At 45.0% G+C, this 71,579-nt stretch overlaps 2 protein-coding genes and 2 pseudogenes across 2 annotated transcripts; 2 read left to right on the top strand and 2 right to left on the bottom strand.

The window, feature by feature from the left end:
• Positions 1 to 15,105: 15,105 nt before the first annotated feature.
• SORD (sorbitol dehydrogenase) lies at positions 15,106 to 48,677 on the top strand. Its single transcript, XM_070423516.1, has 9 exons — positions 15,106 to 15,280; positions 25,279 to 25,312; positions 29,053 to 29,217; positions 33,281 to 33,440; positions 37,381 to 37,499; positions 42,495 to 42,560; positions 43,509 to 43,684; positions 46,346 to 46,467; positions 47,344 to 48,677. The coding sequence occupies exons 1-9, from the start codon at positions 15,218 to 15,220 to the stop codon at positions 47,507 to 47,509; spliced, it is 1,071 nt and encodes a 356-aa protein (XP_070279617.1). The 5' UTR covers positions 15,106 to 15,217; the 3' UTR covers positions 47,510 to 48,677.
• On the bottom strand, positions 18,213 to 18,357 carry LOC139001450 (small nucleolar RNA SNORA48; annotated as a pseudogene).
• An 8,421-nt stretch (positions 48,678 to 57,098) lies between the features above and the next one.
• On the top strand, positions 57,099 to 67,662 carry LOC139003724 (WD repeat-containing protein 7-like). The gene is given in 5 exon segments (XM_070405964.1): positions 57,099 to 57,241; positions 64,556 to 65,070; positions 65,073 to 65,955; positions 66,734 to 67,589; positions 67,591 to 67,662. Coding segments are annotated over 5 exon segments (2,469 nt in total).
• Positions 67,663 to 68,823: 1,161 nt separating this feature from the next.
• LOC139003664 (hyaluronan mediated motility receptor pseudogene) lies at positions 68,824 to 70,128 on the bottom strand (annotated as a pseudogene).
• Between the last annotated feature and the right edge of the window lie 1,451 nt (positions 70,129 to 71,579).

Below are 71,579 nucleotides of genomic sequence, written 5' to 3'. Positions count from 1 at the left end.
AGCCACAGATAGGAATCTTGGTTCTCTCCTTTCTGCATGTCTCTGTGACTCTGGCCACAGGGACAAAGGTGACAGGGAGCTGGTTTGTTTTCTGTATTTCTTTCAACCAGCTTCCTTGAAGACACAGCTTCTGAATGGTGAAGACAGGGGCTAGTGGAGGCTTTCATAATAACACCTAGGCTTCTGATCATTAATCAGATAGTATACTGCTTGGGTGTGGGGGGGGGACTTGGTCTATCCAATTGTTGACTTATCTTTGAAACTGTTAAAGATATGTGCCAAAACCGGTTTGGCTCAGTGGATAGAGCGTCGGCCTGCGGATTGAAAGGTCCCGGGTTCGATTCCGGTCAAGGGCATGTAACTGCGTTGCGAGCACATCCCCAGTAGGAGATGTGCAGGAGGCAGCTGGTCGATGTTTCTCTTTCATCGATGTTTCTAACTCTCTATCTCTCTCCCTTCCTCTCTGTAAAAAATCAATAAAATATATATATATAAAAAAAAGATGATATGTATTGTTGACAGCTTTATAACTATTAAAGATGATATCCTATATAATAAAAGCCTAGGTGGCATCACGCCCTCACGTGACACCCTCGAGCAATGTCATCACAAGATGGCCACCACAAGATGGCTGGCAGGGGAGGGAAGTTGGGGGGGACCAGGCCGGCAGGGGAGCAGTAAGGGGTGATCAGGCTGGTAGGCAGAAGTGGTTAGGAGCAATCAGGCAGGCAGGCAGGCGAGCGGGTAGGAGCCAGCAGTCCTGTATTGTGAGAGGGATGTCTGACTGCCCCTAAGGGGTCCCAGATTGGAGAGGTTGCAGGCTGGGCTGAGGGACACACCTCCCGCCCCCCATGCTTGAATTTCATGCACCGGACCTCTAGTTCAGTGGTTGGCAAACTGCGGCTCAGCAAACCGTGGCTTGTGAGCCACATGCGGCTCTTTGGCCCCTTGAGCGTGGCTCTTCCACAAATACCAGTTCTTCCACAAAATACTGACTTCTGCACATGGGCCACGAAGTTTCAATCGCACTGTACTTGCGCACCCACATGTGGTATTTTGTGGAAGAGCCATGCTTAAGGGTCCAAAGAGCCGTATGTGGCTCGCGAGGCGCAGTTTGCCGACCATGGCTCTAGTGTATTAGTAAAATAAAACCTGGAGGGTGTGAGAATAACCAAGCTTCAGCCCCTGATAACAAAGTATAGCTACCTATCCTCTAGTGTGTTGGTTCCCAACTACCCTACTCTACCCTACTTCCCTTACCCTTTGGTTCCGATCTCTCACAACCCTCTGTCTATGTTCCTAGAATCTTCCCATTCACCAATATCCTTAACATTCACATCCAAGCCTTGACTCCTGATACTCCCTTTTCGAGGAATATTCTCCTGCCTCCCTTATGCTCTGCTGTTTCATGATCCATTTAAAAGTGAGACAACCCTAGCCCGTTACGTTCAGAGGTTAGAGCATGGGCCCTCAGACTGAAGGGTCATAGGTTCCATTCCAGTCAAGGGCACATACCTCAGTTGCAGGTTCAATCCCCAGTGCTGGGTGGGGGCACGTGTGGGAGGCAACCAGTTGATGTGCTCTCTCACATTGATGTTTCTCTGTGTCTCTCCTCCTCCCTTCCACACTTTCTAAAAAAAAAAAAAAATCAATGGAAAAAATATCCTCAGGTGAAGATTAAAACAAATAAAGTAAAATAGTAAAATAAAATAAAATAAAAATGAGACAAAACTATCCTGGCCAGTGTGGCTCAGTTGGTAGCAGCATCGTCCTGTACACTGAAAGGTCTATGGTTTAATTACCAGTTAGGGCACATACACAGATTGCAGAGTCAATCCCTAGCACAACTGATCAATGTTTCTCTCTCACATTGATGTTTCTCTCTTTCTCTCTCCCTTCTCGGTTTGGATCAGTGGATAGAGTGTCGGCCCTTGAACTAAAGGGTCCCAGGTTCGATTCCAGTCAAGGGTACATACCTCAGTTGCAAGCTCGATCCCCTGTCTGGAGGCAGCCAGTAGATGCTCACATCAATGTTTCTGTCTCTCCCCCTCCACTCTCTCTAAAAACCAATGGAAAAATATCCTCAGGTGAAGATTAACAAAAATAAAAAATACAATTAATTTCTGGATATTTATTTTGTTACTTTACTTAATTCACTTATCAGTTTTAGTAGTTTTTTTAGTGGAATCTTTAGGGTTCTCTATATAGAATATCATGTCATCTGAAAATCATGACAGTTTTACTTCTTCCTTTCCTATTCAGATACCTTTTATTTCTTCTTGTCTGATTGCAGTGGCTAGGATTTCCAGTACTATGCTGAATAAGAGTGGTGAAAGCGGCCATCCCTGTCCTGTTCCTAGTCTTAAGGGAACACTTTTAGTTTTTGCCTATTGAATATTGGCTGTAGGTTTGTTGTATATGTCCTTTATTATGTTGAGGTATGTTCTCTGCATTACCACTCTGCTGAGAGTTTTTATCATAAATGGGTGCTGAATTTTATCAAATGCTTTTTCTGCATCTATTGATATGATCATGTGGATTTTATCTTTCATTTTGTTTATGTGGTGTATGATGTTTATTGATTTATGGGTATTGTACCAACCTTGCATCCCCAGAATAAATCCCACTTGATCATGGTGTATGATCTTCTTGATCTGGGTGTTCCTGTGTAACACATCTATTACACATTCACAAATAATCCCTTTAGCTGTGTCATTTCTACTGGTGTGTCTGATCTCATCCATTTTATTTGGGTCTTATTGATTTTATTCTTACTGTGAGGATACCTTGGGGTGTCGGCCCAATATATTGCCCATATAAATACTGTCTCATTAATTCCATAAATGAACATTAAGGAGTAGCTAGTGTTAGTCTCATTTTGAAGCTGAAAATTTGATACTAAGGCTTTTCTGAACTTGTCTGAAATTACATAGCTGGTAAATTATAGAATTATGATTCCATAATTTTTTTAAAAATATATTTTATTGATTTTTTTACAGAGAAGAAGGGAGAGGGATAGAGAGTTAGAAACATCAATGAGAGAGAACCATTGATCAGCTGCCTCCTGCACGCCCCCTACTGGGGATGTGTCCACAACCAAGGTACATGCCCTTGACCGGAATCGAACCCAGGACCCTTCAGTCCGCAGGCCGACGCTCTATCCACTGAGCCAAACCGGTTAGGACTGTGATTCCATAATTTCAAAGTTCCTCCTCTTCCTATATAATGCTAAAATGACTAGAAAAAAACAAGCTTCCAGAGAAACATTTAAGTTGGGAATTTACTATTATGTTTCCTGGTGATAACATCTTATGTCATGTACAATAGGGGTTCAAACCTGACTGCATAACAAGTCACATTGTTTAGCTTTTAAAAGCCACACATGCTCTTAATGTATTATTGAAAATTTGCTGGTATTTTGTTTAGGATTTTTGCATCTATAAATATGAGAGAGATTGGCTTGTGATTTTCCTTTCTTGTAATGTCCTTGTCTGATTTGGGCATCATGGCTATGCTGACCTCATAAAACAAGTTAGAAAGTGTTCACTTTTTCTTTTTTTTTGACTTGTGTTTAGAAGATATCATCTGTACTATTTGTACCATTTGTTCTTTACAGAAATTTTTTTGGCTTGATATATGGTCACTTTTTATGAATTATTCATGGATACTTAAAAGAAAGTGTATTCTCTTTTTAGAATGCCAAGTTTTATCTGTTTTTAATTATGCAATGTAGACTTTCTATGTCTTTAAGGTTCCTACTACAGTTGTCCCTCCTTATCTGAAATTTAACTTTCTGAGGTTTTAGTTACCAGAGGACAACTGTAACAAAATATTAAACTAAAAAGTCCAGAAATAAACAATTCATAAGTTTAAAATTTTTTGTCATTCTGAGTAGCATGATAAAATCTCTCACTGTCCTGCTTGGGACATCATCCTTTTGTCCAGCATATTTGTGCTGAATACATACCTTCCCATTAGGTAGTAGCAGTCTCAGTTATCACATGGACTATCACGCTATTGCAGTGCTTGTGTTCAAATAATCCTTAGAGCAATCTAATGCTAGTCCAATACCTACATCATCCACCTCAGTTAATTTCATCCCATAGGCATTGTACTATCTCACATAATCACAAGGACAAGGGTGAATAGAGTACAAAACTTGAGAGAGAAACCACAGTCACATAACTTTTATTACAGTAGTAGAGGCCTGGTGCACAAAATTTGTGCACAAGGCGGGGGGTGTCCCTCAGCCCAGCCTGCACCCTCTCCAATCTGGGAGCCCTTGGGGGATGTCCGACTGGCAGTTTAGGCCTGATCCCGTAGGGGTCGGTCCTAAACCGGCAGTCGGACATCTTTTCACAATCCTGGACTGCTGGCTCCTAACCACTCACCTGCCTGCCTGCCTGATTGCCCCTAACCACTCTGCCTGCCAGCCTAACTGCTCCCCTGCTGGCATGATCATCCCCAACTGCCCTCCCCTGCTGGCCCGATTGCCTCCAACTGCCTTCCCCTGTGGGGCTGAGGGGACTGGGGGACTCTAGCTGGATGAGGCTGGATGCTGCAGGGACTGGGTGAGGCGGGGCTGAGGTAACTGGGGGACTCTGGTTGGATGAGGTGGGGCTGAGGGGACTGGGAGACTGAGGCTGGATAAGGTGGGGCTGAGGGGACTGGGGGACTGAGGCTGGATGAGGCAGGGCTGAGGGGACTGGGCGCTGCCATCTTGTGGCTGTGGGTGCTGACATCTTGTGAGGGCATGATGGTCAATTAGCATATTTCCTCTTTATTAGATAGGATATTGTTCTGATTGTTCTGTTTTTGTTGTTGTTAATCCTCACCTGAGGATATTTTTTCCATTGATTTTTTTAGATAGACTTGAAGGGAAGGGAAGAGACAGAGAGAGAGACATCTATGTAAGAGAGACACATCAATTGGTTGCCTCCTGCATACATCCCAATCCACCAGTGCCAGGGATCCAGCCTGCACTCCAGGTATGTGCCCTTAACTGGAATTGAACCTGAGACCCTTCAGTCTGCAGAACAATGCTCTAACCAGTGAGCAAATTGGCTAGGGCTATAATTGTTCTATTTTATTAGTTATTGTTGTTAATCTCTTACTGTGAGTAATTTATATATTAAACTTGATCATAGGTATGTATGTATCATAGTATGTGTAAGGTTTAGTACTATCCACTGGGGGTCTTGGAACATATCTCCCATGGATAAAGAGGGGACTACTATACTGTGTTTCTATTTTTCCCTGTATATACTGTGGTTTTATGTTTTAATATTCATGTTGATGCTATGTCATTTGGTGCATAGATATTCATAACTTGGAAAATTCATTGTGAATTGCATTCTTTATCATTATAAATAACTATTCTTTGTCACCTTAACACTTATTTGTCCTGGTATTAACCTTGCCTGATATTAAAATTACAGTCCCTGATTTCTTCTTGTGTGCAATTGTGAAGATTTCTGAATTATTTACTTTTGGGTCCCTTCTAAATAACCTTTAGTTGGATTTTACGTTACAATTCAATCTGAATTCTTTTAATAAATTAGTGTAGTCCAGCCCTGGCTGGTGTTGCTCAGTTGGTTGGGCTTTGTCTCATGCACTGAAATGTTGCTGGTTCAGTTCCTGATCAGGGCATGTGCCTGGGTTGAAGGCTCAGTCCTTAGTAGGGGGCATACAGGAGGCAACCAATCAATGTTATGCCCTCACATCAATGTTTCTCTCTCTCTCTTTCCCTCTCTTCTTTCTCTTAAAAAGAAAAGAAATCACTAAAAAATATATCTTGGAAAAGTACTTTGGTCCTTATATATTTATCAAATTGATTACAGATTATTTTATTTGATTACTTTTTTGTGATTTATAAGAAATACATATTTGGTTTTCCATTCACAAAACCCTTGGAATTGCACGTTTCAAGAGTAAAAAAAAAAAAGTGTCTTTTGTTATGTTAATGAGGTAACCTTTGGAAAGCACTTAAGGTTGAGGGCTGGTTGCCAGAACTAACCATGTGATTACAGAGTTGGAATTTTTAGTCCTACTCCCTATCTCCCCATCCCCACCCCTGACCTTTGGCCAAAGGAGATTGCCTGGAGGGTGAATCAATTGCCAATAGTCAATGATTTAGTCAATCATACCTGTGTAATGAAGTCTCCATAAAAACCCAAAATGAGTGTTCTGAGAACTTCTGGATTGATGCACACATGAAGGTGCTGGGTGAGTGGCATGCCCAGAGAGGACATGGAAGCTCCACAGACCTTGCCCTATGCATCTCTTCCATCTGGGTGTTCCTCAGTTCTATCCTTTTATAATTAACTGGTGATCTAGTAAGTAACATGTTTCTCTGAGTTCTGTGAGCTGGTCTAGCAAATTAATTGAACCCAAGGAGGGGGTTGTGGGAACCTCTGATTTACAGCCCAAAGATCAGAAGTACAGGTAAAAACCTCAACTTACAATTGGTATTCTGAGTTAGAGAGGGGTTGTTGGAATTTCTGACCTATAGCCAGCTGATCAGAAGCATAGGTAAGAGCCTGGGCTTGCGGCTAGCATCTGAATGTGTGTGTGTGTGTGTGTGTGTGTGTGTGTGTCCGGGGATGGTGGGGGAGAGACACAGTCTCCTAGGAATGAATTCTTAAACTGTGGAATCTGGTGCTATATCTGGTAGATAGTGTCAGAATTAAGTTGAATTTTTGGATACCCTACTTGTGTCTGAGAATTGTTTGTTAGTGTTGGGGAAGCCCTCCACTACCCTCAGGTTGGAATTGGGTCTGGGAACCTATTTTAGATGACTTATTTTATAGATTCTTTTAAAACTTTGAAAATGTGGTGGTATTTTTTTTTTGTATTTTTTTCTGAAAAATTGGCTAATATTTTTGTTTTAGTGGGTGACTTTATAACTTACACATGTATCTTCATTTCTTAGGCATTATTTTATCTATATCATAATATGAACAAATAATGAAATTAGTATATTTGCTTTGCCTTCTCTTGCACTCTATATAGACCTCTTTTTGCTATAGATTTCTCATTCATCACTTGGTTGACAAAGTTCATCTTCTAGTAGTTACTTCAAGGAAGGCTCATAGAAACAATATTTCTTGAATTCTTGCATATTCAAAAATATCTCAGTGTGCCATTTAACTAATTAATTTATTTATATTTTTTAGTTTGTTAATCCTCACTCGAGAATATTTTTCCATTGATTTTTAAAAAAATATTTTTATTGACTTCAGAGAGGAAGGGAGAGGAAGAGAGAGACAGAAACATCAATGATGAGAGAGAACCACTGGTCAGCTGCCTCCTGCATGCCCCCCACTGGGGATCAAGCTTGAAGGGTCCAGGCATGTACCCTTGACCGGAATCAAACCCGGGACCCTTCAGTCCACAGGCTGACACTCTATCCATTGAGCAAACCGGTTAGGGCTCCATTGATTTCTAGGGAGAGTGGAAGAGAGAGGGAAACACATTGATTGGTTGTCTGCAAACAAGGTATGTGCCCTTGACCAGAACCGAACCTAGGAACCTTTAGTCTACAGACCGATGCTCTATCCACTTAGCCAAACCAGCTAGGGATCAGTGTGCCATTTTAAATAAACCATGATTTGGCTGGGTATAAGATGTGTGGGTGACATTTATTTTTCCTGAGGACTCTTTAGGCATTGCTTCTTTCAATAAGTGTTGCTACAGGGAAGTCTAAGATAAACCTGATTGTTTTCCCCCTCCCTTGTAAGCAATATGATTATTTGCCTTGCTTTCCAAAGGATTATTATTTTTAAACTAGAGGCCTGGTGCACAAAATTCAGGGTCCCTAGACCTGGCTGGAGAGGCTTGGCTTTGTTGAGGCTTGGCCCACAACCTGGGCATGTGCCCTTGACTGGAATTTGCAGCGGAGAAGCCAAGCCTCTTCAGTCTTCAGTCTTCAGTCTTCAATCTTCAGTCTTCAGTCTTCACTCTGGCCAGAGCCTTCAGTCTTCACTCTGTGCCTGCATATGCAAATTAACCACCATCTTTGTTGGGTTAATTTGCATAGTCACTCTGATAGGCTGGTGGGCGTAGCAGAGTGACACCAATTTGCATGTTTCTCTTTTATTAGTGTAGATAGAAGACTATTGATTGATTTGAGACAGACAGAGAGAGAGAGAGAGAGAGAGAGAGAGGCATTGATTTGTTGTTTCACTTATTTATGCATTTATTGGTTGCTGTTTGTATGTACCCTGACCAGACTGAACTTGTAACATTGGTGTATTGGTACAACACTAACCAACTGAGCTGCCTGGCCAAGGCCCAAACAGATAATTATTTATCTTTGAAATCAAGCAAAAGCTTCTCAGTGTTGACCTTTTCATATTCACTTTTCCTCGGACATAGTATGACCTTTCAATATGTAGATTCAAACATTTTTATTTTTGAATGATTCTATTGAATGATACATTGAAATTGCTTTCTATTCTATAATTTTGGGCTGCTTCATAAGGGAATCCATTATGCAACATTGGATCTTTTTTGCCGGTCTTCCATATCTATCATTTTCTTTCTCCTTTTAAACTTACTCATTTCATTTTACTTACTTTTCTCAATCCTGTCCTCTGTCTTTCACTGTTTTTGTCAGTGTATTTCTTTCTTTCTTTTTTAAATATATTTTTATTGATTTCAGAGAGGAAAGGAGAGGGAGAGAGAGAGAGAGAGTGAGTGAGAGAGAGAGAGAAAGAGAGAGAAGCATCAATGATGAGAGAGAATCATTGATCAGCTGCCTCCTGCACGTCCCCTACTGGGGATCAAGCCCACAACGTGGGCATGTGCCCTTGACCGGAATCGAACCTGGGACCCTTCAGCCCACAGGCTGACACTTTATCCACTGAGCCAGACTGGCTAGGGCTGTATTTATTTCTTTGTGATACTTCTGGTTTTGCTTTTATTTTTCAATTGCTTTGTTTTATTTCACTTTCCTTCCTGAGGCCTTCCAAGTTCACATTTCATTTTTTTCCCTAATATTTCACTATTGCTTCCCTAACTTTTTCTTTATCTCTGCTTTATGCTGTTTTCTTATAAAGGCAAATACATTATTGAACTTTCCTTCAAATTTATTTTTATTTATAGAAAAGTTGCAAGTACAATACAAAAAAGTTTATTTTTGCACTCCTACATTGATATATAATATTACTACCAGTTAATCCTTGGACCCTATTCAAATTTTACCAATTGCCCTAATAGTGTCTTTTATAGGATATGAATTCAATTCAGGGTCATGTGTCACCTTTGGTTGTTATATCTTTTTAGTTTCCTTTAGTCTGAAACATTTCCTCAGGCTTTCTTTGACTTCATGACATTGACATGTTTAAAGATTACAGACCAATTATAGTAGGATGTCTCTCAATTTAGTTTATCTAATGTTCTCTCATAATTAGAATCTGCTTATGCATTGTTTTTTGCATGAATATCTCAGTAATAATGCTGTTTTATTTTCACTGCTTCCTATCAAATGGTACATGATTTCAATTTGTCCCATGGCTGATATTAACTTTGCTCACTTTATTAAGGTGGTATACCCAGGGATTCTCCACTATAAAGTTATTCTTTTTCCCTGTGTAACTAAGAAATGCTTTGTGGAGTAGGCAGTACTTTGCATTATGTAACTACTCATTCTTTGTCATACTTTTAATTGATTAATTAATTTTTCTCAGTATGGTCTTGTGATTTCCTATTATATTCAACTGGAGGCCTGATGCACGACATTCGTGCACTAGGGGAGGGGTCCCTCAGCTTGGCCTGTGCCCTCTCACAGTCTGGGACCCCTTAGGGGATGTCTGCCTGCCGGCCTTGGGGATGTCCAGGGAGTGGGCCTAAGCTGGCAGGCAGCTATCCCCCGAGGGGTCCTTAGCACTGCTGTGCTCGCCAGCCATGAGCCCAGCTTCTGGCTGAGCAGTGCTCCCACCAGGGGGAAGCTCCTGCATTGAGTATCTGCCCCCTGGTGGTCAGTGCGTGTCATAGTGAGTGGTCGTTCTGCTGTTTGGTTCATTTGCATATTAGGGTTTTATTATATAGGGTAGGTTATGATCTGTTACTATTATTGTTTTTTTTTTTATGCTCAAAATGCCTCTGATTTGGCCAGTAGGTCTCTTAGCTTACTCACTCCCTTGGCTTCTGTGTCCTTTGATGTGTTCCATGATTCTTGGAATGCCTATTCTGGCACAATAAGATTTACCAGTTTTATCTTGTACTTTTCATGTCCCAGACCTAAATTAAGAAATTTCTTTAAGGAGCCGTCATTCCTTGCAGTGGAGAATAGTACAGTGGGGCCTTGACTTACGAGTGTCCCGACTAATGAGTTTTTCAAGATACGAGCTGTCTCTCGGCCGATATTTTGCTTTGAGTTGCGAGCTAAAATTCGGGTTATGAGCCAGCTTCAGATACCCCACTGCTAGTTGGCGCAGCGAACGTCACAGTGAACAACACAAGATCAGCCCAGCATCACGTGTCTCACTCGTTCACTTTTGATTTGACATACGAGTAATTTGAGTTACAAGCTCCATCACGGAACGAATTAAACTCTAAGTCGAGGCCCCACTGTATTTAGGAACCAAGATTTGGGTGCTAGATATGCTCTTTGCTGTCAGATATCACTGTTTCCAAGCTCTTTCAGTAGACAGAGCTATGGCATTTATGTGAACACACATACAGATATTTAGACCTACATTTATTTCTATGTCTATCTATGTTACATTGAAAACCATGAGTTTACACTGATCTGTTCAATTTTATGCAACACCACACAAGCTTCATTCTGTTTTTTTCTTTCCATATTTGTACCTCCTTTTTCCAACAGTGAAAATCCACAATCTCATCATCCTTCATATATTTACTTACTTTATCAATCACCCTGTATGTACCAACCTCCCATCTCTGTATCTCTTTCCTTGTCTGAGCAAATGCTGTCTCCAGTCTACCCAGGTTCCTACACCCCACACTGGCCCTTCCCTGAGGTTATTCTCCTCATCGTACTCAGTCTTCCTTACCTCACTACATTTCTTCCTGCACTCCTCCCACTTTTCCAAAAATGTGAAACACTAGAAGACCTATGTGCATCCTTGGGTTGGGTCCCCTTGTTCACTGTGGCTCTGCCACACTATTGCCTTTTAATGATGGTTTCCACCCCCTCTAGGACTCCTTCAGCCTGGAACACATACTCTCTCTCCCTTGCACCACTGTTATGACTACCCAAAACTTTCAAGTATAGCTCATATGTCATTTTTGGGGGGCAATATTCCCTTGCTTTCAAGCTGGACTAGGATTCCCTGTTGCATAATTCATGATATCCTTACCTTTTTCTTCATATCCCTCATCATAATTATGGTTGTATTGTAGGCAGTTAGACAGACATGAGCAGAGCAAGGACAAGGGGCAGGTACAGAAGGTCACCAGGATGGAAAGCCCCAGGTGCCTAGCAAAGCACAATCGATTGTAGGATGGGATCTAGCCCCCAGGGTGACTTTTCCTCCCCTAGCATATCACTGGTCATGCAATTTGGACCAGGATCCCCTTACCTTTCCTCCCTAGAGATAAGATCTGTGCCTCAGGCGTATTTCAGCTCCAGGCCCAGATAAGCAACAAAACCAGCTACAGCTGAAATCAGGACCAGCTGCATTGAATAATGACCCCCTGCCCTGGTGCTTCCCAATCAATCAGTGGAGACTACAACCCTCAATGGACACACCTGGAAAGCTACTGAATATTGAGATCTTCTACAGTGGTCGGCAAATTCATTAGTCAACAGAGCCAAATATCAACAGTACTTCAAAATAGACTCGCCCAAGCTGAAAACCAACTTCTGCGCATGGGCCACGAAGTTTCAATCGCACTGTACGTGCGCCCGCATGTGGTATTTTATGGAAGAGCCACGCTCAAGGGGCCAAAGAGCCGCATGTGGCTCGAGAGCCGCAGTTTGCCGACCACGGTCCTAGGACAGTGGTTCTCAACCTTGGCTGCACATTAGAATCACCTGGGAATCTTTTTTAAATCCTGATTTCTGGGCCTCATCCTCCGGAACTTTTGTTTCTTTGTTACTAATGTTGTGGCCCCACCCCATAACAAAGAAACAGAATTTCCGGAGGATGAGGCCCAGAAATCAGGATTTTAAAAAGGTTCCCAGGTGATTCTAATGTGCAACCAAGGTTGAGAACCACTGTCCTAGGACCTCCCTTAAAATCTCCACCCTTAAAACCCTAGAATGGAGGACCCAGTGCAGTCTCCCTCCGGGATGCATGCCTGTGCTTTTTCCTCCCTCCTCACTCCCCAGGCACGTTACTGTTAGCTTCCTCATTCCCAAGCTCCAAGGGCCCTTCCTTTACCGCTGTAACTTGTTTCCGAAGCCCGTTTCTTCTAGCAATTACTTCTTCTACCTCTGTGATTTACCAAATAAATGTTCTCTACAATTTGGGTCTTGGCTCTGAATTCTTTCCTAACCAGAACTCAAGTACCAAGGTTGCTGGTCATGCGGTTTGGACCAGGACCTCCTGACCTTTCCTCCCTAGATATAAGATAATTGAATTTCTGTTATCCGTCTCCCTGAGTAGGGTGATTTAAGCTATTTCCCCTCTAGTTGGGGAGAAGTGCAAACCATTATAGGTGGCTGCAAAGTGGTGTTTAACTGTCTTAGTTTCCCTATTCTGCTTGCCTTGGAATTTTCCTAGCTTCTTACTGTTCTGTGACATTATTACTAGTAGTTCCTTAGGGAAGTTCATTCACCTTATCCAAGTTCATTCATCTATTCATCTATAGCTTAACTTTCATTGGTAACATTATTTCCAAGGTCTGCAAGAAATCGAATGGTTGTTTTTTGGTTTGTTTTTGTTTCTTTTGTTGTAAATAACTGGGTTTGGATAATTAAATAGTTGATGACCAAATGGAGAAATCTGGAAATCAAGATTTCTTGTTAGTACACGGCATAATCCAGACCTGAAGTAACCCAGTGTCTATCATAAGATGTTCCCTGGGCTAAAGTCTCCCTTCTTCTAGATAAGTGACCCCAGAGGATATGCATCCCATAAATTAATTTCTAAATTCCAAATAAGTTTTCATAGCAGAAATGTATTGATAACTTGTTGAAGTTGTTGTGGACGAAAGGGGCCCATGCTAACCTAACAAGCTCAGGGGAGGCCTGCATGGCAATCTTGCAAACTCAGAGACCTAAAAACCACAAAGGATGGTCTGAAATTAAACGTTAACTAAAAGCAGTTATGGTGTGTGGTTATATCTTAGGCCGGTATTTTCACTGACGAGGTCAACCTTTACCTTAACTGAGCCTATCTGTCTTTTTGCATCTATAATAACATAACCCTTTGAAATGTCCTGGGTAACTTGTAACTTCCCTTTTTTCTGGACCCCTTGGGGCACAACCTAATGTGCTAGGAGCCAGGACAGATACTACAAATTCCTTCATTATCATGTTAATTGTTCCTGCATCCACCTAAGTATGTGTCTATCATTTTACTTTTTATCCAGTCCCAAGAAGTTGCCCCCCCCTTTGCTTTCTCCCGCCTCTCTAGTCACCAATTACTAGATTTCATGTAACCCACCTATGTCCCTTTCCTTTGATTGCAATGTATAAATACAGATGTAACCCTCCATTCTCTGGAACATTATCTCAACTCATTGAGGTTCTGCTTCCCGGCATATGTTGACAGTTTGGCTCAAATAAACTCACAAAAATTCTTTACAGGGTTCAATGGTTTTTTACATTAACATTGTATTCAGTGGAGACAGTGCCTCATAGTGCTGTGCTGTTTGGGAAACGCAGGCAGCGATCCAGAGAAGCTGTGCCAAGCAGGCCACCAGCAGAGGCAAAGCCAGCATTTTATCCCTTATTCAGTAAAATGCCTAGAAAAGTCTGTTCCTCACCACTTTGAATGCTGGTCTCTGTTAGGAAATTATGTAGACCTGTCACAACAAGTTGTTTAAATACTATAATAACAACTTACATTTTTTAGTATTAAAAATGTCAAATTTTCAAAAACCTATCAACTTGCCCTTTGAGGTTCTAGAGCTTGATCCACATTCATCATCAAAAAAAATTTTGAGCTCCTATACTGTACAGAACATGTTACCAGGTTCAGTTTAAGAAATGAGGCCTGCCTGTCAGCGGGCGTCCAGTGCATTGGGGAAGGATTGAAAACACATGCGGGGTCCCATATGTGGGCATGCAGTAAGTGCCAAACGGACTCATCTTGAAGGGCTGGAGGAAGCTCCTGGAGGAGGTAAAGCAGCTGGCAGAGTGTCTGGAAAAGAGGCGATAGGGAATGAAACCCTGCGTGCTGTTCTGAAAGGAGGGAGTTCGGCCTGTCCATTGGGCAGCTCTCTCCGGTTAGAATAAAGCGTCACTATTTCTAAGGGGAGAGAGGCTTGAAGGAATAATTTAGGCAGAAATCCTGCTTCTGTCATAAGAAGTAGAGCCAGTGAGGAGAAAGAGGCTCACAGATTCCATTTCACAGCTGTTTCTTCTTTTTGAGAACTTTCATGAGTTTGAGTCAAGCAGAAGACATATGCCAGGGAGCAAGATCTCACATGCTCTCCATTTCACAGCTTCTCTACACTAATGTACCCGTTCACTCATCCACTCCTTCTTGCGCCAAGTGCTTTGCTGGATGCTGGAGACACCAGGCCAACATCAGTGAGGCGCCTGTTGGGTCTGCCCTGCACTGTCTGCCCAGAGACATTTAGGGCACGTCTTAAGTCAGGCAGCCTCCCTGGTATCTACAGACCCACAGGCCTCTCCTCAGATCTAGACTTCAGCTCTCAGCGTCTCAGTGCTGATCCCAGAACCTGCCTCACATGGCGCATCCCCATTCTTCTGCAGCTCAAGTTGGGAACACTGGTCCGGTGGCTGTTGCCTGTGCCAGCTGCTTTCAAGGCAGCGATGTCTGATTGGATGTGAGGCTGACAGGAAGGTGTGCAGCAGATGGAGGCTGCGGACCTGCTTCCTCTCCCAGAGACCTCATCTGTCAGGCCTTAGGGGCTTTAGCTAGTGAGTAGCCCCTCCCACTAGCCCCGCCCAGGCTGTCAGGGACGAGGAAGCCCCGCCCCCGCCGGGCTCGCGCCGCCTCGCTCAAGTCCAAACCCGGCCTCCAGCCTCCAACCCACGACCCTCGGCCCGGCAGCCGCCAGAACCTCCAAGCGTCCTGCGGGCTGCAGCTTCCACCCCGGAGGGAAGAGCGACATGGCGGCGGCCAAGCCCGAGAACCTGTCTCTGGTGGTTCACGGACCCGGGGACCTGCGCCTGGTAAAACGGGAAGGGGAGTGGGGAGCCGAGCCCGACCCTGCCCTCTGGCCTTGGAGCCCAGGTGGGCCCGCTCGCCAATTCCAGCGCGGCCCGGCCCTGCTCCTCGGGTCCCGGCCACTCGGATCCTCGTTGGTTACCATGTTGGGGGGAGGGGAAGGGGGAGGGAGGCGGTTGGCATGTGATGCGAAGGGCCGGGTTCGTGGCGCGCGCCTCCCGGAACGGAGCCCGAGGCCGGCACGTGGCTGGAGCCCGGGAAGGTTGCGAGATGATTGCTAGTACACCTGTCATTGCGCTTCTCAGCAGGGATACCGGGAGGCTGCCTGACTTAGGACGTGCCCTAAATTTCTCTGGGCAGACAGTGCAGGGCAGAAGGGGGGGGGGGGGGGGCAGGGGGACATTTAAAAGCTGTAGAGCTCGTATTTAATCCCTCTTGCTTGGAGCTGATAAAACCTCCTTTGCAGGATTATTATGATCAGGAGAGTGCCCGCACTTAACTAGGTACTCAGCTCCTCCCCGCTTTCCTTCCAGCACAAGCTTCATCCCCAGGACTCCTGGCGTTCCCTGTGCCTCTGCCAGACTCCTGGGTCTTGAAAGTCTCGATGTCTATAAAGCTCCTTTCTTCCTTACCTCCCTTAGTCCACATCTGGCTCACTTTCCAGCCTTTTCTCTTTCTGACCCTGCCCCCTGTCCCTTTAAAACATTATGTATATTTCTCCTCCACCCAGACCCTGCCTCTGCTTGCTCCCTGGCTCCTGAGGCCAAAGTTTAGGAGTTTGGGGAGCTGCAAAGTCAGCTTTGGGAGTGTGCCAGGGCTGCCTTGACAAAGTCCATCTCAGATGGGCTTAGGATGGAGTGGGTAAGTGGGACGGGTGCCAGCCATCCCTTTCGCTCCCTAACACATCCTTCCCCCTCAAAGAGAACATGCTTCACCAGGATGGAGATTGGAGAGACTCAGCAGATTACTCAGCTGGGTGCTCGTAGAGGAGGAGGACACTGCCCCTAACCATCTGTCTGCTCTAGGGGATAGACAGATGCAGTAACAATAAAACAGTGTGAGGGCTTTGATGGAGGTCAGAGAGAGTAAAGCCTCACAGGGAAGGGCCCTTGGCCCAGGAAGGAGGTCCTAGAGATGGATGCTGCTTGAGCTGCTTTGTTGAAGGTGTTGGTGTAAGAAACATCCAAAAAACATATGCCAGGGAACAAGAAATGAGATTTTGTGCTCTCTTGAGGGTGGTCTGCTTTAGGAGAGGTCCGAAAGGGGTGGATATATATTAGGAGAAGGGGGTCTGAAAGTGTATGTCAAAGGTGTGTTAACCTAGATGCATAGAAAGAATGGCCAGGGCTTACTTAAGGCAAAGATAAGCCTTTTACTAAAGAAGTTATAGCCCTGGCTGGTGTGGCTCAGTTGGTTGAGTGTAGTCCCATGCACCAAAGGGCCCCGGTTCAATTTGGGGCACATGCCCAGGTTGTGAGCTCCATCCCTAGTGGGGGTGTGCAAGAGGCAGCCTGATGTTTCTTACATCAATGTTTCTCTCTCTCTCCTTCTCTCGCTACAATCAACAAAAATATATTTAAAAGAAGTTATATACCTGCAGTGTGGCTATTCACTATGACCTTCCCAGTTAGGAATTTAGTATCACATCACCCTGTGAGGTTACTTTCCATAGAAGTCCTTTTTCATTTACAATTTCCCCTTTTGTCACATATCAATCTGAAGGATGCATTGATGACCAAACTTTTGTTCTGATAGTGTGGTCAGTCTCCCAGAGCTAGGAAGGCTTGTTCCTAGGAAGTCTCAGTATCTACATTGTCTTGACCACTGGGGACGGGGCAATACCATAATCATGGTATACGAGTTGGAGTGGAATTTTCCCAAAAAGGGAAAGGCAGGTCAATGGAAAGCAGTCAGGTCTTATGGCCTTCGTTGTGAAAAAAAGCACTCTAGATTATTACTATTCTCTGAACCATTATGACCCAAGGTTTGCCTTCTGTCTCATTTTTCTGAGTTTGGCATCTAGTATAACATTTACATAAGCCATGAAAAGAATATTAACAGTTATTTTACATATGTTCAGTAATCATAAGCAGTGGAACTAGATAGAAAAATCCAAAGGACAAGTATAGGTATTTGTATGAATAACATTAGCAAACAGGTAAAGACAATCAGATAACGAATTCTGAGTTCAATGCCAATCCATATAAGTCTTGGGACAGCTGCCTACCTCTGATGTCAGCAGCTTCTCATTCTGGAGGAGCCTTTGACGTCCCCTATAGGCAGAGGTGATATCAGAGACAGGGGTAGATGTCCATGGTTAGGCACCTGATAAGGTCCCTGTCAATGAGGTTGGAGAGTTTCTTTTATTTTATGTCCTTTCTAAAGAACGATATCTCAAATCTTTGTCTCCTGGGAGCTTGCTGTGAAAGCAAGCAGTTAAAAACTTGGCATTTGCTTGAAGTGACTTTTATTTATCAAACACTGGCCATTGTGTAAGATGTTAACTCCTACGTTCCTTCATCAAAGTGCACTATGATGTCTGGAGGAATGCAAAGCCCGAAAATTGGGAAGTCGGGGAGCAGGGAAGAACCAAGTCACACTCTTGGGTTTCCCATAGCCTCCACTATTCTTTTTTTAAAAAAAAATCACTTAACCTCTAGAAATATTTCATAGACATCAAAGTCAGTTATTAACATGAACTTATTTCTGTAAAACCCAGATTAAAAAAAAGACATGTCTGTTTTACTTAAATCAAGTAAGTTAGGCTGACTTTTATTTACTAAGGATTAATCTCAGATCACGTGAACTTCAAAGCATGAGTTAGTTTCTATATTTATGAGAATTTTAGAATACTCAGTCCTCACAATGCTTCGCAAACTTTTATTTTCCCCCACTATGTTTTTTTAAATTGTGGATGGAGCATTTATTTATTTGTTTCAATGTGTTTCCGGCATGAAACAGCTCTGGCCACCAACACAGGCATCAAGCTAGGATGAACTAAGGACTATACATCTGCTTTGTCCTTGATTGACATAAGAGCAACACCACCAGTCAGGTGTCTCCTTGCCTATTGCCAAGGGGTCCTAATATGATTTTATTGATTTCAGAGAGAGATAGAGGGAGAGAGATAGAAACATCAATGATGTGAGAGAATCATTGGTTGGATGCCTCCTAAATCCCCCCGCACTGGGGATCAAGCCAGAAACCTACCTGGGCATGTTCCCTGACCAGGAATCAAACCATGTCCTGGTTCATGGGTTGATGCTCAACCACTGAGCCACACTGGCCTGGTGCTTCACAAACTCTCTGAGACGGACCAATTTTATTTTTTTCTCTCAATTGGCCATGGGCCAGTTTATTTGTATTGCTACCTTTGGATGTGACAGTAATGTCAAAATGCTGTAAACATTTCTAAAGCTCCTGTTAGTTTATGTACATATTGTATCGCATATCAATAAAAGTTCATGGACCATACTGATAACACTTATCTCCCTTATTCCTGATAGCCAGCTCTACCAGATTTTAGGCACAGGCATCTGGATAGGGAGAACAGGAACAGCACAGTCCTGGTGTCCAGGGAGCTGAATACCATGGAGAGTTATCTATAGAATTTACATATATCTCTCTCCAGGCATTGATGCACGTCTGAATGTTTTATAATTAGCTGTATGTGAAGAGAACAAGTTAAAGGGAAAATCATTTTAGGATTATGGGTTGATGTTTAATTATAAAGAGCAGAGACAGTTATTTGTCAGGATCAAGTTTAAACATTAATGAGTTCCATGAGTTGTTATTATTTCTGTCTTTTGAATTTTGTCATACTATCAGCTTTCTTAACATTTCTGATTCCTTGTGGTTTTATTTCTCATTCTAAATAAATAATCATTTTTGTACCTAAAAGAAAAAATAATTGTTTAGCAAGTTCATGTATGGTTATGTTCACACGTTTTGAATTAGGAGGAAATTATTTTTCAAGCTTATTTATTTATCACAGCTGAGGATTAAATAATCCTTTACCCATCCTGCATGGATTCAGTTCTAGGTGCTGGGGAAGCTCAGAGAGGAAGGGGTCACCTTTACCACAATCCCAACACATCCAAACCTAAATCTCCCCCAATTCCCACGGGAATTAGGAAGTCATCCCAAATGCCTCTCTCCCCTCACTTCTCATCTCATGTGGGATCTTGAAGAAGGAGAGGGATCAGCCAGTGGTGAAGTGGTTCCTGGGAGGTAAGCAAATGAGCACAGAGTGAGTTTGAGAATTCAGGAGGCTTGGAGCACTGACAGCCTGGGCTGGAGACTGGCTGGGTGGACTTTGGGAGCGTGTCTGACCCTTCTACTTTGATCCCATTTGCCAGGACCAATGCCAAGAACAAAGCCTCTTATGACAAAATGGCCAACTGGGAAACCTTTGGATTTTCCTCCCACCCTCAAAACACCCTTTAGGCATTCTAAGGGAGGGAAATTGACGGGGCAGGAGAGCAAAAATAAGGCCTCCCGCTCTGCTTTCCTTAAGTGGGCAGGACAGCCAGCCAACTGGCTGACAGGAGACCTGGCAGGCGGGAGAAGGTGGGCTTTGAGGACCTGGGGCATGGACGACCACCTTCGAGCCCTGCCTGCTGCCCCTCACTCTGAGGCAGGGAGTGGGTCTTTACATCTTATTTACAATTGATAGAATGAAGCCCAAAACATTGCTGGTGTCTTAACCTCACATTCTTCCATATCCCAGCCTTTATTTATTTTATTTTATTTTTATTTTTTTAATATATATTTTATTGACTTTTTACAGAGAGGAAGGGAGAGGGATAGAGAGTTAGTAACATCGATGAGAGAGAAACACCGATCAGCTGCCTCCTGCACACACCCTACTGGGGATGTGCCTGCAACCAAGGTACATGCCCCTGACTGGAATCGAACCTGGGACCCTTCAGTCCGCAGGCTGACGCTCTATCCACTGAGCCAAACCGGTTGGGGGCTATATCCCAGCCTTTAAAGGAGCAGTCAAGTTCTCTAGTAGTGACATGGAAACAAGGGAAACACAGCCCGACTGGGCATGGCTCAGTGTGCGTCAACCTATGAACCAGGAGATCGGGGTTCAATTTCTGGTCAAGGCACATGCCCTGGTTGTGGGCTCGGTCCCCAGTGGGGGCCGTCTCCGATCAATGATTCTTTCTTATCATTGATGTTTTTCTCTTTTCCTCTCCCTTCCTCTCTGAAATCAACAAAAATATTTTTTTAAAAGAAAGAAAACAAGGGAAATACAACTTTTCTCCCAAACAATAAAAACTTTGCCCTTTCAAAAGGAAAAGGACAAGGTTGTCCAGAGCTGGTTCAACCATACTGGGAACTAATGATAGAAAAAGAACTTTGGTTTTCTTTTGTAACAAGCTGTCTATTTACTCTGAGTTGGGCACTCTCTTTTATGATTATCTTCATTAAACAGAGGATGAAATTCAGGGCACAAAGAGGTTATATAATTACCCCGAGGTCACAGAGCTGGTGGCAGGGAGCCTGGGTTTGTACATGGACAGGTGATTCTAGAGTCTGCACTGCACCACTCAGGTTGGCTGGAGGAGGGAAAAGGCACCTTCCTCTGATTTCTTCTCATGTTGAGGCCAGTGCTACACCCCATGCAAAATATACAGAGGGTGTGAACTCAGATGTTCCAGCAGAAGTAGAGGAAAGGGGACCATTAAGATATATTTAGAAACATATTTAGGCTAATTTGAGAAACTATATTTAGGAAAGGCAAGATAACATTTAGGATGCTAGAGGCACCTGAGGTGATTACATGTTCCCCCAGTATTTCCATGATTTATTCAGGTGGTGGGGGTGGGGGAGGGGGTCAAGGGAAGAGGGAAAAATGGGAAGACCTCAAGGGGATAGAAGGGAGAATATGTATGTGAACTGTTGGGGTCCAGCCCCATCAGGTCCAGGGGTTCCCAAAGGTGTGGACGGAGTCGGCGAAGAAAGAAAGACACAGAGGCAGTGTTCAGTTGATCAGCATGGTTGGGTTCTCGCTTTATTGTTCTATATCATCTATATTTATACTATTTGATCCCATAAGCATGCCTCTATAATTACATCATGGTATGTTTCGGGAAACCTTCTACAGTTCCTAGTTTCATTTTCATAATCCTGTCTCTATCTAGTTCTGTTGATTTTAATCTTGTCTAGGTTAATCTCTGTGTTCCATTATAAGGGCTATTCCAAGGTCCACTATTCTATTGCTCTACTGATAAGCTACAAGGAAGTGACTGAAGGAGTTTATCCTACCCAGCAAAGGTTATGTCCTCCCAGCCCCGCTGCTTGCCTTCCCTGGGACTGCCCTGTGTCAGTGGGTCTCCAGGGATATAGGCTTTGGTGCTTTCCCTGGTGTGCAGACCCCTGGGGATGTGGGTCCAACAAGTTCCAAATTTATTGCCAACAGTCTTAGTCCAAGTCCTTCATAAGTAGTACATGGTATTTCTGTAACACTAGGGGGATTTACTGATTTATTCTCTTCCTTAGTCCTGTTAACCCCTAACCTGGGGAAACAACCTTTCTCGGGGAGGTGACCCTGGTTAAAACACATAGCGCTAAGAGGGGGAGCAAACATATGTCATATACGCCAGGTCCCTTGGAACATAAGCTGTGCAGATGTTTCTTCCCTGCAGTGACTGCGTCAAGCAGCAAGGGTGGATCGGCTTCCAGCAGTGAACTATTTATGACTTAAAGTGAAAAAAATGCTGGAAAACTGACATGACCACAATAAAGAACAGTTACTCAACCCATCTCCTGCTACTATCACTCACAGATAAGAAATTGGGTTTAGGAAACCTCGAATGTGCCTGATTGGGCCTTGGGAATAAGAGTGAAAGTTCCAGATATCAGAGGAGCTAAGGAACTTTGATAAGTGGGAAATAGGATAAATGAAAGAATATCACCATCAAAACCTGAGAAAGAAAAGGAGATTGAGTAAACAGGATTGTAGCCAACATCACCAACAAAAAACAAGGAACCATGAACAAAAAGCAAGGTTTTGTTAGTAACCATGCTGTGATAACTTTCTAATACTCTGTGAGCTCCGCAGCTGGGCTTGGGCTGATACTTACAAACTTAAGGGCTGATCTTTAACATGGTCTTGTGCTCAGGTGGCATGTCTCCTGCTGAGAGGGGAGTCAGGAGCCAAGCTGAGTTGTAAGGGTGATGAGAGTCAGCAAGAAAAAGGGCATAAAAGGAAAGTTGATTTGTGGGGAAAGGTATTTAAATTCTCCATAAAGCCCAACCGACGTGGTTCAGTGGTTGAGCATCAACCTATGAACCAGGACGTCACGGTTTGATTCCCAGTCAGGGCACATGCCTGGGTTGTGGGCTCAATCCCCAGTGTGGGATGTGCAGGAGGCAGCCAATCAATGATTCTTTCTCATCACTGATGTTTCTATCTCTCCCTTCATTTCTGAAATCAATAAAAAATATTTTAAAAATATTTAAAAATAATTATTTAAAAAATAATAATCGCTTCATCATAAAGTGTGTTTTGCTAAGGAAAAACCAGGCTATTGGCGCAGCACCCCCTAGTGTCTGGGAAGGCCACTGCAGTCCTGCTCCTGTGGGAAGGTCAAAGCTGGTCCCCTCTGTTAACTCCAGCAAATATCTACGGTAGTAATGTCTAGTCTAGTGACACCCAGGGCCTGCTCGGTGTGCCCAACAGTTGCTGTGAGCTGGAATCTTACCCCCGCTCCACTCTCAAATGGGGTGTTCAGGCCTAGCCTGGCTGGAGGCAAGCTAAGAAAAGTATGCTGAGGAATTTTCTCCATACCTGAGAAGTTTCCTACTAGTGCCTTTAGGGGGCAGAATGAGGTGCATTTCCATGTTTGAAATAAAGGCCTGCTTTAACCTGCAGTTTAAAAAATTTCACTCAGTATCACTGAAACAACTACACAGCAGTCCCTGTTGTTGTATAATGTCAGGTGTGGGACCAGCAACTTCTTTGAAAAAGATTTTGGTGCTAGCTATCCTGAGTTGCCCATTTCTAAATGGATTCTCTGCCTGCTTCTTTCCCTCCCTCCCTCACGTCTGTCTTCCTTCCTTGCAGATGTAGCCAGTTTAAATTAGGAAAAGATGAAAAGCTGCCATGAGCCCCTTTGCCCACATCAGGCTGCTTTGGATGCAGCCCCACCATTTACTGCCTTAGCGGCACCATGGGCAGTTTGCTAAGTCTCACCCTTCTCAGTCTCATCATAGGGAAAATGAGATGATAACAGAAGGTACCACATAGGCTGCTGCGAGGGTTAAACGAGGTGATGCGTGTACAGCACTTAGCACAGAACCTGATACAAAGCAGTTGGTCGGCATTAGCATGATCACTTTGGGCTTTGTTTCACTGGAGGCAAGGAGTTCAAATTAGCACTGAGCTACTTCAACAGAAAGGGCTGGTAATCTGAGATGAGCGAGAACCTCAGACCTTCCCTGGAAACACTGTTAGGGAGAATAGATATTCAACCAGTATAAGAATACCAGGTTTGAGGCAGAACACTACCTGGTTCTGAAGAGATTGAAGGCATGGTCTTTGGCATTAAGGTTATTATCTTGTGAGCTAAAGAGCCCCATGTTGTGTATTGCTACCTATGAAAGCATCTTGGGGAAGCTTTCAGAAGACAAGCTTTGAGTAGTGTCCCTCCCAGAGAGCTCTGTGTGTGGCCCAGCCCCGACCTCCTTCGTCACCCAATAGATGGCTCCTGGCGTCACCACCCCTGAAGGAGAAAAGGCATATTCCACCTTGGGGGTGCAGTGGGATGCATTGAAGCAGGCTTGGGAATCAGACACACCTGGGGTTGGCCCTGATATATCCACTCTGGCAGTATGATTTTGACCAAGTTATTGAAATTCCCAGCCTCAGGTTTCTCATCTGCAAATTATGGGCTACAGTGAGGACCATGTGCCATGATGTGTGTAAAGCCCAGAACACTGTCTGGCACATAGTAGGTGCTGTGAACATTTCATATCCCTTCTTCCTCTTTTAGGCTGCATTCAAAGAATCCTATATACTACAGAGCTAGTATGCTAATCAGACCGGATGGCAGAACAACCTTCTGGAATGACCTGTGGGTGAGGGGCAGGGCCGCGAGGCAGCCGGGGCCATGGAGGCCTACCCTTGCATGAATTTTGTGTATTGGGCCTCTAGTTAATAAAATAACCGCTTGGATTCGCCCACTCACTGTCCTTCCTCATCACCAGGAATTTCCTAGCCAGGTGACATTGAGGGAAAATAATAATAATAGCTGTATCCTAGCTGGGCAGCTCAGTTGGTTGGAGCATCGTCCCAATATGCCAGGTTTGTGGGTTTGATCTCCAGTCAGGGAACATACAAGGATCAACCAATAAATGCATAAATAAATGGAACAACAAATCAATTTTTCTCTTTTTCCCTTCCTTTCTCCAAAATAAATAATAGCTGTGAACACAGAAATAATCAGATTGCTTTTTGAACCTGTGAACAGGCCCCATGTATTCCCAGAGGATTTCTAAAACTCCACAAAGGGTGTTTTGAAAGAGAGGGCCAAGTGTTGGTCTGTGCCCTGGTGTAGAGGGAAAAGAGCAGCTTCACACTTTTTCAGCCCTTGGAGCTGCTCTCATGTAGTTGCTAGAAACACCCTCTAACTTTCCCTGCCCTAGTTTGCCAGACCAAACAAATCTGTATCTAACAGTGTGTTTTCAGGAGAGAAGGCGCTGATAAGGAATGCAAATCTAGGTGGCAGCCCAAACATCCTTTCACCTGGGGATGCATACAGCATACTTTTCTTTGAGCCCTAGGCAAAGTGCATCGTTGAGTGATGTGAGTGCAGCACTATTCAGTGTAGCCCCTCTGGCAGCCACCCAGCAATGGTATGGCCTGAGCCTGTGTTAACTCTAAAAAGAAACATTTGAATGAAACTCCACTTTAATTTTTTTTTAAATGAAAATGTTCATAAGGTAAATTTATGAGGCATGCTAAATGATTTTTCTGTTTTATTTTCTTTAGGAGAACTACCCTATTCCTGAACCAGGCCCAAATGGTAGGTCCTTGGGATATTCAACATATTTTCTTATTTCCCCTGGAGTCACATGGGCATTGCTCCCTCACCCTCTTCTGCTACAATTTATACTTTTGCCTCTATTTAAAGCTATGCTTTTGTTAGGCTCCACCTCATCCACTGTCCACAGCATAATCGGATACACTCCACTTGGCTGATGCAATAAAACAGACAGTGGTAGAATGAGAAGAGTTACCATATCAGACTACTGACTTTTGAGCATAAAACATCTTATGGACCAAACGCAGAATTGTTCTTTTGATCTTGGGATACTCTATACCCACTATAAGCTACTATTTGGGTGGCAGAATCCAAATTTTGAAAAGGAATGAGACTGCAGAACTTAATGTTTTGGTCAGAAAAGGGAGTATCATGCCAGGAAGTCCAGGACCTGTCCAGTGGGGATGGGAGGGGCTGCATGGAACCCTGCCCCACTGCCTTAATCATCCAGGTGCCAAAAGTGGATGTGCACACTGGGGCAGGGTTCCACCACCGTTGTTCCACTCTAGCCTCTCACTGTGCAAGCCTGTGGCTGAAATGACACACATGTTTCCTGGGTGGTGTCTACCTGGGCAAGTCATGCCGCCCTAATGACTAAGGCAGATCCCTGCTGACAGTTTTCCAATCCCTCCCATCCCTGGAGTTTCCACTTGGTGATCTGTCAGTAAGGCTGAGAGCAAGGGTCAGGGTGTCTACAGATAGCTGATCTCACATCCAGTCAGTCAGGTCCCCTTTCTGTCCTTGATTGAGTTGGGATGTGCTGTCCCACCTAACCCCACAACTGTAGCTTCTGGGTGAACATCAGCTTGAAGGAAGCGTTCCTGGAGTTCCCAGAGCTTTGCTACTCAAAGTTCAGTTGGGTTATTGGTTTACAGACAAGAGCTGTTTCTATCAGTATTTAGCAAGTAATGTATATCTAGGACTTATGTGTATTCACCAAGATACCATTGTTAGAGAAGTGAGAGAGACAGCTCACTGTGTCCTGGAAAGTTGGTGTTGATTCTAGAGGTGGCCAAACAAGGGCTGCCTTTGACTCAAAGGATCCTGGTACTGCTTTTCTCCTGGAGGCAGCATTCTGCTCTCACTTTCTTGCCTCTTGCTGTCCCTGAATTGGAAGGGGAAACAATGGTACATTTCAGCTAGAGTTCTAGCAAGTCAGTTTTAAAAAATATATATATATATATATTTTTATTGATTCGAGAGAGAGGGGAAGGGAGAGGGAAAGAGAGAAACATTAATGATGAGAATCATTGATTGGCTGCCTCCTGCACACCCTCTGCTGAGGATTGAGCCCACAATCTGGGCATGTGCCCTGATTGGGAATCAAACCGTGATCTCCTGGTTCATGGACTGATGCTCCACTACCAGCCACACCAGCCGGGCTAGCAAGTCGAATTTAACCTCTTATTACAAATTGGTAACTTCAAGAGAGGAAATTCTGAAATAATTTTCCTAACTCAAATGACTTTCCCTACCTTAGATTTCAGAACTCAGCCTGCCATTTCTTACTATGTTCACCCAAACCAAAAGTGGAGAAAGTTCTACAGAGCCACACCTGGTGGATCACCTCAGGTTGGTGGCAAGGACAGTGTGAGACACCTGAGTGCACAGCACAGCTGTAGGTCTCTTTGTTTTTCTCAGGGAGATATTTGTAACATGGTCATCTCAGTCAGACTAGGCCAGTAATCCTTTAGGACTTATTTTAGCAAAGGGGCTCAGTAGCATTATTATTTTCAACTTGGAAAACGGACAACAACAATACCACCGAATCTCACTATAGTCAAACCTATGAAGGTTGAAATGCCAGTTGAAATATTTGAGTGGCTTAAATTAACATGGCCGTTGTTAACAAAACCACAGGCATGAAAACATAGCTTGATAGCTCCTGAAGTGTTGCCAAGCCTAGATTCTACCAGTCTCCCTTTCGTAAGATAAGAATCAGGCATAGTCTATTAATTGTCTAGTAACAGTTATCTCCTAGAAAACAATTTTTTCTCTTACATGATTAATAAATTTCTTCCTCCTAATAATATCTTATTTATGCAGTGTATTAGAGTTCTCCAGAGAAACTGAACTGAGAGAGATTTGTTATATAGATTTATTATACATGTATACAGAGGGCAGGGGGAAGATCTATTTTAAAGAACTGGCTCACGCCCTAGCTGGTTTGGCTCAGCGGATAGAGCGTTGGCCTGCGGACTGAAAGGTCCCAGGTTCGATTCCGGTCAAGGGCATGTACCTTAGTTGCAGGCACATCCCCAGTAGGAGGTGTGCAGGAGGCAACTGATCGATGTTTCTCTCTCATCGATGTTTCTAACTCTTATCTCTCCCTTCCTCTCTGTAAAAAATCAATAAAATACATTAAAAAAATAAAGAATTGGCTCACATGATTATCAGGGCTGACAAATCTGAAGTTTGTAGGGCTGACCAGCAATCTGGAAATTTAGGTAAAATGTCACAGTCTTGAGCTTCAGAAAACCTCAATCTTGTTTTTTTAAGGACTTCAACTGATTGAATGAGGCATATCCACATTATGGAGAGTAATCTGCTTTACAAAAAGTCTAATGATTTGAGTATTTGTTTTTTAAAAATTGAGGTATAATTGATATACAACATTATGTTAGTTTTGGTTGTTTAACATAATGATTCAGTATTTGTATCTATTGTGAAGTGATCATCACAATGTCTAGTTAACATTCATCACCTCATGTAGTACAGTTTTTTCTTGTGATGAAAACTTCTACGATTTACTCTCTTGGCATCTTTCAGATAACACCGGATTACTAATTATAGTTACTATGCTGTACATTAGGTCTTCATGACTTATTTCACAACTGAAAGTTTGTGCCTTTTGACTTTCTTCACCCATTTCATCTATCCCCTACCCTCTGCCTCTGGCAACCACCAATCTGTTCTATGTATCTGTGAGCCTATTCTTTGTTGTTGTTGTTGTTGTTCCTGGGTTTTTTAGATTCTACAATATCATATTAGTGAGATCACTTGGTATTTGCCTTTTTCTGTCTGACTTACATCACTTAGCATAATGCCCTGAAGGTCCATCCATGCTGTCGCAAATGGCAATATGTCCTTCTTTATGGCTGAATAATATTCTGTTATGTATATATACTACATTTTCTTTATCCATTTACCCATTGATGGGCACTTAGGTTGTTTCCATATCTTAAGTATTAATCACATCTGAAAAATACCTTTACAGCTACATCTAGCGATTGACCAAACAACTGGGCACCGTAGCCTCTCCAACTTGGCACGTAGAGTTAACCCTCATATGCAGTCATTTTACTCTGTGGAAGCTTTCTTGCCTTGCAAGACTCAATCAGGGTTGCTGTTTAGCTTGCCTTCCTCTGTGGCCTAAATTGTGTACCTGGCCTTTGAAGCCAAGCCCTCTCCTTCATCTAGAGCAGCGGTTCTCAACCTGTGGGTAGCGACCCCTTTGGGGGTCAACAACCCTTTCACAGGGGTCACCTAAGACCATCAGAAAACACATATATAATTACATATTGTTTTTGAGATTAATCACTATGCTTTAATTATGTTCAATTTGTAAAATGAAATTGGGGGTCACCACAACATGAGGAACTGTATTAAAGTGTCGCTGCATTAGGAAAGTTGAGAACCACTGATCTAGAGAATCGCCTCAGGGTAATAGAAGGGTTGTTCCCGCCCTCACTTGTTTTCTCCCGTCTCCTTTTTCTTATCAGAGGTGCTGCTGAAGATGCATTCCGTTGGAATCTGCGGCTCAGATGTCCACTACTGGCAGCATGGTCGAATTGGAGATTTTATTGTGAAAAAGCCAATGGTTCTGGGTCATGAAGCAGCAGGAACAGTTGTAAAAGTGGGGTCATTGGTAAAGCACCTACAACAAGGTGAGCAAAGCCCTTCAGCTAATGGACTAATTTATTCATTCAATATCAATATCTATGCATGCTTTCTCGGGGCCGGGCTCCCTGTTAAACACTGGGATGCAACAGTCAGCAAGACAGCCTGGGTCCCGAAACACATGGACCTTAACCTTCCACAGTGGGAGACAGAGCTGGGACACACAGATAGTTACTTAATTACAATCGTGTTGAGGACAGCAGAGAAGAAAACAGGGTGCAATTGGTGTATTTTACTCAGACCCCTGGCTTGTCTGAGGAAGGGACAATTAAGCCAAGCAGGCAAGTAAGAAATAAGCCAGGTCCCGGGGTGGGGAAAGCGTTCCAGGCCCAGGAACCACAATATGCCTCCACATACTAACAACCAGGGCCTGCAAAGCAATCTTTGATTTTATTGGATGACTAGAAAACCACCAATATGTTTCTAGATTTGCTTGATTCATGCTCTCAGAGGGAGGAATACTTGGCTGAGGCATACTATGATATATTCCCCAACACAGTGAATTAAATCCAAGCTGCCTTAGCATAGCTGGCTGTTGGTTTAACCTTCCTTTCCTGATGAGGCCACTGTATAGTCTGGAGATAATGTCAGATTATTTGGAGGAAGGGGGAGGTTGGTAGGAGGTGCCGTCCTATGTTAGTTAGAATGCTCTCTGAGCCCAGTTACATAGGGAGAGATAGACCAGCTCTGAAGAAGCTAGACGTGTGTCTCATTCAGGAATGTTAAGTCAGGCCCTCCATCATCGGTAAAGTTGAGAAACCCCCTGAGTTTTTGCAGGGTTCTTCCAATGTGGAAGATTCATAGCTTCTAAACAGTCACTGATTGGTTCTCACCTGTGAGACGAGGTCTCTAAATATATGTCGTAACAAGAAGTGTGTGTGTGTTGGGGGGGTGGGGGGGGGAGTGTCTCTAAATTTAAGTTATAACAGGTGCTTAGTCAGTGTCGACAATAGATCCAGCCTGTACCAGGTGCTTTAAGGGCTATAGAAAAAGAAGATGATCAGACCTTGGATGCTTTGATCTACTTGGGGAGACCAGACATCAGGATATATATACCAACAATTAGAGAACAAGCCCACAGGGTGAAGTGGTGGAACCAGTAAAGAATGGGCTCTAGAAGTTCAAAGAAAGGGATTTGTCATGGACACAAGTGTGTCCAGAAGGTTCATGGAGGAGGTAGGTCTGTCTTTGAGCCAGACATTTAACAGTAATGTTATGAGCCCTAGCCTGTTTGGCTCAGTGGATAGGGCATCGGCCTGCAGACCAAAGTGTCCCAGATTTGAGTCCTGTCAAGGGCACGTACCTTAGTTGCAGGCTCTGTTTGGGGCGGGTGCAGGAAGCAACCAACTGATGTGTTTCTCTATCTTTCCCTCTCTCTTCCACTCCCTAAAAATCAATGGAAACATATCCTTGGGTGAGGATTAACAAAAACAAAACAAAACCCACAATAATAATTCTGAAAAGACAGATAACATTTATTGATTTAATATTGTTATTCTCCATGTTAAATACTTGCCCATAAAATTACTTACTTTATTCTTGAAGCAACTCTACAAGATAGGCATTATTTTTCCAGATGAAGAAAGTGAAGCATGGAGATTGCCTGAGGCCATACACTAGTTAGCCTTAGAGCTAGGATGCCTGCCTTGGTCTTTCTGACACTAGGAAAAGTGTGCAGAGTCACTGGGCTGCCCAGCATGTGGAGACTTGAGCAGGGTTTTGTATTTGAATTTCTGAAGAGATCAGGAGCTAATATTCCAGTTAAGAGGAACAGCATAATAAAATTACGGAGGCAAGAGTTTTATATCTGTTGTTAATAAACTCTGTGCTGCTCAGAGCAGAGGTTCTGTCTTGGCCAGTTAGTAGGGATGATAATTTGCATAATCTGTACAAAAGTCTCTCTTTAAAAAGCACCATACAACTGCAAGTTGTATTATTGTTGTTATTATGTAATAATAATTAGAAGACAAAACTGAATAATATAAACTCCACCTAATTATGGAAGATCTTGAATACTAAGTTGGAGAATTCGTTGTCAACGCTAAAAGCATAATTTGGAGAAAGTTCACTGGGCAGCGGAGAAAGTAGAGGGCATAGAAGGAAGAGACATACAGGTAGAAGATCACATCTTAGTGGTCACAGGGATTTTTGTGGGTACCGTCTTTTAGAATACAAAGTTTTTATGTAATTGTTTCATTTGCTAACTTTGGCTTAAAGCTCTCATCAACTAATCTAGAAAGAATAAAACCACTCCTTGAGTAATTCTTGATATACTTGTTTATAAAGTTTAAACATAAATATTAAAGAATCAATAAATCTAAGGCATGGAAGAATTCCTAATTTATATACAATCAGGCCATCTATCTTTTTTAAAAATATATTTTATTGATTTTTTACAGAGAGGGAGAGAGAGGGATAGAGAGTTAGAAACATCGATGAGAGAGAAACATTGGTCAGCTGCCTCCTGCACGCCCGCTACTGGGGATGTGCCCGTAACCAAGGTACATGCCCTTGACCGGAATCGAACCTGGGACCCTTCAGTCCTCAGGCCAATGCTCTATCCACTGAGCCAAACCAGTCAGGGCAGGCCATCTATGTTTTAAAAATATATATTATTTTTTTATTTCAGAGAGGGGAACGGAAAGGGAGAGAGACAGAAACATCAATGATGAGAGAGAATTATTGATCGTCTGCCTCCTGCATGCCCCCCACTGGGGATCGAGCCTGAAACCTGGGCATGTGCCCTGACTGGGAATCAAACCTCAATCTCCTGGTTCATAGGTCGATGCTCAACCACTGAGCCACACCAGCCCGGCCACCAACACTATTTTAATGAGCACTAACTACATACCTGGACTGTACACTATTCTCTGGGTATTTTTAACCCAAAAACACAAGAAATGGCCTAATGTATCACCACTTAGTAAAAGGCAGACCTCCCAGGGCTCTTCTCTGGCTGCTAACAGCACGTTGTTCAGGCTCAGGAGGGCCTTAATACCACTAGTACACCCCTCCTGGGGGGAGGTGGTGATTGACTGGGAAGGAACACAAAGAAATGACATTTCCAAGACAGTGGCAATGTTCTGTGTCTTGACAGGGGTTCACATTACACAGGTGAATGCATCCATCCAAATTTATCTGGTGATCCATTTAACATTTGTGCATTTCATCAACATCAAAATTTTATCTTGGAAAACAACTATAAACAAGTATTGAACTCTACCTTCAGCTATGCAGGCTGAAGTATTTAAGGGTGCAGTGTACTAATGTCTGCAACCTATTTTGAAATGATGGGATGGATGGATGGATGGGTATGTGATCAAGTGAACGTTGCTCAATGTTAATTGAAGAATCTAGGTGGAAGATATCTGGGTGTTCACTGCACAGGTTTTTCAACTTTGCGATGTGCTTGAAATTTTTCCTGATAAGAGAGAATAGCAATTCTAATGCTTGGTTTTCAAGCAGACCCAGTAAGACATAGAGTAGAAGTACCATAGAGCGGGTGGTTCACAAGCCTGAGTGTCACTCTCCGCTGTACCTGAGTCGGAGGCCTCTGCAGGTCGTTTGCCTTAATGCTTCTGCTAACCAGGAATCAGTTGATTCCTAGTTATTGTCTAAACACAACCAGACTGTATGGCTTTTGTTAAGGCCTTGCCCCATGTTTTCAAAACAGGTCAAGAAAAAAAGTGTCTGCAAACTCCACACACTAGCTACCTCTTTTGCAGCAGTTTGAGACGGGAAGTGGAACTGGCTTGCCTTAGAGATGGGACTGGTTCTGTGTTTCCCTTTCCAAGTTGGGAAGTGGCTTTGGAGCTGGAGGGAAGGTTGGTCTGGTCCATGAGTTAGTAAAAGGGCAAGCCAGACCCATCTGTGGAGAAGTGGGATGGTCATTCTCACCCAGAGTGTGTCTGTGCTGTGTCCTGTGTTTCCTCTGGAAGCGCTAACGGCCTGGGCTTGCTTAGGACACCCTGGGTATTCCTCGCTGGTATCTGCCCATGAGCCTGTGCCGCCTCACAGCACCTCTGTGCCTGCTCCTGTTTTCCTCTCCAGGTGATCGCGTTGCCATCGAGCCTGGTGCTCCCCGAGAAATCGATGAATTTTGCAAGATTGGCCGATACAACCTGTCACCAACCATCTTCTTCTGTGCCACGCCCCCCGATGATGGGAACCTCTGCCGGTTCTATAAGCACGATGCCAACTTCTGCTACAAGTTAGTGCCCAGCCCAGCCTTGCCACCTGGGACCTCTCTCCCTCCATTTGTTTGGTGTTCTTTCTTCTACTTTCCTGTGGTGACTTGGTTCTTTTTAGCACTTAATTCCAGACATGAGGCATCTCCATAGTGGGCCTGCTCTCCTGGGTGGGCGGAGGGAGGGCAGCCTGACTAGCACTAAGACTGACTCACAGTGCTTGGTTTTAGTCTTTCAGTCTAACTTTCCCTCACCCAGAGCAGCAATAGAAAAGGGTCGCTAAAGTCACTCACTCCTTTCCAGCCATCCTGGTGATAACTTGTGGTTCATCTTCCATTATTGGTTTCCACTGCAGCTACAGGAGAACTTTTAACAGCAGTGGCCTTGTGGGGGCTTACTGAGGAGGCCTGGCAAGGAGCCAGTACATGACTTTTGGGCCCTGGATTCACTCCCTCCCAGCGAGTAACTTTGTGGAAATGACTTAACCTTCCTCTGCTTCAGATGATTAAATAAGACAATGCATGGAAAGTCACAGTTATTATTACTATGTGCCTGGCCGTGTGCTAGTAAGTGCTTTGCATGCCTTATCTTACCCCCCGCAAGGATGAGGAGGAGGAGGTGGGCACCAGGTGTGCAGTCTATTTATTTATTTATTTATTTATTTATTTTTACTTTTTTGTTAATCCTCACCTGAGGATATTTTCCCATTGATCTTTTAGGGAGAGTGGAAGAGAGAGGGAATGACAGAGAGAAACATCAATGTGAGAGAAACACATCAATTGGTTGCCTCTTGCTCGAGCCCCAGCCAGGGCCTGGGCCAGGGAGGAGCCTGCAACCAAGGAACGTGCCCTTGACTGGAATAAAACCTGGGACCCTTTGGTCCACAGGCCGATGCTCTATCCACTGAACCAAACCAGCTAGGGCCCAGTTGTGCAGTTTATTGCAAGAGTTAGCAGAGGCAGGAGGAAGCTAACAGACTTGGCACAGAGCAGAACCAGGAGTCAAGCTGTGATTCTTGAACTCCTGCCCTGTGTTCACTGCACGACCCCAACATTCAAAATGGTTTCAGGGTGAGAAGTTGTGTCTGGCTGGCAGAAGCAGAGTGCTGTACCTCCTACATGGCCCCAGCCCTTGGAGCTCTGGGGTGCTGCTGTGCCACTTTCCTTCTGATTCCTCCCACCCCAGCCCGGCCCCAGCAGTGGCGCTGTCAGCCAGGATGGGGCTTGTCCGATGGAGGCTTGATGCCAATCACAAGGGCAGTCTGACAGATCTGAGTTTTCAAGTACCCACTGGAAACCTTGAGAGGAGTCACAGGCCGGAGACCTCATGATGAGTTTAATTAAGTCAACATCCAAACCTGCTCTAGAAGAAAACAGGTTTGTGGGCAGAGTCCACCTTTTAGCAAGTGGTTCCAGAACCACCTTTCCTGGGCCCTTTCCAACTCAGGGAGCAAAAAAAGTTTTTGTTGAAGGCAGAACAAAGAGGTAAAGCTCGAAACTAACCACTAATCTCTGCCATTTACCAACAGCGTGACCTTGAACAAGTTACTTAAACTTGGTAAACTCAGTATCCTTGCCTGTAAAATGGAGATGATAATAGAACCAATCTGATGAAATGCATAGAATTGACAGGATTTAATGAGAAAAGCATATCAAGTGCTCAACATGAGTCCTGGCACAAAGGAGGTGCTCAATAAATGGTGCCATCATGTCATAGCCATGGCCTTGAGTCCAGGGGTTAGAACAGGGTTAGCCCGGAAAGACAGCCATGGGCTGGGGAGGGGTGAGGGATGCTTTGTAGGGAATGCCGTGGGAGGTTGTTCCGGCTGGCCATGGTGATGGGAGGAAGGGGGAGGCCCTCTAGGGGACATGCAACCCCTGCCTCTCCTCTCCTCGCAGGGTTCTTTCTGGCTTTGTCCCCAGCCCATGGGCGCAAGCCCTTCTCTCTGGTTTCTCTACCAGTCTTTTTATTTTCCTACCCACCTTATTCAGTTTATCTTCCTGCTTCCTCCTTGGCTTAATTATTCTTTAACCCTTTTGCCTGTTCCCTGAACCCTATTGTGAAAACCACCAAATTGCCTTGTCATTCTCTGGTGTTTATAGTCATGAAAGATTAGGGCTGGGAAGACACTCATCTTTCCTTCTCATCCCCCTCCTCCCTCAACCCCCAGTGAACAAATTTGGGGAAGGATGACCCAGTAACTCTCTCAAGGTCAGTGGCAAAGGGGCTGAGCCCCAGGACTCCCCCTGGCGCTTCTGCCTCCATTCTGCTGGCTATGGCTGCATGTGTGAGATCTCCCAGATTGCAATCCTCTCTTAGCACCATCCCCAGTCCCTTTATCCTTGGTGTTCTCATTCCAAAGGGAAGTCAGAGTGAAGGGGAGAGAAGCACGCAGCTCCTGACCAAAGGCCACCCTCAGCTTAGATCCAATACAAGCTTTAGGGAAGGCCCAACTGGGAAGGGGCAGATGTGTCTGAGAGGGTGTGGTTGGCAGTCCATGAGAGTGGGAATTTTCATGATTCCATTTCCAACTTTTTTTCATAGAGTTGATGGGGTGAGTAGAAGGGGTGATGACAGCACTCAGAGCAGGAGGGTGGAGAGGAGTGGGGAAATGATGTGAGAGAAGCAGAGGGGAGGGAAGAAAAGGGTGTTGGGTGGCAGCCAGCCATCTGCAGGCCTTGCTATTTATTCTTTGGGGATCGTGAACCATGACAGAAGGTAATGAGGATGAGCACATGGTTTGGCTGCCACTGTTATTTCTTTTTGGAACTTGAGGGTTTTCTTTCTTTCTTTTTTTAAAGATATTTTACTGATTTTTGGAGAGACAGGAAAGGAGAGGGAGAGAAACATTGATGTGATAGTGCAACATCAATCAGCTGCCTTCTGCACACACCCTACTGGAGATCAAGCCGGAAACCCGAACATGTACCCTGACAAAGAAACGAACCAGTGACCTCTGGGTGCATGGGACGATGCCCAACCAACTGAACCACACCAGCCAAGGCTGGAACTTGAGGAGTTTGTTTTTGATGTTGTTGTTGTTTTTTTTTAACTTGAGGGTTTTTATGTGGAGTTTTTGGAGGCACTGAATAAATAAATACTGGACAGTTAAGAACTAGCAGAAATTAAATATTAACTACAGAGCTATTTGTACCAAGAGTCAGCTAATAATGGGACTGGCAGAGAATGTGGAATCAGAAGCCCTGGGTTCAAACCTTGCTTTTCCACCCACTAGCATTTTAACCTTGGGCAAGTCTCTTAATGTCATTGAGTTTCAGTTTTCTCTTCTGTAAAATGAAGGTAAAAATAAAGCCTGTCCTTCTCACCTGACAAGGTCATGGTGAGGATTAAATGAGATAATGGAAGAGAAAGCTGGCTAATCTGTAAAGCCTTAGGCAAATGTTTGCTGTCATCATCAGTAGGATGGTTAAAAGGATCAAGATACCCGTGGACTTGGAAGTGAAAACCAAGAACCTGGTGGTGAAGGAAGGTGACACAGCATTTAACCAGCTGTGTACAGACAGGCGCTTTCCCCACCTTAACCAGGCAGCTGCTGCCATCCGATGTGGTTCTTCCGGAACGTGTAATGGGGAGACAATGAACAGAGTGACGCCAGCTTCTAAATCACTATTTTTCAAAGCTGCTGATAGTCGGGATTGCTTGAGAAAAAAAAATGAGATGCTGGGATGAGGCTTATGGGTATGCTGTATCTGGTTTCAATTTCAAATCCTTTGAGCCTCTCACTAGTTTTGAACCTTTAGAGCAAGTTATTTAATCCTCCAAGCCTCAGTTTCCTTGTCTGTAAAATAGGAATAATACTACCTACTACGTGTAATCTGAGGATTTACATGAGTGAATTTACATAAATTGCTTAGCATATTGCCCGCCACATAAATAAATGCTCAATAAATGATTGTCAACCCAGAGGGGCTAACTGAGTGTGTTGAACGGCTGACTCCCCAGGCTTCCTGACAATGTCACCTTTGAGGAAGGGGCCCTGATTGAGCCACTGTCTGTGGGGATCCATACCTGCCGGCGAGCTGGAATCACCCTGGGGAACAAGGTCTTTGTATGTGGAGCTGGTAAGAAACAGACGATACCCTACTTATGAGTTCATTAAGGGAGAATGTGGGGGCACCTCTGCCCATCTCATTCCCCCTCCAAAGGATGAAATTTGAAATTGGTCCTGGGATCTTTCTGGGTAGGAAAGGATTACAATGTCCCATTCCCCCACTGGCTAGCACATTGCTAAATAAATGAATGTCTGCAGAAATGATGTTATTTCCTAGGCAACAGGACCCTTTTATTTGTTTAAAGAATGCAACCTGGGATTACATTTCAACCCTTGACAGGAAACTAGGGAAATATTTAAAAAATATTTTTATTGATTTCAGAGAGGAAAGAAGAGGGAGAGAGACAGAAACATCAATGATGAGAGAGTCACATTGATTGGTTGCCTTCTGCATGCACCCCAACCAGGGCCAAGGATCGAGCCTGCAACCTGTGTATGTGCCCTTGACCAAAATTGAACCTGGGACCCTTCAGTCCGCAGGCCGACACTCTATTCACTGAGCCAAACTGGCTAGGGCTAGGGAATTATTTTTGATAGTAAAGGGAAGAACAACTTTGGAAAACTTCTAAATCATACCAGAGAAGTGGCCTTCTGGTCCATCCAGGAATGAGTGGGCCCTGCTCACCACCAGTGAAAGGAGTAGAACCCAGCCCCGCCATGAGCCAGCACTCTGCTTGCACTGGGACGCTGCCTTCTCTCCTCCACCCAAACAAACCCTAGCAGATGGAATCACTCTAGACTTCTAACTGCTGGTGACTTAGACAACATGCTCCTACTCCTGTTGGGTATGATCTGGTGTTCCTCATACACTTTGGGAGGGAGGGTGTATAATTGACATGTAACGTTAGTTTCAGGTGTACAATGTAATTACTTCATATTTGTATATACAGGTGACTTATGAACAACACTGGGGTTAGGGACATCCACATATAAGTTTTGATTCCCCCCAAACTTTACTAATAGCTTACGGGTGACTGGAAGCTTCACCAATAACATAAACCAGGGGTCCTCAAACTTTTTAAACAGGGGGCCAGTTCACTGTTTCTTAGACCGTTGGAGGGCCGGACTATAGTTTAAAAAAAAACTATGAACAAATTCCTATGCACACTGCACATATCTTATTTTGAAGTAAAAAAACAAAATGGGAACAAATACAATATTTGTATTTGCATGTGGCCCGTGGGCCGTAGTTTGAGGACCCCTGACATAAACAGTCTATTAAAGCATATTTTGCATGTTACATGTATTACAATAAAGTAAGCTAGAGAAAAACAAATGTTAAGAAAATTATAAGATAGAAAAAACACATTTATAGTACTGTAGGTGTTTATTTAAAAAAACATCAGCATATAAGTTGGACCTGCATGGTTCAAACCTTTGTTGTTCAAGGGTCAACAGTATTGCAAAATGACCACCACAATAAGTCTAGTTAACATCTATCACTAGATGGTTACCAAGTTTCCTTTACTTGGGATGAGAACTTTTAAGATTTACTCTCTTAGCAATTTTCAAATATGCAATACAGTATTATTAACTACTAGAGACCCGGTGAACAAAAATTCATGCACCGGGCAGGGGTGGTGTCCCTCAGCCCGGCCTGCACCCTCTTGCAGTCCAGGAGCCCTTGGGGGATGTCCACCTGCTGGCTTACGCCCGTGCCCTGAGAGATCAGACATCCCTCTGGCAGCTTGGGAGCCCTTGAGGGAAGTCCAACTAACAACTTGGGCCTGGTCCCCTGTGCTGGCCAGCCATGAGCTGGCTTCTGGCTGAGCAGCACTCATCCTGTGGAAGCTCACTGACCACCAGGTGGTAGCTCCTGTATTGAGCGTCTGCCTCCTGGTGGTCAGTGCACGTCATAGCGACCAGTTGTTCCCGTCAATTTGCATATTACCCTTTTATTATATAGGACTAGAGGCACGGTGCACAAAAATTTGTGCACTTGGGGGGGTCCCTCAGCCCGGCCTGTGACCTCTCGCAGTCTGGGACCCCTCGGGGGATGTCCACCTGCTGGCTTAGGCCCGCTCCCCGGGAGATTGGGACTAAGCTGGCAGTCAGACATCCCCCTGGCAGCCCAGGAGCCCTCGGGGGATGTCCACTTGCCAGCAGGGAGCAGGCCTAAGCTGCAGTCGGACATCCTTAGCACTGCTGAGGAGGCGGGAGAGGCTCCCACCACCACTGCTGTGCTGGCAGCCGTCAGCCAGGCTTGTGGCTGAGCAGAGCTCCCCCTGTGGGAGCGCACTGACTACCAGGGGGCAGCTCCTGCATTGAGCGTCTGCCCCCTGGTGGTCAGTGTGTGTCATAGTGACCAGTCATTCCCAGTTGTTCTACTGTTAGGGTCAATTTGCATATTACCCTTTTATTAGATAGGATAGTTACCATGCTACACATTATATCCATATGACTTATTTATAACGGAAAGTTTGTACCTTTTGACCCCCTTTACCCATTTCACTCACCCTCTCACTCCCTTCCTCTAGCAACCACCCTGTTCTCTATATCCTTTAGCTTGGGATTTTTTGTTTGTATTAGAGTCCACATAAAGTGAAATCATATGGTATTTATCTTTCTCCATATGATATTTGTTTTTCTCTGACTTATTTTACTTAGCATAATGCCCTCAAAGGCCATCCATGTTGTCACAAATAGCAAGATTTCCTTATTTTTATGGCTGAGTAATATTTCATTGTATATATACCATATCTTCTTTATCCATTCATCCATTGATGGACACTTAAGTTGTTTCCATTTCTTGGCTATTGTAAAGAATACTGCAGTGACCATGGTGGCACACACATCTTTTTGAGTTAGTGTTTTCTTTTCTTTTTTTTTTTTTTCAGATAAATACTCAGAAGTGGAATTGCTGGATCACTTAATAGTTGTATTTTTAGTTTTTTTGAGGAATCTCCATACTGTTTTCCATAGTGGCTGCACCAATTTAAAATACCACCAACAGTGTATGAGGGTTCCCTTTTCTGCACATCTTCCCAACACCTGCTATTTCTTATTTTTTATAATAGCAGCCATTGTAACAGATCTGAGGTGATAGTTCATTGTTTTTTTGATTTGCATTTCCCTAATAATTAATGACGTTAAACACCTTTTTCTATGTACCTATTGGCCATTTGTATGTCTTCTTTGAAAAAATGTCTATTCGGATCCTCTGCCCACTTTTTGTTGTTATTATTGTTAATCCTCATTTGAGGAAGTTTTTTCTGTTGATTTTTAGGGAGATTGAAAGGGAAGTAGCAAGGGACAGAGAGAGACAGATAGGCACTGATGTGAGAAAGGCACATTGATTGGTTGCCTCCCATACATTCCCCAGGCCAGGGATTGGACCTGCAACCCAGGTATGTGCCCTTGACCAGGAAATAATTGAATTATTTATTATTTATGTTGAGTTGTATAAGTTCTTTATATCTTTTGGATATTAACCCCTTAACAAATAGTATATGGTTTGCAAATATTTTTTCCTATATGGTAGATTGCCTTTTTCAAAAATATATATATTTTATTGATTTTTTTTACAGAAAGGAAGGGAGAGGGATAGAGAGTTAGAAACATCGATCAGCTGCCTCCTGCACACTCCCTACTGAGTATGTGCCCACAACCAAGGTACATGCCCTTGACCGGAATCGAACCTGGGACCTTTGAGTCCACAGGCAGATGCTCTATCCACTGAGCCAAACCGGTTAGGGCTAGATTGCCTTTTTCATTATTGATGGTTTCTTTTGCTGTGCAGAAGCTTTTTAGTTTGATATAGTCCTACCTGTTTATTTTTGCTTTTATTGCCTTTGCTTTTGGTGTCAAGTCCAAAAAAATTTTCCAAGACTGATGTCAAAGGGGCTTACTGCCTATATTTTCTTCTAGGAGTTTTATAGTTTCAGGTCTATGTTCAAGACTTCAATCCATTTTGAGTTAATCCTCATACAATTTTGTGAATGATTTTTCTTTTCTTTATTAAAAAATATTTTTATTCACTTCAGAGAGGATTAAAGGGGAAAAAAAGACAAGTCATACACACCGTATGTGCGTACACAGAAATTTACCCATAGACCCATCAGCCCAAGAGAATCACTATTAACATTTTGGTGTAGAGCCTTGCTTTTCTTTTCTTTTCTTTTCTTTTCTTTCCTTTCCTTTCCTTTTCTTTTTTTCACTGAGATCATGTTGAATATACTTTTTTATTCTTTAACTACTCTTTTAAAAAATATATATTATTAACATTTTTTTCATGTCAGATATAAAAGAGTTATGACATAATTTTTTTTTATTAACTGTGTAGTATCCCACAGTAGTTTATTTAATTAATCCCTTTGTTGGTCATTTCAGGTATTTTCCAGTGTTTTGCTTTCTAGGGGAACTCACAAAATTATTTTCCAAAAAGAAAATCCCCAAAGATTTTCTGAAAAGCCTTATTTTGTGGATTTTTGTATTAAAACCATCATGCCATCTAGCAGGTAGATACTGTGGGGAAGCAGGTGGTCTCCAAGTTGATTCTTAGTCACCTGAACATCTTGGGGCTGCCTGAACAGCTGCCTCAACTCAGGGAGCCAGCTCACTTAAGGATACTCCAGGCTGGTCCTCGCAGGGCACATAAAACAATATGTCTCTCCTTGGGAAGGTGTGATGGGTTCTAGGGCGGTAGGGGTCAAAGAGAGAACAGGAAAATGTGTCCAGACCTTCTGAGATAACCTCTGAGAAAATGTATGCTTCCTTGAACCCTCTGGTTCTTTGACATTATCCCCACACAGTACCAAAGAGTAAGTGGAAAGTTTATAACTCTGTTAAGGAGAATACCAAGCAGAATCCAGCCCTACAAGCAAATAATTCCTCATGTACTTATTTACTCATGATTCAGTAAACTGTTGTTAAGATCTCATTATGTGTCAGGCACTAGGATAGATGCTAGAGGTATACAAAAGATATGGCTCTTGTTTGGCCTGCAAAGGGGGAAGAACTGATGTTTCATCTTTCACAAATGTCTTCCATTTCCTGCTTTATTTAGGGCCAATTGGGTTGGTCAATTTGCTGGTGGCCAAGGCAATGGGCGCAGCTCAAGTGGTGGTGACTGGTAAGGTTTTCTTTTTAAAAATATCCTTGAGGGGGGAAACAGTTGGGCCTATAGTTTGAGGCAGAAGCATAAGACCTATTCCCTTCAGCGGGTACTGGGTTTCTGAAGGGCTTTCTCCCCTTTTCTCTGGGTTCCAAGGTTGAGAAGCCCACTCAGGGGATGACCAAGTCAGAGCTCAGGAGGACTCTCTTCTTTGAAGCTGCTGGGAGAAGGAGACCTGGCTCTTTATGTATGGACCTGAGATGCCCATACTGCCTACTTAGTCCTAAAACGAGGCTCAGCCCTTGGTTCATTTGCCTAAATCCAGGAGACAGGGGGTGTGTTTGTGTGTATATATGTGATGTGAAGTTAGTGGGAAGTATAATATATTTACAAGGATGTTTGTGTGTGAGGTGTGTGCTATGAGTGAGAGACATGAGTGTATATGTGTGAGCTGAGGGTATCCAACAGCATGTGTGGGTGTTTGGAAGCACATGGGGTATCAAAGGGTGTGTGTACGTGGAGAAGGCATCTGTTAGAGAGAATATTTGTGTGTATGTAAGGTATCTGAGAGTGTGCATATGTTGAGAAGAGGTTATCACAGTATGTGTGGATGACTGTAGAGTTGTGTGGATGAATAGGGTAGTGGGAATGCAGAAGGGTATGAGGAGAAGCTATCAGAGTGTGTATAGAAGGTATCTGTGAAAGTGTGTGTTTGAAGAGTGTGTGTGCGCGTGTAAGTAGATATGTGTGTGTATGGGAGTGTGTGAAAAATATGTTTTTACTGATTTTACAGAAAGAGGGAGAGAAACGTCAATTGGCTGCCTCCTGCACGCCCCCTACTGGGATGGAGCCCAGTGCACTGGACTGCGCTCAACCAACTGAGCCAGGGCTGCACCTCCGTTTTAATTTTCTTCCTAATCCGACATCCAGTTTCTCAGTTTGAAGAAAACCTTTTTTCGACTTTAGATCTGTCTGCCTCTCGGTTGTCTAAAGCCAAGGAAGTTGGGGCTGACTTTGTCCTCCAGATCACCAAGGAGAGCCCGCAGGAAATCGCCAGTAAAGTGGAAGGTCTCCTGGGGTGCAAGCCAGAAGTCACCATCGAGTGCACTGGGGCGGAGGCCGCCATCCAGGCGGGCATCTACGTGAGTGGGATGCGGGCAGGGCTGGGAATCCATGGGGGTGGTGAACTGAGAAGTCAGGGGTCCTAGGATCAAGCTTCTCTACTGCCTTGCTCTGTGGTCCCCCATCAAAATTAAGTGATCTCTTTGTATCTCTTTTCTTATCTCTCTTGTGGAGAGAGTGGCACTTGCCTAACATTCACATTGGGTATTTGTGAGGATTAAACAAGGTAACAAATACACACAGTCCTTGGAAGACAAGTGACCCGCACGTCAGGGTTTTCTGTCCCGACCATATCTGTGATCATAAAAGTTGTACTCTTGATAAAGGATCAGTAGGAGGAACGGGGAAGCGTGTCTTAAGTGTGGGAAACTCTTATCCTGTTTTATTGAGGAAAACTGTGGTCTTTAAGTCATTTAGAAAGTGACAGCCAATAGTTCAGTTAGTCACAAAGGTGAGTTTTCAGGGCCACAGTTGGCTACTGTTGTCCTCTCCCAGAATTAGGAGGGGATATGCTATCAATGCCTGGTAAGTCCCTCTTGGACTCACCTGTAATTTATGAGAAGTTGGCAGGGAGGTGGAGAGGGGAAGTGGCATTGACATGTCAAAGTATGAGGAAAAGAGGAGACAAAGAATACGTTCCAGGTTCCAAGCCTCACCATGTGCCAGATCTTCTGCTAGGTGTTTTATAGACATGATATCCCCAATCTGCACAGTAGCCTTGAAATGAGTCATCATTTTACGAGAGGTCTAGTGGCTTGCCTTGAGCACACTTCCCCAATGCCTGTGCTTTCCTTACTCTGTCCGCTGCTTAGGAGAGGAAGGGAAAGAAAGGACAAGAAGCCCGTGGGCAATCATGCTCAGGTGGGAGGGGTGGGGCTGGGGAGAGCACTGGCTGCACCTGCCACCACGGGGACTCCTGCCCTGCCTCCCAGACGGTTTCCCCACAGCAGTTGGGCTTCCTCCTTCCTTCTGAGTCACAGCTGGGTCACACACAAGGGCACTTCGAACCACGCAAGACATCCCAGGGAAAGCTGACCCCTGAGGTCAGTGTGGCATGGCCCTCCGGCCCGGTACCTGGCAGAGCTGCCAAGCCCTCCTCCTACCAAGATGCCCATGGCATCAGGAACAGATTAAATGGTGACAGGAGGAAGGAACAGATGGCACCTTTGCCCCGGGACCAAGAGAAACCAAAACTCAGAGGTGATGGGTATGATCAGTCAGTTCATGACATGTCTTGGGCACTTCGAGGTCTGTGATAGTGAGTGAGGTACGTCTATTGTCTTCAAGTTGTTGGCAGATCAGGCACACTGTCACCCCCACCCCCACCCCAATGCACAGAGAGGCAGTAAAAGACATGGCTTCTCAACTCGAGGCTTTCCTTCCTCTTTTCTCCTGCCTGAAGAGCATCTGGGAACAGCTGGCATCTCCAGCTGTTCACAGTGGGGGCCCAGTTACCAGCCTACCTGAGGTGAGCGTGAAGGTAAATGTGACCCAAGAGCCTCACCAGGCCTGAGGCCTGAGCCTCTCCTGAGTGGAGGTGGAGCCATCATGCATGACGGGTGCTGTAGAATGCTACAGGCTGCCCCATCAGCAGGCAGGTTAGGCGGAGGCACCTTGTATGGGAATACCTGAGAGTCCTTTTCCTGCCAGATCATGACTAGGTAATGTTCATGAGGAGAAGTGGCAAATGCGTAGGGTAGAATTGATGTCATCTCCTCCGGGCAGAGGTCACACCGATGAAACAGCAATCAGGTAGCCCAAGCATTCGTCTGTGGCCAGCAAACTGGGATGGCCAGTGTAAGGGTGTTCTCCCTCCTCACCAGGTGAAGAGGAAATAGTGGGGAAGCAGTTTTCCTAGAACATTTCTCAGTTTTCTGTGGCTCACTCACAACTTTGACCTCTCGCTCCCACTTTTCCAGTGGATGCAGCAACATTTTCCTGCTTCTCTGGAGCAGGCGCAACACAGGAGTTATGTGGAGATTGTCAAGAGAAATTGCACTCTCTGGCCTACTCCAGGAGGGAACTGATAAGGCAGATAGATGTTCAAGGAAGACAAAATCCATTATGACCAATACTATCGGGATGCATGTTTCTGGAACAGAGATATTCCTAAATGCCAGCTTGCACATATGAGGCAGTTTTTAAACCACAAACTTCCAGTAGTCCTCCTCATTTGTGTAGTGCTTAATAGTCCCCACCCCCCCAAGAGGGTGGTTCCTTAGAGGTTTGACAAAAGTCCTGTCTTGTGGGTGGGCACACTGGAGGAGGAGCAGGTGCTGAGATGAGAAAGTAGCTGAAGCCAACATCTGGTATGAGTTAGTAAAGCGTTGAAAGACATGCCAGGGTTGCTAAAGATCAATGTTGTTTGTAGGGGAGATTCTCACTGGGGTCTGGAGGACCTTGGCTATTTCACGGGTTGTTGTGGACAGCGAAAATGTTCCCATTTTGCTTGTCTTCCAGTGGTGGAGTGTATTATTTCAGGATTTTTAAGGAAGATGATTACTCAGCTGCTCTGTTGAGTTTGGTCACCGTGTTGAAGAGTTCAGCCAAATAGAGAAAATCATTCCTGGAATTTCTGGATACTCGCCTGATGCAGTCAGAAGATATTTGTAACACTGCTATGAGCGGGAAGTCTGCATTTTCTTATCTTTCAGGTTTTCTTATTCTTACTTCCTCTTCAGGCCACTTGTCCTGGTGGGACCCTGATGCTTGTAGGACTGGGTTCCGAGATGGTCAATGTGCCCCTAGTGCATGCAGCCATCCGAGAAGTGGATATCAAGGGCGTGTTTCGATACTGCAACACGTGAGTATGTTGTGGGTGAGTGGGGTGGCGAGTGGCCAACAAGACCAGGGCAGGCCTCTGGGACTAAGAGTCTCTGCCTATTTGTTCACGACAAGCTCTCTGTGGTCACATGGATAGCCATGTGACATGATAGAGGTCCAAAGAGAGGATTCATTCCTGGTAAAAGAACAGGAGGGCAGAGATGGCAGAGGGAGGAGGGAAGGAGGGGATTTTAAAACATGCTCTTCTTGGGTATCTGTCAGGCCCTCTATTTTCCATTTACTTAAGTGGCCTGATGACCATTTTCCCTCTTCAAAGGGAAGAAGGAGGGAAAGGACAACAGCAAGAACTCCTCAAATCCCTTGCCTCTTACTCCAGAGCCCCAGGGCCCCCTCTGGGAAGTGAGAGAGACTTACTGTGCCTCAGCCCACATTCTGTGTCTGCGCCCTCTCCCCTGGGGAGCTCTGTCTAGGACCATGTTCCCCAGTGTCCCTTACATGCACCTTTAGAGTCTAACCATTCCTCACCAGAGTGCCAGTTTTCCGGTAAACTCTCTCAGGCTGCGCTGCTAGGGGTGTGGTTGGATTATCCTGGCCTGCCTCCCTAAGGCTTATCTGCCTTTTCACAGTGACCTCCATATGCCCCAGGCCTTCATGCCAAAAGAGTTCTAGGCTTCACGGCAGACACTGAAGAGGGGCCAGTGGGCATTTGGGAACAGCCTCCGCACTCCCAAATGATAAGTTCTAAGATCATTCCCTCCATTGTTAGTTTGTAGAATTGACCTGGCAGAACCATAGTGCTGTCGGTGAATATGGCCAACCTGATGTGCTTGGTACATTTGGGGGCCTGGCTCTTTCCTCCTGAAGGTTGAATGTAACGCTTGTGATTTTTTTACAGATGGCCGATGGCGATTTCAATGCTTGCATCCCAGTCTGTGAATGTGAAGTCCTTAGTGACCCATAGGTTTCCTCTGGAGAAAGCGCTGGAGGCCTTTGAAACATCCAAAAAGGGTTTGGGGTTGAAAGTCATGATCAAGTGCGACCCCAATGACCAGAATCCCTGATGTTAATTGGGCTCTGCCCTCATTCCCACCCTCTCAGCATCTCAGGGCTAAATGGCTAGGCAAGGGTGGGCTTTAAGGCAGAAGTTTCTTTTAAGTAGTAATGGTGATTAAAATAATTCATTATAAGCAGAGAGCCTTACACAGAGCAGTTGGTATGCCTTAAACACACAAACAGGGATAGTTTGGAGAAACTTGTAATCAGAATGACCTGTTTCTGCTGAGTCAAGTGAGGGAAGAAATCTGTCCCTTGAGTTCCTGCTTCCATCGTGACTGGTCAGGTGGGGGCTGAGGGGGGCTGAGTTATGAAGAGACAACTTTATCGAGACGTAACTGGTCCAGAAGCTGATTTTCAGGAAAATCTGCCCCTTGGGACCTGGGATGAGGGGCTGTCAGCAGTTTTAGCTGAGAGCACAGTGTTTTTAGACATAGGTGCTATTTGGTTTGATGACAAAGGAAGAATAAGGGACTGACCTTCTGGGTAATTATAAAACCAAAATCCCACATGAGGTCAAACCAACTTGTATTCCTCAAATGTAGAAATAGTCAGGGAACATCTCAACACTGAAGTCTGCCTCATTTTCAACCCCTGAGAATTGTGTTTGCAAGGTGAATAGCCACCTTCCTAACCGCCCCCCCGACCCCCACCCCCAGCCACTGCAGGCTTCTTTGTCACAGGCAACCAGGAGATGCCTGCCTAAGGAGAGTCACAGGGGGCCCTCACAGGCGACCTTAAATCATGCCTTTGATTAGCCAGGAGGGTTTGGTTGATGCACCACAGGAATAGCATCCCCTTCTACGCTCAAACTCCCACAGGATTATTATACAATTCCGTGTAATTCTGGTAACCACAAACAGAAAACCGTCCTCTTCTCAGCCAGTTAAGGCTCTTGATGTCTTTCTATCTGAATAGTCTCTCTAAAATTGTGACCTTATTTTAAGTTTACTGTGTAAGAGTCAATCACATTATGCCCATTTGTGACTTTAAGGTTATTATTCAGGAATGAAGATATAGCAGCTGTGACTTAACTTAGCTGCAGCCATTAATCCCTCGCACCAGCTGGGGGTGGAGGGTGGCTTCAAAGAGGTTCTGATTTTCTTGTGACCATTTAAAACTGTGACCACGAATTCCTCAAACTGCTTTGGGTAATAAATTCTGCATGTAGTGCCAGGCTGCTGTCATAATTTCTGCCTCTGTTTAAGGAGGAATGGGCTTGGGTTTATCTTTTCACAAAGGGGAGGTCCAAGATTTTTGAAAGCCACACATTTTGTGCATCGAATATAATTTCATTGACTGTCAGAAATTAACATTAACTATCTCTTACAGTAAGCCAAATACATGTGATTATTTTACAGCTAAGGAAATGGAGAAATCAGGTAATTTGCTCAGGTCACACACTACCTTCTTCTTTTTTTTTTTTTTTAAGAGCTTTTTAAAAATATATATGTTTTTATTGATTTTAGATAGAGACAAAGGGAGAGGGGGAGAGAGAGAAATGTCGACAAGGAAGAAACAACGATGAGCTGCCTCCTGCATGGCCCCTACTGGGGACTGAGCCTGTAGTAACCTGGGCATGTGCCCTGACCTCTCGGTGCATGGGTCAATGCTCAACCACTGAGCCACACTGACCGGGCACACACTACTTTTCTTATGTCATCTCTGGAGGAGGGTAGGATCTTGAGACTTTTCCGCCTACACACAATACAAGCACACACTTAGTGGTCACATCGCCCACTATGCCTGCTTTGAGTTCTGTTTAGCTCTAGGGCCAGACTCTCCAGCTGCTTTCTATCAAAACTCTCCCAGCCCAGCTGGATGGCTCAGTGGTTGAGCGCTGACCTATGAAACAGGAGATCACAGTTTGATTCCTGGTCAGGGCTCATGCCTGGGTTTCGGGCTCCATCCTCAGTGCGGGGTGTTCAGGAGGCAGCCAATCAATGGTTCTCATCATTAATGTTTCTATCTCTCCCTTCCTCTCCAAAATCAATAAAAAGATATTTAAAACAAAACGAAAAAAGCACACACAACTCTCCTTCCAGCTTAGTGGAGCAATAGAAATGCTCCTGAAGGAGGTGGACTCAGTGTGTGAAGCTCACAAGTAGCCACTTTTCCTCTGATTTGGTGGAGCCAGGGGGCCACTCAACCTGCAAGGGACTGAGGAGCGTCAGAGGGGACCCCTGGGAAGCCAGGAATACCAAGGATAAAGACGTGTCACTTATACACCATGATAATTGGGCTGGGTCTTCTACGTCAATGTCTTGGAGCCTCGGTTTCCTGGCCTGTTAAATGGGCGTTGCGATGCCTGCCACACCGGCAACTCTGGAAAATGAAACAGCAGTTCAAGGAATACTTTCCATTTCCAAATCCCCCGAGGGGCTCTAAGCTGCTGTGATTTCACAGCTTCCCAAGCAGGGGCAGAGAGGGTGGCAAGAGATGGTGTGGGTGGGCCACCAAGTCAGTCCTTGGGGGTGGTGAGGGGGCCCGAGTCAGTGTTGCCGGGCTCCCTTGACACCACATCCTCTGCTTCAAAGGGGCTGCAGGAAGCCCGAGAACTCATCCCAGTGCTTACCTGGCGGGGCAATGCCATGATCACGAAGAACTCATTCCTCACACCACCCGTAAGTGTTCAATAAATATTGTTAGATTCTGAATCAGTCCCGGAACCAAAATATAAATTTCCCATGAATTTAACTGCCGGAAGCCGGTCCATCTAACAAGCTTTGTGTGCTTTCCCCGCCAGCCTCTGTGTGCTGTGTCACAGGTGCCTGACACCTGGTTCACTTTCAGTCAACACTGAGGACCCCACCCAGCCGACACTCCCAGCACTGGGTAGGGAGTAAGGGTGGAGAGCTGCAAAGAAGGGCCCCGCAGACAAAATAGAGGGTGGAAGGGGAAGGTTGCACCATGGATGTCAAAGGAAAAAGCAGACCCAGCTCTGGAAACTCCTACTTGCTGTCCACCTTTGCTACAGCAGATGCTGATGTGAAGTCACCTCTGGCCTCCCAATCCCCGGTTCTCAGGCCGTGCCAGTCCTACTGTGCAGCACAGTCCTGCCTCTTCCTTCCTGGCTCCTGTTTTGCTCCCTCTGGGAGAACAAAGGGGGCCAACGGGAAGTTAGCTGGCCCAGAGTTAGGAGTGGGGAAGCAGATAGGACTGGATATTCGCCTTTTCCCAGAACTGTGCACATGATCTCAGCTGAGGCTTGGAGTACAGAAGCCAGACGGCAGGGCCCACATCCCTTGGTGGCAGGCAGGTCTCCACCATCCCTGTCCCGCTCCACACACCCAGGTGCTCCAGGGCTCCGGAAGGACAGGATGCAGAAGGAGGCTTGGCTCAGAGTTCATCGCCAGAGGGAAGTGCCTTCAAAACAGCAGCAGATGTTTCCTGGCGCAGCACTGCCATATTGGAACTGCACAGTGATGCTCCCACAGCCTCCATCCCTCAGCCCCCCTCCCTCTCTCCTGAAAGCCCTGACTGAGTCAGACATTGAGGTTCTTCCTTGGGCAGCTGACAGTGGCACAGGGTATATGGATGCTGTTCTTGCCAAGAGATTGCTCACGGAATCTCACCCTCTGTGGGAACTTCTTGTGGTTACTGGGTAGGAAGAAGCCTCTGTTCTCTGGTCTTGGACCCATGAGGCCTATGAGAGGCAGATGTAAATGATTCAATGCGAACCCAGTCGGTGTGGCTCAGTGGTTGAGCGTCTACCTATGAACCAGGAGATCACAGTTCAATTCCTGGTCAGGGCACATACCCAGGTTGCAGGCTCGAATCCCCAGTGGGGGTGTGTGCAAGAGACAGCCAATCAATGATTCTCTCTTCTCACTGACGTTTCTATCTCTCCCTCTCCCTTCCTCTCCGAAATCAATAAAAAAATATATTTAAAAAAATGAACTTTTTAAAAAAGGATTCAATGCCAGGATTTCTAGGTCTGTCTGACCTGGGCCCACCACCAGCTCACTGTGTGATTTGCCAAGCCACTTCAATCCGAGCCTTGGTTTTCTCCCTTCTTCATGGCAGTGTGGGCTAGATCAGCAATTTTCAATCAATGTGCTGCAAGAATTTTTTAAAACATGCAATACCTGTCTAGTCAGGGGCACTGACCTCTTTTCCCTTAGATTGCCAAATTAAAAAAAAGATAACAGCCAACACACCAATAACCATGAATGGATCAAAATTATACCTATTTTTTGTCAGCTTGCCAACAAATACGTTTTTGATGTACTGCAGAATTTTAGTAATTAGTTTACATGTGCCGTGAGATGAAAAAGGTCGAAAATCACGGAGCTAGCCGAAACCGGTTTGGCTCAGTGGATAGAGCGTCGGTCTGTGGACTGAAAGGTCCCAGGTTCGATTCCGGTCAAGGGCATGTACCTGGGTTGCGGGCACATCCCCAGTAGGAGATGTGCAGGAGGCAGCTGATCGATGTTTCTCTCTCATCGATGTTTCTGACTCTCCATCTCTCTCCCTTCCTCTCTGTAAAAAATCAATAAAATATATATTTTTTTTTTAAAAGAAAATCACTGGGCTAGATGATCTTAAGGTCTCCGGCACTGGCGTTTTACAGGCTTCCCATCACCCTCAAGCCCTGGGGACTGAGAACCTTTTTGGATTGAGGTGTGAGAGGCCTCCTTGGATTTCAGTTCCAATCCCATGTGTGTGTGTGAAGGGGTGGCCTGGGGTGGGAAGGACAGCCTATGGAAGCACCTGTGTCCTGAGTATCACCTTGTTCTGCACCTTTGCCTCAGCCTCCCAGGTGTGGTCCCGAGGGCTTCTGCACAGCCCAGAGCTGAGCCAGGAAGGTCTGGCCTTATCATTAACTTCCCTGCTGGTGGTCACTGACTGGTCTCTCTGTGCTCCACACGGACAGGAGGCAGAGGCACAGCAGGCTGGGTGGGGGTGGAGCAGCAGGTCAGCCACAGAGAGAAGGGAGCTGTGAAAGAAGGTGGCCTGTTCTGGTCCAGGCGCACACCCCCCCGCCCCCTCCCGCCCCCAGGCCTCCCGCCCCCAGGCCTGGTGCGGAGCAGCTCCCTGGAAACAGCTCCATCCAGGCTTCAGGCGGGTGGTGCTGAAGCCCTGTGCATCCCACGGTGAACTCACAGGCTCTGTGTGCACGAAACCACCAGCCACCAGCTTCCGGGAGAGCCCGCCTCTTCCCGGCAGGAATCCCCATCCGCTCCTCAGGTCAGCTGTTCACAGTGCTCTGGTCCCCAGGAGATAGTGGCGACTGTACTTTTCCTTATCTCACAAGTTTGCATATGGTGATAATAAAGACAGATAAGTACAAAGAAGATAAAACCAGCCATAACCTGTTCTCCAAGGATGCTAATAAATTGGAGTACTTCCTTCTAGCTTCCCCCCATGCAATTCTATACAGATAAAATGTATAATTATAATCAGAAGTAAGAATTACTTTACCTACTTATTTTCTATTTTCACTCATAACAGATAAGGACTTTCATTTAAACAATCATACTTCCCATTAATAAAATGAATAATTCCTTCATATCATCTCACACCACATCAAACCAAGTTCAATTTTCCCTAATTATCTAGAAAAAACGTGACTTTTTTTTTTAATATATTTTATTGATTTTTTTACAGAGAAGAAGGGAGAGGGATAGAGAGTTAGAAACATCGATGAGAGAGATCAATCAGCTGCCTCCTGCACGCCCCCCACTGGGGATGTGCCCGCAACCAGGGTACATGCCCTTGACCGGAATCGAATCCGGGACCCTTGAGTCCGCAGGCCGACGCTCTATCCACTGAGCCAAACCGGTTCGGCAAACGTGACTTTTTTTGTTTTTTTTTTTAATCCTCACCAGAGGATATTTCCCCATTGCTTTTCAGAGTGGAAGGGAGAGAGGGGGGAGAGAGGAGAGAGAGAGAGAGAGAGAGAGAGAGAGAGAGAGAGAGAGAGAGAGAGAGAGAGAAACATGGATGTGAGAGACACATTGACTGATTGCCTCCGGCATGATCCCCGACTAGGGGAGACCAGGGGATGGGGAGTGAACCCGCAACCCAGGCACGTGCTCTTGACTGGAAATGGAACCTTGGACCCTTCGGTGCTTGGGCTGCTACTCTAACCACTGGCCAGTGTGGGAAACCGCCTATTGTCTTCACTAGCAGAGAGGTGTGGACAAGGAACTACATCAGGCTGGTGACCCTTGAAGCCCTTGCAAAGGTCAGGGCGGTGCACCCATTGTTAGTCCAGACAATGGTAGCTGAAGCAACTTCCCCATTTATTATTATGTAAATCCTTGCTGATGGGCTAGTCTGCCTGTTGCCAGGGGTCGCCTGCCTAAGGGCTATGCTATGGGTGTATCCCAGATCAATAAAAGGTTGGTGCAGCCTGAGCACCAGGGGAAGTCCTTCCTCTTGAGTTGGACTTACCTGCCTGGCCCCCAATATTTCCAAATTATCTCTTGTCTCTTCTCTTTCATTTGTGTGCGGCTCCTCTTCCAGATCCTGAACCCTGAACCACGTGGGACATGGAGGGAAACATTTATCACAGGCCAGGGCTATACAACGTCATTTATAACCACTATATCCCATTGTGTGGATGTACTATCATTTATAATGCAAATCACAATATTTTGGTTATTTGGATAGTGTATATGCCTTGGTCTTATGATAAAGTTGTGATGACTATCCTTGTGCATGTATTTTTGTACTCCTGATGTATGGCCTGAAGATATGTTATATTTATAATGAAAATAGTTAGGTTTGAAGGGTATATACATCTTAAATGTGACCTGGTTAGACAAGAAAACAAAATACTGATATTGAGACTAAGAAAATCTGAGATTGGGGGTGCCCCACGACATGTACAATGTGGGAGGACTCTGGAGTCTGGGCACCTTTCAAGGGTGCCATGAAGCCCCAGGCTCTCTGCCTTCAGGCCAACCTTAGGAGAGCTGGAGGCTTGGGCTTCACCATCTTGGAGATCACCACTTCTTCAGGCCTCAGTTCCTTATTAGTGAACTCAGTGGTCCCTCCCAGCTCCGGGTCTAGCATGGGGTGGCATGGGGTTCACAGGAACTGTGGCTGGGGTACTATGGAGCTATGAACCCCGTCAATGAGCTTGTACTGGAAGACTCTGTCCACTCTGCCAAGCCTCAACGCCAGGGGACTCTGTGTATCATTCACCAAACTTTAATAAGTAACTAAGAGGAAGTGAAGGTGGTATATATAGAATGTTCCTTTATCAGCTCTGGCCTCTCAAGTAGATGCAAATCCATGTGGCATAGAATAAACTGGAGTAGTTATATAGATACAAATTTGGGATTCTCTGGACCTCAAGAAATTAGCAACTTATAGGACTCTTTAGGAACTTGGTCTTCTGAGGGAGTGATTCAAATATAATTGTCAGATTACTTTTTTTTTAAATATATTTTATTGATTTTTTACAGAGAGGAAGGGAGAGAGATAGAGAGTTAGAAACATCGATGAGAGAGAAACATCGATCAGCTGCCTCCTGCACATTTCCTACTGGGGATGTGTCCGCAACCCAGGTACATGCCCTTGACCGGAATCGAACCTGGGACCCTTCAGTCCGAAGGCCGACGCTCTATCCACTGAGCCAAACCGATTTCAGCGTCAGGTTACTTTTTTAATCTTTTGTGACATATATATTAACTAGAGGCCCAGTGCACAAAATTTGTGCATGGAGGGTGGGGTCCCCTCAGCCCAGCCTGCACCCTCTCCAATCTGGGACCCCTCGGGGGATGTCCGACTGCCGGTTTAAGCCCAATCCCCGGGACATCCCTCACACAATCCTGGACCACTGGCTCCTAATTGCTCAACTGCCTGCCTGCCTAATAGCCCCTAACTGCCCCCCTGCCAGCCTAATTGCCACCAACTGCCACCCCCCCCCCCCCCCCCGCTGGCTTGGTCACCTCTAACTGCCCCCCCCCCCCCCGCTGGCCTGGTCTCCCCCAACTGCCCCCCCGCCCCTGCTGGCCTGGCCACCCCTCACAGCCTGCTGTTCAGTCGTTTGGTCGTCCCTCACTAACCCCCCTGCTGGCCTGGTTGCAGGCAGCCATCTTTCTGAGGGCGTGAGGGTTAATTTGCATATTACCTCTTTATTATATAGGAGGCTGTGCGTACGTGTCTAGCAATATAGTTTCGAGTGTGTTTGCATGTTTGTGCTGTGTGCTTCCAGGAATGCTAATGTCAACCATCTCCTTTGTCACCCATTCCCTGGGACAGAATGATACTGCCAGTATTGACAGTATCAAGGACTGATGATTCCAAAGAACTATCCAGAAAGCTGTTATCAGTAAGCAGAATGAAGGACAACAGATTACCTGAGGGAGAGGAATGAGGAAAAGTCTAAGAAGAAAAGGAAGTAGTAGTATATTCGGGGCCCAGTGAAGAAAGTGACTCAGCTGGGAACTTTGGAGACTGGAGACAGGTTCAGAGAAGCAGCTGGGATTTCAGCACAGGAACAGACAGGCTTCACCAGAGCTCTTATGAGTCTACCCCAGACTTGGCTTCCCTGGTGCCACATACAAAAGTCCCACATCCTGCCCTGGCCGGTGTGGCTCAGTTGGTTGAGCATCGTTCCACGCACCAAAAAGTCACCAGTTTGATTCCTGGTCAGGGCACATGCCTGGGGTGCGGGTAGCAACCAATTGATGTTTCTCTCTCTCTCTCTCTCAAATCAATAAAAACATATCTATTTTTTAAAAATCCCACATCTTGCTGTACACCTGAAACTAGAACAATGAGTAACACCTATTACCCTGCTCAGTGGTCCCCTAAAGTCATCCTGCCTTCTCCCAGAACAGGGCTCCAGAGGGATTTAAGCTTCCAAAGGGAAGACAGACCTTGCTGGGATGGTTGACTGCAGAGTTTCTGCCATCCTGTACGTGTCTTGTCATGGGTCAGACTAGAGGGAAAGCTCTCCTGCATTTGGAAAGGGTGGTAAAAGAAGAGGCCAGTGGGATTGAAAAGGAAAATGTGGGGGCTTGCAACCTAGTTCAGGATCTGGTTAAAACTGGAGTCTTTCTTCCCCACTCTGACTGCCTTGGGCGGAGCTGCAGAGCCTAACCCCAGGGCCCCGCCACAGCTGACTTGGGTGGAGCTGCAGGAACCCTCAGGGGCCGCCACAGGAGGAGATGTGTAGATCAGAGCCTCCCCCCATTTCGGTGCAGGCTTTGGATCCGGAATTCCCCTGGACTAGCAGATCTGCGAAATAAAGGTTAAACTTTCCTCCCTCGGAGTGCTGGCTGGTGGTTCTCCCGTGCATTCTGCCACAACAGCATGTTTGGATGTCTTGGGCACGCTCTAGTAAGAAAGCTGTAGATACACATTAGGCTACTCTATTTTCTATGATCTTGACAACTCAAGTTCTTTAAGCCTCAGGTTCCTCATCCTTGAAGTGGGAAAAATCATATCCATCTCAGGGTTGTCATAGGTACAGAATGAAGCGATTTTGGGGTCTTTAGCACGGTGAAGGGCACCATGACTGTGCTTACTGAGTGCCTGTGCCTCCTTATTAGTGAACTCAGAACTCAGTGATCCCGCACCACTCAGTGGTGCCTCTCCCTCAGCAAACCTTACCTCTTCCTCAGGCAGATGAACAGGATGGATGATCCCCAAGACTTTTCCCGCTCTGAGCCTGGAGTCTGCACAGGTGCTTGGAAGGATGTGAGAAGTTCTCGGGGTGCCAGAAAAGGCCTCGGCCTGGCCCTGACCCAGCATACCCCACTCTTCCATAAACCTGTCAGGCAAGGAATATGGTCCTAGAAGCAGACCCATCGTCCTGGCAGGAAAGAGGAGTGAGAACCCAGTAACTGCCCTCAGGAGCTGCCTCTTCCCTGCCTGTCCTGCTCTGCCCCTATGACCACCCAGAGGAGCCCCTGTGCCGAGGAGCACAGAGGACAGGGACTCCCAGAAGCCATGGCTGTGCCTCACACCTACATTATGGTGGCGTCTCTCGTGGGCTGACACAGCCCCTGGCACACACAGAAGGAGCTCTGAAAAATGCCAATAGCCTGATGAGCAGCCAGACCTCACTTATTTTTTTTTTTATTGTTTTATTGCTTAAAGTATTACAAAGAGTATTACATATGTCTCCTTTTTTTCCCCCCGCCCTTGACAATCCCCCGGCCTCCCCTACCCCACAGACCTCACTTTTTAATGCTGAGCCAATGCTATCCTGACAACCAGACTGAGCTGGCCCCAGAGTGATGGCCATCCTCAGCGTGACTTATTGTGTAGAAGGGAAACCGAGCCCCGGGCACCAGGAGGGACATACCCAGATATCACGGCAAGAGGAGGGCTCACCTAGGCCCAGAGCCTCGTGCCCCAGAGACCCATCAGAGATGTCTAGGGTCCAAATAAGATGGGGCAACCGAGCTAGATCTCACTGAAGGACAAGGTGCGGGACCAGCTGCCCCCTCCAGACCTCTTTGGCTTTAAGGGAGCTTGGGTGGGGGGGGGAGGGGAGGGGGGCGCCTGGGGTGTGGTAAGAACAACAATAGACCGGAAGCAGAGTCTTGGGTTCTGGGCTCAGCCCCTCACTAATTTTAGGAGAGCCATTTAATTTGTATGTGTTATTGGGCATCTGTGACGGGGTCAGTACAACCTCCTCAGTATCGTTGTCATTTATGCAATAGAATACTAAGCTTTTGTGTAAAAGAATGAGAGAATAATCATAACTGCTAACCCCAAGTACTTACTATGGGCCAGACACTTCTGAGAATGCCAGATACCTTAACTCATTTTACCCTCACAATGACCTTATGGGATTAATATCGTCCCCCCCATTTTAAAGCTGAGAAAACTGAGGTACAGAGGTTACTTTGTCCAGATTCCCTCTCCCCTCCCCATCATGCGCATACATACATATGTTTGGAGAAAAATGTCTAGAAGCATAGACACCAAGCTGTTAATAGTAGTTAACTCTGGAGGAGAAGATTTTGGGATTTTGTGTTTTTGAGGAGAGGGGAAGAGAAGGGCTATTTCTTAAATTATTTTTTCTTTTTTATTGAATTTATTGGGGTGACATTGGTTAATAAAATTTTATAGGTTTCAGGTGTACAACGCTACAATGCATCATCTGTATATTGTATTGTGTGTTCACCACCCCAAGTCAAATCTCCTTCCATCACCATTTATCTTCCCTATACCCTCTTCTACCTCCCTCACCTTCATTCCCCTCAGGTAACCACCATGCTATTGTATAGGACTTTCACTTTTTCACTGTATAAATTCCTCTATTGATTAAAAAAAAATTTTTTTAACCATGAGCCTGTATCATTTTTGGACATTAAGAAAATGACTAAAAATGTCACAACCCGACTGTGACTTTCAGACCCGAACACCGAAGTGCATAAGCGGTGGGGTGGCCCGGATCCAAAGGCAGAGGGCACGCTCCGTTATCAGAAAGACTTTGGCTGCAGCTCATTCCTAGGAACAAGGAGAGGGAGGAGCCAGCCACTTCCAGGCAATTATAATTTCACCCCCTGACCCTCAGAAGACCCGTGAGCAGCTTGGGCAGGGTGTCTGTTACATCATGGGCCCAAGGGTCACTTGTGAGGCCTGAAAAACTGTGGGGTGAAAGCACTGGTTCTGAGAAGTCAGCTGTTTGCATGCTTTGGGTCTTTTTAATTAGTCATTTTCTTTATCTGATGACAAGCTGGTAGGGGACAGTCTTTGGCACCTCTCTTTAATTCTTGCGTGCTTACGTGCCTGCATCTTTGTTCTTGGCCATGTTTGTGGTTTCTATGGCACTGGGTTTTATTCTTGAATTGAGTCAATGACCCTCCCGTTTTCAGAGGAATTGAGTTGTTACTCATTTATGGCTATGATTTTGTAATCTGTGCTTTCTTCATCCCTCGGTTTGCCTTGGTTACTTCCTTCTTTTGCTCCCTTGCCTTGTGATTTCTGAGGAGGACTTTGGGTTTCCTGAGTCCTTTTAAATTAGGCCAGAGAGAACATTACCTCATGTTTCTAGTTTTTTACTTTTTAAAAAAATATATATTTTTATTGATTTCAGAGAGGAAGGGAGATGGGAAGAAAGATAGAAACATCAATGATGAGAGAGAATCATTGATCGGCTGCCTCCTGAACAGCCCCTACTGGGGATGGAGCCTGCAACTAGGCATGTACCCTTGACCCAAATGGAACCTTTCAGTCCACAGGCAGATGCTCTATCCACTGAGGCAAACCAGCTAGAGCTGTTTCTAGTTTTTTAAACTGATTTTTTACCGTAAGAAGTTCTAACAATATTTTTTATCATTTCTGGTAGTTTCTATGAACAATTAAGTTCTATTTTAACCTTGCTTTTGCAAAATGTGGATTTAAGTGTCTCCTCCCAGCCTTACTCAGCCTTTGGTAGTATATTGGTATCTAAAAAAAACCCTGTCAAATACTGACTCCCTAGTAGTTCTCACAATACTGTATCTGATGCCTGGTTTAATTAGACCTCATACCATTAGACGTGACCTCTTTCAGATCACTTCTCTTCATGCCCTGCTGGGGTCCAACCCCAGCGGGTCCAGGGGTCCCCAAAGATGTGGACGGAGTCGGCAAAGAAGAAATGACATGGAGGCTGTGTTCAGTTGATCAGCATAGCAAGGTTCTCCCGCTAGATTCTGTAGCCATGTTCTCTCACTAGGTTCTTCATCCAGCTTCTCCAGGTTCTCCTGCCATGTTCTGTCTAGGTTCTCCAGCCAAGTTCTGTAGCCAGGTTCTGTCCAGGATCTTTTGTCTCTAGGTTCTGTCTCTAGGTTCTTCAGCCAGGTTCTCTCGCTAGGATCTCTCGCTAGGTTCTGTCTCTAGGTTCTGTGTAGGATCTCCAGCCAATTCCTGTCTCTAGGTTCTGTCCAAGTCCTGTTGTCTTGTTACATCTGTATTTATACCAGTTGATTTTAATCCTGTCAATTTCTATTCCAAAGGTTAGGGTGTTTCTTTTTTTGTTGTTGTTGTTTTCTTTTTTTAAAAAATTTTTTTATTAAATCTTTATTGTTCAGATTACATTTGTTCCTCTTTTTTCCCCCCCATAACTTCCCTCCTCCCAGTTCCCGCCCCACCCTCCGCCCTCACTCCCCAACCACTGTCCTCATCCATAGGTGCACGATTTTTGTCCAGTCTCTTCCCCCATCCCCCATTCCCCTTTCCCCCCCAAGAATAGTCAGTCCATTCCCTTTCTATGTCCCTGATTCATTATAATCACCAGTTCATTCTGTACATCAGATTATTTATTCACTTGATTCTTAGATTCACTTGTTGATAGATGCATGTTTGTTGTTCACAATTTGTATCTTTACCTTTTTCTTCTTCTTCTTCTTAAAGGATACCTTTCAGCATATCATGTAATACTGGTTTGGTGGTGATGAACTCCTTTAGCTTTTCCTTGTCTGTGAAGCTCTTTATCTGACCTTCAATTCTGAATGATAGCTTTGCTGGATAAAGTAATCTTGGTTGTAGGTTCTTGGTATTCATCACTTTGAATATTTCTTGCCATTCCCTTCTGGCCTGCAAAGTTTCTGTTGAGAAATCAGCTGACAGTCGTATGGGTATTCCCTTGTAGGTAATTGAGTCTCTTTCTCTTGCTGCTTTTAAGATTCTCTCTTTGTCTTTTGCTCTTGGCATTTTAATGATGATGTGTCTTGGTGTGGTCCTCTTTGGATTCCTTTTGTTTGGGGTTCTCTGCGCTTCGTGTACCTGTAAGTCCATTTCTTTCACCAGGTGGGGGAAGTTTTCTGCCATTATTTCTTCAAATAGGTTTTCAATATCTTGCTGTCTCTCATCTTCTGGCACCCCTATAATTCTGATATTTGTACACTTGAAGCTGTCCCAGAGGCTCCTTACACTATCTTCGTATTTTCGGATTCTTTTTTCATTTTGCTCTTCCGGTTGGGTGTTTTTTGCTTCTTTGCATTTCAAATCTTTGACTTGATTCTTGTGCTCCTCTGGTCTGCTATTGGGTGTCTGTATAATACTCTTTATTTCAGTCCGTGTATGCTTAATTTCTAGTTGGTTCTTTATCATAGCATCGAGGGTCTCATTAGTTTTCGTGAGGCTCTCATCAAGTTTATTGGCTGCTTCTAGCACATTATTGCAAGCCCTCAAAATTGCGTTTTTAAGCTCTATATCCTCCATTTCTGTCATGTTTTTTTGTCTCTGCATTTTTTATGCTTTCTTGGTGCACCCCCTTGTGGTCTTTGTGCGCAGTCTTGTTCTCGTTGAGCCTTGATTGTTGTAGTTATACTAGAGGGATTTGACCACCAGGCCGACTGGCTGTGAGAATTAGCTGTGGGAAAACTTCTGTCCTCTGGAGAGGTGCTAATCTAGTCTTTGCCTGAGGCGATCCGGCAAATGGCTCTGTGCTGGGCTTGGGCGGGGTAGGATCAACAGGGCGGGCAGAGGGAGCAGTTATGGCTGCTCTCAGTCCCGTTCCCAGAGGCTCTGCTTCTCAGAACCCTGGCAACCGCTGCAAACCTCGGAGAGAAAGCTGCCCTCACGTTTCAACTGATGCCAGACAATCCCGCTTCTCTAGTTTGAGTCTGAGTCCCTAGAGACTTGCCCGGATCTGGAGCTCAGAGTCTGAGACTCCCTCTTGATCGAAAACGACAACTGCGCCCTCAGCCACCAGCCCGCTTTGCGCACGCACCTCGGTACCTTTATATTTTCCACACTGCGCCTCCTCTGAGCTTCAGTATGCTGTTCTCTTTCCTTCTAGTTGAAGAGTCTCTCCTCGGCCAGCTTTCTTGTGGTTCTGGGTGATGTCTGCTACATCTTTTAGTTGTATTTTTGAAGTGGTTGTTTGTGGCAGCAATCTCAGGTGTTTACCTATGCCGCCATCTTGGTCTCCTCCTAGGGTGTTTCTTATCTCCATTCCAGGGAGTAAAGATTATGTAGCTTAAGCGTGATTGTTTGTAGTTAAAGTGATTAACTACCTGCCTGGCACTTAGTTAAGGGGTTTTATTCCCTCCCTAACTTCAGAGAAAAATCCCTACCTGGGGAAACAACCTTTCTCGGAGAGGTGACCTTGGTTAAAACACATAGCGCCAAGAAGGGGAGCAAACATATTAAGAACAGTATGCCATATACACCAGATCCCTTGAAGCATATGCTGTGCAGATGTTTCTTCCCTGCAGCGACTGTGTCAAGCAGCAAGGATGTACCGGCTCCCGGCAATGCCCCACCCACTGTTTTTAATTATTGCTTCTACAGCTGACCACCTCTCTTGATGAATCCTTTTGAAGCTTCCATTTCTTTTAAAAATATATATATTTTATTGATTTTTTACAAAGAGGAAGGTAGAGGGATAGAGAGTCAGAAACATCGATGAGAGAGAAACATCAATCAGCTGCCTCCTGCACACCTCCTACTGGGGATGTGCTCACAACCAAGGTACATGCCCTTGACCGGAATCGAACCTGGGACCCTTTAGTCCGCAGGCTGACGCTCTATCCACTGAGCCAAATCAGTTAGGGCGCATATTCATTCTTTTTAATGCTAACATTATTCCACACATGGATGTACTGCATATCACCATATATCTTTTATCATTCTTCTCTTAGTCGGCATTTAGGTTTCTTCTAATATGTTACTATTTTAAATACAATTAATTTCCTTGTATACATATCTTTCCACATAAATGCATAAAATATTTCTGTAGGATTCTTAGAAGTAGTGTTTCCATCCAGAAAGATATTGCCACAATTTTTAAGCATCACCCATATGCTCCCTTAGGGAGGCAAACATATTTTCGTCTTTTCTTTCAGGGTAAATACTGTCTAATCAATTGGATATCTGTAACTCTTCAGCATTTCTCCCATTGTTTCTTCCTTCTTTGAGTTCCTTTTAATCACCTTTCCCTTTTGGTGATTTTTTTTTTAACTAACCTTCACCTATTCCAATGAATCACTTATAGAAATAGATAAGATAGACATGGAGGTCATATTTGATTGAAGGTGCTGACTTGGAGGAAAGAGATGATAAACTTGAACCTTGATGGTTGTAATGTTACATAAAGTAAAATAGCACATACAGAAGGCAATCCATCAATGTTCCTCTGTCACATTGATATTTCTCTCTCTCCCTTCTCTCTAAAATCAATAAAATAAACAGAATAACATGTTAGAGGTTGTTCCAGTTTTCTATTGCTGCACAAAAACCAACCCACACTTAGTGCGTTAAAACAGAAACATTGATCCCTAGGAGGTTTGGCTCAGTGGATAGAGCATCAGTATGGGGACTAAAGGGTCTTAGGTTTAATTCTGGTCAAGGGCATGTACCTCAGTTGCAGGCTCAATCCCTGGTCTGGGTCAGGGCAAACAACCAATTGATGTCTCACTCATATTGATCTTTCTCTCTCTATTTTCTCCCTTCCACTCTCTCTGAAAATCAATGGAGAAAATATCATCTGGTGAGGATTAACAGTAAAAACAAAAATAAAACAGAAACATTAAAATTTTAGAAATTTTCTTTTGATACAATCAGCCTTAATAATAATTTTGATTTAACAACAATCACTGTAACACATCAGCTTTGAACGTTTCTGTGCTGCTGCCAGTCCTTGCATATACTGGGTGGGCAAAAGTAGGTTTACAGCTGTCAGTATGTGAAACAGAGTTGATTCTTGTATTTATTAATGATTGTATTATTTATTTGTAGTACAACTGTAAACCTACTTTTGCCCACCCCTGTAAGTAATTATAACTTTAAAATATTCCTATTTTTAAGATTATGAAAGTAATATATGCTTGTTATAAACAAAAATCACAAACCTGCAACCCAGATATGTGCCCTGTCTGGGAATATGCCCTGATCAGGAATCAAATGGTGACCTCCTGGTTCATAGGTCAATGCTCAACCACTGAGTCACACTAGGCTGGGCAATCTTAACCACTTTAAATGTTTAGTAAATCTTTTTAGTTTTTCCATAAAGACTTTTGTTTGGATTTGTTTTTTTTTTTAAAGTATTTGTTTTGATCTCTTCAGGGCAAATGGCTGCCCAGGTCCCAGGCTAAGGCCTGACTCAGCACCACACTCGCTGCCACTTCTCCTGGGTCCCCCTCTCCCCCCAGATTCCACAATTCCGCACCTTCTCCCACGCTCCAGCCACGAGGAAATTTGCCTAAATATTCTCATAACTCCCTGATGGTCCAAGCAATAAAGACAAACCTCACAGACCCGGACATACATGTGCTTTTCTTTGATGTGGAAGCACTGATTATTCAACTCCTGACTGAAGAAGCCTCTAGGCCGAACACCACGCTTATTTCCCCTGAGAATTTGCAGAAAGCATCTGGCAGGGCAGACAAAGGAGGCTCTTTTCTAACTGGAAAACGAGCAGTGGTTCTCTTCCAACAAGTGAAAGAAACCATCAAAGAGAACATAAAGGAGCACCTCCTTGACGAGGAAGAGGAGGACGAGGAGACCATGAGGCAGAGAAGGGAGGAGAGCGATCCTGAATATCTGGCCAGCAAATCGAAGCCACTGACCCTGTTAGAATATAATTTGACTATGGACACTGCAAAGTTGTTCATGTCCTGCCTTCATGCCTGGGGCTTGAACGAAGTTCTGGACAAAGTTTGTCTCCATGCCTTGGAATGCTGAAGCCCCACTGTCCAGTGTCGTTTGGCCTCTTATCGAGAGGAGGTCATATGTCACTGATGCTTCCTGGTTATAATCGGGCTGCCTGTGCACTGTCACACAGGAAAGCGGAAGGAGAAAGGAAGCTTCTAGCAACGGAGGGAGTAAGAAAGGGCACGTACGGAATGTCTCGAGCCGTCACCGCACAGCATCTCCTGTCAGTCACCTCTTTGGCAAATACCTTGATGAATATGACCAATGCAACTTTTATTGGTGATCATATGAAGAAGGCCCCTACCAGGCCACCTAGACCAAGCACCCCAGACCTTTCTAAGGCCCGAGGTTCCCCTCCAACTTCCAGAAATATTGTGCAAGGACAGATTAAACAAGGCTGGAGTCAGCTGGCTGCGATGCATTGTGTGATGCTGCCAGATCTGCTGGGACTGGACAAGTTTCGGCCTCCATTTCTAGAGATGCTCTCTCGGAGATGGCAGGATCGATGCTTGGAGGTCAGAGAAGCCGAGCAGGCCCTGCTTCTGGCCGAGCTGCGAAGGATTGAGCAGGCGGGCCGGAAGGAAGCCATCAATGCCTGGGCTCCGTATTTACCTCAGTACATGGACCACGTCATGTCACCTGGGGTCTCAGAGGAAGCCATGCAGACCATCACCACTGCTCCTGACACCGCCTCGGGGCCTGAAGCCAAAGTCCAGGAGGAAGAGCATGACCTTGCAGAAGATGACATCACAACTGGAGTCATAGGAGCGGAATTTGGTGCTGAAATTGAACCTCCTAAACTGTTGACCAGACCTCGAAGCTCTAGTCAGATTCCTGAGGGATTTGGTTTGACTACTGGTGGATCCAACTACTCACTGGCCAGACATACTTGCAAGGCACTGACTGCTGGGGTCCAACCCCAGCAGGTCCAGGGGTCCCCAAAGGTGTGGACAGAGTCGGCGAAGAAGGAATGACACGGAGACAGCCTTCAGTTGATCAGCAGCCTAGTCAGGACCTCTAGCCAGGATCTCCAGCCAAGTTCTGTGTCCATGTTCTCCTGCTAGGTTCTCCAGCCAGGCTCTGTCCAGGTTCTCCAACCAGGTTCGGTCACCAGGTTCTCTAGCCAAGTTCTCCAGCCAGGTTCTATCCAAGTTCTCCTGCCATGTTCTGTCTAGGTTCTCTAGCCAAGTTCTGTAGCCAGGTTCTGTCCAGGATCTTTTGCCATGTTCTCTCCCTAGGTTCTCTCTCTAGGTTCTGTGTCTAGGTTCTGTCTCTAGGTTTTGTCTCCTGTTGTCTTGTTACATCTGTATTTATACCAGTTGATTTTAATCCTGTCAATTTCTATTCCAAAGGTTAGGGCGTTGTTTCCTATCTCCATTCCAGGGAGTAAAGATTATGTAGCTTAAGTGTGATTGTTCTCAGTTAAAGTGATTAACTACCCGCCTGGCACTTAGTTAAGGGGTTTTATTCCCTCCCTAACTTCAGGGAAAAATCCCTACCTGGGGAAACAACCTTTCTCAGAGAGGTGACCTTGGTTAAAACACATAGTGCTAAGGGGAGCAAACATATTAAGAACAGTATGCCATATTCGCCAGGTCCCTTGAAACATATGCTGTGCAGATGTTTCTTTCCTGCAGCGACTGTGCCAAGCAGCAAGAATGGACTGGCTCCCGGCAACTGACGTTTCTTCTGCTCCAGCCCCCGAGCCCCAAGCTTCCTCCACACAGTACCAGTCAGAGAACAGCCATCGATCTGATTGGACGTGGGTTCACCGTGTGGGAGCCTTACATGGATGTGTCTGCCGTCCTCATGGGACTGCTGGAATTCTGCGCTGACGCCAAGAAGCAGCTCGCCAACATCTCAATGGGGCTGCCTCTAAGTCCAGCAGCTGACTCCGCCCGCTTGGCCAGGCATGCCCTCTCCCTCATTGTCACTGCCAGACCACCCGCCTTCCTCACCACCATAGCCAAAGAGGTCCACAGACACACTGCTCCGGCCGAGAACACCCAGTCGCCGCAGAATATACACACGACCGCTCTCGCAGGAGCTAAAGGGGAAATTCTGAGAGTCATTGAAATTCTCATTGAAAAGATGCCCACTGATGTTGCGGATCTTCTTGTGGAGGTTATGGACATCATTACGTACTGCCTCGAAGGATCTCTAGTTAAAAAGAAAGGTCTTCAGGAGTGTTTCCCAGCCACCTGCAGGTTCTACATGGTCAGCTATTATGAGCGGAGTCACAGGATAGCAGTGGGAGCTCGCAATGGTTCGGTGGCCCTGTACGACATCCAGACTGGAAAATGTCACACAATCCACGGACACAAGGGCCCGATCACTGCAGTGGCCTTCGCTCCTGATGGGTGCTATCTTGCCACCTACTCGAATACTGACAGCCACATTTCCTTCTGGCAGATGAACACCTCGCTGCTAGGAAGCATCGGCATGCTGAACTCGGCACCCCAGCTGCGCTGTATTAAAACCTACCAGGTGCCCCCTGTGCAACCGGCCTCCCCCGGCCCCCACAACGCCCTACCTACGACTAGCCCGGCTCATCTGGACGTCCAACCGCAACATCATCCTGATGGCCCACGACAGGAAGGTCTGAGGCTGGCGCTGCCCGTGCCTGCTCTCTCGTGCGCAGTTCTCTAAGCCCAGATCCCTCTGTCCTTATGCTGGGTCCCTCCTCAGTGCTGCCCACCCAGGGGCATCGGGGGCGCGGCCTGGTCTGTGTCACCTCTGCATGGTCTGGGACATTCGCCTGCTCAGGCACCTATTGATTCAGAGGCATGCACACGCCCCTCTGCAGGATGTGGCCTCCGTCACAGGTCAAGTCTCCCTGCTGGAGAGGGAGCGAGGCGGGTCCCTGGGCACACTCCTTGGCTGGCTGCACCGGAAGCCTGAACGTCAGCGAACACTGATCGCCGCCCAGCCCACATCAGCTGTCCCTCGAGCTGCACCCCCTTTCTGAAGTGCTGCTGGGGCCAGTCATTCTGGCACTGGGTTTTGAGGTAACGTGGCCGTCCTAATTGTCAAAATTATTTTCCTTTGGATTTCCTAAAACTCATTATTGTTTACCACTAAATAAATAAATAAATAAATAAATAATGTTTGGTTGTTTTTTAGCCCGGCTGGTGTTGCTCAGTGGTTGACCATCAGCGTATGAACCAGGAGGTCACAGTTTGATTCCCAGTCAGAGCACATGCCCAGGTATCAGGCTTCATCCCCAGTGTGGAGGCAGCTGATCAATGATTCTCATCACTGATGTTTCTATCTCTCTCTCTCCCTCTCCCTTCCTCTCTGAAATCAATAAAAATATATATTAAAAAATGTTTTTAATGGCTGATTTTTTTTGTCATTTAAAAAAAATGTATTTTATTGATTTTACAGAGAGGAAGCTGAGAGGGATAGAGAGTTAGAAACATTGATGAGAAACATTAATCAGCTGCCTCCTGCACACCCCCTACTGGGGATTGAGCCAGCAACCAAGGTACATACTCTTTACCAGAATCGAACCCAGGACCCTTCAGTCCACGGGCCCACGTTCTATCCACTGAGCCAAACTGGTTAGGGCTGGTCATTTTTGAATTAAAACTCTTAAACCACTGGCTTTAAATAAAGAAAGGGCTTGGCTTTTCTTTTGGCTGTCATACTTATTTTTATGTACATCCTATGCATGTACTTTCTCCTTCTTTTGCAAAATAATTCCAACCTCGCCCACGTGTATGATTGGTATGAGAATCCCAAGAATGTACTGGAAAAATACTTTTTAAAATCTGAAGTCATATGTATAAAGTCCTATTAATACAAACCCCTTCAGCTTTTCTTCTAGAAGTTTCAGTTCTTCAGCTCTAGCTTTTTGTCTCTTCTTCCAGCTGTTTGACCAACTTTTCAGATTTTTCCCCCTTTTGCTATAATTTTTCTAGCTCATTCAGAGCTTGCTTTTTAATTCTTCCTCAAATAAATTCTTCTCTTTCATCCTGGCCTCTTGAAAAGAACAGAGCTTCTGCTGAAGACTAGTAGATAATTCTTTCTCTTGTTGCAAAAGTGAATCCATTTACAACTCTTTTTGTTGTAGCTTTTCATGTTCTTGTTTTCCAAGATTAAACTTCTCTTTTAAGTTTTGCATTTCAGAATTCAGATGTTCATCCAGTTCTCTGGCCCTGGTGATGATGTCTTCTTTTACTTTTTCAAGCAGCTGACATTCAGCATTCAGGTCTTTTACTCGTTCAGACACGTAACAATATTTTCTTCAAGAGCCTGCTTAAGGCTTAAAACTTCATAATTCTTCTCTTTCAAATTTTCTTCTAACTAGGCAATGTCTAGCTTGCATTTTTCCTCTTGATCTGAGGCACAACTTATTTCTTCAATGTATTCTGAGTTTTTCCGTTTCAGATTTTTCATCAATCTTTTCTTTCTGTATTGAAACAAGTTGCCCTTTGAGCTGTGCTACTTTCCCTTGAGACTCTTCCAGATTCTTCTGGTGACCTGCAGTTTCACCTCCATGCCTTGTTATTTAGCCATCATCCGCCTCATCTTAGTTTCTCTTTTGTTTCTAAGCTTCATCAGCTCAAGGCTTAGAATTCTCAGGTTCTTCTGGTTACTGTCTTCAGAAAACCAGGACTGGAGTAGCTCGTTAGTCCTGGTTAATTCAGTAAGCTGCTTTTCCAGCACAGCGTTGCTTGCAGAGAGAGACGTTATTCCCCTGACCGTAGAGCTGAGCTCTGCTTCCATCTTCTCCAGCTCAGCTTCCAGATCCTGCAGACGCTTGTCCTGAGTACCGTGTTCCTGCCCGAGGACACGAATTTCTTTTTCCAACATCATCAGGTCTTTATCATTCTTTTGAGATTCCGTCTTTAATCCCAAAGTCTTAACTCTTCTTGCTGAAGCAGGCAAGGTAGTATTGTCAACAGTAAGATTTGGTTGAGATTCTTTTTGTTTTTTATCTTTGTGATTTCTGAAAGGATACTGATCCTTTCAATACTTCTGAAGTTTTCACATCATAAACACCTGGAGATGGTGCCCAACCAGAAGGGTCATTGAATCGTTTCAGGGGCGCCTTAGGAAAGCACATGATGACCACTAGCTCCACAAACCGAAGGGAACTAGTGTTCCTTGACTAATGGTTGATTTTTAATGTTTCTTCCCCTCTTATTACAAATATTTTGCATTTTTAAAACAATGTACACAATTATAAGGAGGAAAATAAGATCAGCCATAATGTCCTCATCTAGAGATAACCACTGTGAACATTTTGGTGCATTTTCTTCTATAAAATGTAAGTTTCTGTTCATATTTCTAATTATTTTCCTGGGATAGGTTTCTACAAGATAAATTAGTTGGGGAGGGAACAGGCTTAAATGTTTTCAGACTCTTGAGATGTTTTGCCACATTTCCTGAGTATATTTCATTGGAAATGTCATAATATTCTATTTGACTGTGGAGTTAATTATTTTCTTACTGTTGGACAGATGATTGTAGCTGCCTCATAGGGTTGCTGAGGGAATTAAATGGCAGAGCATATTTGGGAACCCAGCCCTGGGCCTGACTCAGAGGGGAACTCCATTACTTTGTATGCCTACCTTCTCCTTCAAACACTTCAAGTGATGGCATTCTTGTCCCCCATAAAGCTCAACCCTAAACTGCCTCCCCTCCCCATCTTGGGGTCACTCCAGTTTACCCCCTAAGGCCTATACCTTTCAAAAGTGTCAACCCTCCTGAACCTGGACTATACAAGACTCTTGTTTTCCCTAATGTGATATGCTAAGATGACAACCCTCCATCAAAGTCACTGGGTGTCAGCAGATCCAAAGGTAGTAGGAATTCTGAGATGTTCTTTCCTCCTGAGGCACTTTAGGGCTGAATTTTCTGGGGGACAGGAATGCTGTCTTTAGGAAGGTCTGGTTGTGGAAGAGGAACACAGCTAAAGTCTGAACAGGTAGAATGTGGACTCCAGCCCAGAATGAGTGTGTACAATTGACCTTAACCACTCAAGGTGTAGCTCACAATCTCCTTCTCCGGAGACCTTTTCTGAACTCATTGGGTCCTCACAGCTCTCCCATTCATCTTGGGATTTATTCAGTCACTTACTGTGTAATTTAATTTATTCATCAAATACTCTGGGAGAATCTGCTCTGTGCCCAGCACTGTGCTAGGCAGTGGGTTAATGACATTGATCAGCAAAGGCATATGTCCTACCTTCTAGGCCCTAGAATCTAGGGGCCCAGCATAACAGGAAAGAGGAACATTGAGTCAGCACTGTGCTGGCAAGTGTGATGAGGTACTGAACTTTCTCCCCTGAGCTGGGCTGATTTTCTACTCCCGGAAGGCTGGGAGTGTGTGCTTTAAAAAAAAAAATCTTTATTCTTGGAAGTATTATATATGTCCCCTTTTTTCTCCCATAGATCCTGTGTGGGAATGTGTCTTGCATACTTTTTGGGTCCCCTGGATCCATGATCTGTATTCACAGTAGTTGCTCAACAAATACCATTTGAACAATTAACAATGGGAAACAATGAAAACATT

The sequence above is a fragment of the Myotis yumanensis genome, unplaced genomic scaffold, assembly GCF_028538775.1.
Source record: "Myotis yumanensis isolate MYYU_CA2020_CCGP unplaced genomic scaffold, mMyoYum1.0.hap1 SCAF_1, whole genome shotgun sequence".
Taxonomy (NCBI): domain Eukaryota; kingdom Metazoa; phylum Chordata; class Mammalia; order Chiroptera; family Vespertilionidae; genus Myotis; species Myotis yumanensis.
This window is presented reverse-complemented; position numbering and strand designations above follow the sequence as displayed.

Coding starts and splice junctions, on each gene's coding strand:
- SORD (XM_070423516.1), top strand. CDS start 15,218: ATGGCGGCGGCCAAGCCCGAGAACCTGTCTCTGGTGGTTCACGGACCC. Junction 15,281..25,278: donor GACCCGGGGACCTGCGCCTG/GTAAAACGGGAA, acceptor TATTTTCTTTAG/GAGAACTACCCTATTCCTGA. Junction 29,218..33,280: donor GGTAAAGCACCTACAACAAG/GTGAGCAAAGCC, acceptor TTTCCTCTCCAG/GTGATCGCGTTGCCATCGAG.